Below are 72089 nucleotides of genomic sequence, written 5' to 3' on the forward strand. Positions count from 1 at the left end.
TTCAGATAAATAAAGAAATCTTTTTTAAAAAAGATAATTTGCAATTCTATTTATTTGTAACCTTTTTAATGCCACCTCTTTGAAGAATTGCTAGGCAATATCTTCTAGAGCTAAAAAGATATTTGAATATGTGAATATCATGTATAGGTACTTGTACTATAGAACTGAGGAATAAGACCCACAGTGGTTTCATCTTAAATAACTTAACCAACTTTTCAAATGCCCTGATTAGACATTTTTTTGCCTCTTTCTGACAAGTTGTTTCAAAGTAGAATTATACAGTTTCTCCAGGAGGTTAGAATATTTTCTTTTATTCTAATCTTATTCTGGTCCATTCAAGTTCTTAACCAATTCTTTTCACTTGTGTCCTTTTATTCCTAATACCATTGTCATTTGCTTAGGGAAGGAGATGCAAGTGTCAGTTTGGCTTCTCTTTCTCTCTATGGCACTTCTGTGTACTACCACTATAGAAAGTGTCCTAAATTACTGCATCTTCCCTAAATCCCCTTAGTGTCCTTCCTTTCCCACCTGATAAATCCTGAATGTATTAATCATTTGATCTTCATTTTAGCTTTATCACTCAAGCACATATCACTGTACAGATTATTTAGATTTATCTGGTTTTGATCTTAATAAAATTACAATGAAACTGTATGCATTCTTTCTTGACTTCTTTCAACATGTGTTTCTTGAGGTTTATCCAAATTAATGGATAAACTCCATAAGAGCTCATTGTACAACTATAACCACAACTTATCCTGTTTGTTGCTGATATTTATTTTACATCTAGATTTTTGCTTTTTTGAACTATAATGCTTTAGACATTAAGTGCAATGTATGGTATTGGAAAGGTTGTGGATCAGTGGAAAATCTACACTGGGCTGTTAATATACACATTCTACATTTCATTTCTCTCTAATCATTCTCACATCTTTCCTTCCTGCAACCCTGTGTTTCGATTGCTATCCTTTTTCTAATTCCTCAAGATGAAAGTTATGTTAGTCATTTGAATTTATATATAAATATAGCATACAATGATATAAATTTCCCTGACATCCTAGTTGTATCCCTTAAGTTTTGGTGTGTTTTGTATTAAATTTCATTTGTCACTAAGTATTTTCTAATTTCCACTTAATTTTTTGTTTTAATCTTAATTTCCACTTAATTTTTTGTTAATTTTATTTGCAAGAGAGATACCCCCATTGGTTCACTCTCCAAATGCTAAAGAAAACCAGGAATTCAATACAAGTCCCACATATGTGGCAGGGACCCTACTACTTAAGTTACTACCTGCTACCTCCCAGGGTGAACATAAGCCTGATTTGAGAGAACAGAAAAGGCTCAAACCAAGACACTTTGATATGTGATATGTGGTTTGGGTATTCCAAGAAGTGTCTTAATAACTGTCCCAAATTCTCAAAACATTTTCTTTTTTACTTCTTATATAAACTTATATGTCATTTAGGAATGTGATATTCAGGGGCCAGGATTATTGATGGTACAGTGGGTTAAGCCACTGCTGGCAATTAGATTCTACTTACCTATTTTGTAGAATTCAGTTGTAAAGTCATCAGGTCCTTGACTTTTCTTAGCTGGGAGGCTTTTAATTACTGCTTCAATCACATTACTTACTATGAGTCTGTTTAGATTTTTTATATCTTCTTGAGTTAATCATTGTAGGTTATATATACCCAGGAATTTATCCATTTCTTCATAGTTTTCCATATAGTTAAGGGTTCATATGACACTTTATATTTCTGTGGTATCAGTGGTAATACCTCCTTTTCACCTCTAATTCAATTTGAGTTCTTTTTTCTTATTTTTCTATATTAGTCTAGCTAAAGGTTTTTTACTTTAGCATTTCAAATAACAAACTTTTTATTTTGATATTCTGTTTTTCTTATAATTTCAATTTTATTTATTTCTAATCTGATCTTTACCATTTCTTGTCATGTCTTAGTTTTTACTTTGGTTTGTTCTGAGTCCTTGATATGCATCATTAATTTTGTTTTTTGAAACCTATTTTTAATATAAGCACTTATCACTACAAATTTCTCCCTTAATAGTTTTTGCTGTGTCCTACAAATTTTGATTAATTTTATATATCCTGGAAAATGTTTCATGTGCTGACAAGACTATGTATTCCCTAACCACTGGATGAAATGCTTTGTAAATATCTGTTAGCTCCATTTGTCCTATAGTATGATTCAACTGTCATGTAGCTTGTTAATTTTCTGTCTGGTTAGTGATCTGTCCATTGATGGCACTTGTCGCTCCCCCTCTTCGTGGAGGAACCACACAGGACCCTGCGCTGTTCTTTTGTCTGCTCGGCCCTTCCTGGGTTTGCTGCTGGATCTTCCCGGGTTGGCTACCGACCCTTCCACCTCCGTGGAAGGGCGGTTCCCCCTAGCCACTTTCCCCACTTCCGCGGGGGAGCGGCACACCGCCGGCCGGCTCTCTCGGAGGGCTGCTCAGATGTTCCTTCAGATAGATGTTCCTCCAGGTAGATGTTCCCGGTGCATGTTGTCTCTCTCCTCCTTTATAGTCCTCTTCCACCAATCCCAACTCTGCTACCCACACGCCAAGTATGCTGCTCTCCTCCAATCAGGAGCAGGTCCTACAGTTTATTGGTTGAACTGGAGGCAGCTGTGTAGAAGCTGTTTCCTCCTCTCCCAGCGCCATATTGTGGGAGAGCAGATGAATAGAATAAGTCTTAATTCCAGTAACTTAGTCTAGTCCGAGTTACTCCCAGTTGCTCCCCACAGGCACTGGGTGTTGAAATACCCCATTATTATTGTATTGGAGTCAATCTAGTTCTTTTTTTAATTTTTATTTTTTTAAAGATGTATTTAATTTATTTGAAAGTGTTACAGAGAGAGGTAGAGACAGAAAGAGAGGTCTTCCATCCGCCGGTTCACTCTCTAGATGGCTGCAATGGCCGGAGCTGTGCCCATCCAAAGCCAGGAGCCTCTTCCAGGCCTCCCACATGGGTGCAGGGCTTCAAGGACTTGGGTCATCTTCTCTGGATTGGAAGAGGAGCAGCTGGGACTAGAACCAGCGCCCATATGGGATGCTAGTGCCTCAGACCAGGGCTTTAACCTGCTGTGCCACAGTGCCGGCCCCTATCTATTTAGTTCTAATAATATTTGCTTTATATATGTAAATGGCGTTGTGTTGGGCACATATATATTTATGATTACTGTGTCTTATTGCTGAATTGATCTTCATCAGTATATAACCTCTATTTTTTTTCTTTACAGTTTTTTTGTGGTTACAGTTTGTTTTATATGATATGAGTCTATCTATCCCTGCTCACTTTTAGCTTCCATTTGCATGGTATAGCTTTTTGCAACCTTTGGTTTATAGACTTTATGTATCTTTACCTGTGACATGAATTTCTTGTAGTTGGGTCTTTTTGTTATCTGCTTGGCCAACCTACGTCTATATTTGAGTAATTAAATTATTGATATTTAAGGTTAATATTGTTAGATAAGAATAACTCCTGTCATTTTGTTCATTGTTCATTGATTTATATATTCTGTGTTTTGTTCTGCCTCTCATTATTTATATTTGTGTTTTAGTAGCTTTTTGTAATAATAACATTGGGTTTTTTTTTTTTTTTAATGACCTCTGATTTGTACACTGCTTTGGTCTTTCTTTTTAAAAAAATTAATTTATTCATTTATTTGAAATATTTATTTATTTGAAAGTCAGTTACACAGAGAAAGAAGGAGAAGCAGAGAGAGAGAGAAAGAGAGAGAGAGTATCTTCCATCCACTGGCTTCTTCCCCAGATGGCTGGAGCTCCAGCAATGGCTGGAGCTGTGCCAATCTGAAGCCAGTTGCTTCTTCCTGATCTCCCACATGGGTGCAGGGGCCCAAACACTTGGGACAACTTCTACTGCTTTCCCAGGCCATAGCAGAGAGCTAGATCGGAAGTGGAGCAGCCGGGAATTGAACTAGTACCCATATGGAATGCCAGCACTAAAGGCAGTGGCTTTACCCGCTATGCCACAGCACCGGCCTCTATATTTTCTTTTCTTTACATTTTGTGCATCTTCTCTGTTAATTTTGTACTGTGATGTCATTCTCCTAATAGTTGTTATGATCCTTTTACTGTAGTATTTCTTGTATGGGTTGTTTGGTGGTGATGAATTCTCTGTTTTTGACTTGGAAATTGTGTATTTTTCCTTCACGTATAAAGGATAATTTTGCTGGCTACAGTAATCTTTAGAGTATTCTTGGTTAAACTTTTTTTTTTCTTTAAAGATGCTGAATATATAATCTCATTGTCTTCTGTCCTGTAGGGTTTCTGCTTAGATGTCTCCTATTAGTCTAATGTGTTTTCCTTTATATGTAATTTTACAGTTTTCTCTCCCTGTTCTTAGAATTCTCTCCTTACCCTTAACTTTTGACAATTCAAGTGTAATATGCATTGGAGAAGGTCTTTTTTGTTCGAGTCTAGTTGAGATTATTTGAGCATCCTATATCTGGATGTCCATATCTCTTTCAAGAGTTTGGAAGTTTTCTGCTATTATTTCATTGAACAAGTTCCCAATGTCTTTTTCCTTCTCTTCTCCTTCAGGTATCTCTGTAATTTGAATATTGGTTTGTTTAATGAAATCCCATATGTCTAATAGTTTTTCTTCATTTAAAAATATTTTCTTTTTGTCTGAGTTATTTTAAATGTCCTCTATATCATAATTATTTTTTCAGCTTGGTCTATTCTGTTTTTGGAGATCTCAATTTTTTTTGTTTCATTAGTTTATGTTTTATCTGTAAAAGTTCTGATTATTTGTAATGATTTCTGTTGCTTTTTTGAATTTCTCATCCAATCATGCCATTTTGTCCTCATTTATTTGAGCTTTATATATGTATTCTCTTGCATCTCATTGAGTTTCTTTAGTATTACTATTTTAATTCATTTTTTGGCTTTTTATAGATTTCAAATCAAGATATATATCTGGAGAACAATTGTGTTCTTTTGTAGGCATCATACTTCTTTTGTTCTCCATATTTCCTGTGTTTCTTATTGATGTATGTGTATCTGATGTAACAGTTCTTTCTTCTTTATGAAATAGCTTTCATTAGTATATGTGCTGCCGAAGTGAGCACGGAATAGCTTTCATTAGAAAACACTTTCATTTATATGGAATTCATGGTGTCAGTTGGATAATTTCTTCAGCTTTGCTTTAAAGAGAGCACAGCAGTGTAACCACAGTGAAATCTTCAGCTGTAATCAATGCCAGGGGTGTCTGTGAGAGTGACAGTTGTCTAGTCTACAGCAGTTCAGGGAGGTAATAGTAAGCCTTTGAAGTGGATGTAGGCTACTTAGGGTATGCATCTTCAGATCCTAGAGAATTTTGTGTCAATCATGCTAGGGTTTATGATAGCCACATTCCTGGTGCTGTGTGCTTCATCTTGTCTCAGAAGGCAATACTGAGTAATGCTGACATTTCCAGCAGGAATAGCTCTGGCCCTGAATATATTAGATGTGGATGGGCTCTTCCCTAGTTCTTGAGGGCTGGGCATAAGTGATGCTTGGTCCTGTACCACCAAAGTCACAGTCTCAGCACTGAGGGATGCAATGAGATCTTTCCCAGGTCCCATAATTTCAATACCTGCTATGTTGGAGACTGTGCACTGGCAAGAGTGGGTCTGGAGCAATGAAATGCAAGTGGTATCTTCCTCCATTCCTTCACAGTTGTTTCAGATGACTGAGAAATATTGTATTTCTAGTTACAGTTCCAGAGCTGCAGAGCAGGAAGGGTATCTTCCCAGGTACCATAGGACAAGCATAGGTTATGCTTGTGACTGTGCATTCATGGCCCTGTGTAATGTAGATAGAACCTTTCCCAGTTTCCACAGGGCAAGCACAGCTATTGTCAGGACTTACAGAGACAACATTTGTGGTGTCAGAACTTCAGAAATGAGTATAGAACTTAGGCAAGTGCCAAATTATATCACAGGTTACACTAGGGATTGATTATATCCTTTCAGGCATTGGTCTGCAGCAGTGTAATGCAGATAGTATACTCCCTACATCCATGGATTGAAGTCTTAGCATTATATGGATTATAGCTTTAAAAAAGTCCCAGTCCCAAAGGAACATGACTCAGAGGGTGCCTTACCCACGTCCCACACAGTGATCATGGGCTATACTAGGAATAGGGATTGTGCATTAGCAGGTGAAATCTGCAATCAGTAGAATTCAGATAGGGCCTCCTCAGGCCCTTAAGGGATCCTAGTTGTCCCTGTGACTTAGAGAACTAACAGTAACAGTTACAGAGCTACAGGATGCAGTGGGGTCCTTACTCCAGTCTCACAGGGTAAGTGCCAGTTATGCTGGGGACTGTACACTAGCAGACAATAGCCTGAAGCACAAGAATGCAGATAGAGCCCTCTAGGTCCCACATGCGAGGATAAGTTACTCCACAAATTATAGCACCAATAGTCTGTCTCCGTGCTGCAGAACATAGAAGAGATTGTTCCCAGTTCCCGCAGTATATTAATGGTGTTGCTGGTGTTTGCTGACGGGACTTCCTCAGGTCAGATACTCTGAGCTTATGTGTTGACTGCTGCTGGCATTGAGCCCCAGGAAGCAGAGGGGGGATTTCCCTAGAGTGGATAAGTGTGACAAGGGCTTGTGCCTAGCAATCCTGCAGCTGCAAGATGCAAAGGGCCTGCTGTTTGCCCTTTGAAGAGCCCTGGCTCTGTGGTGGCAGGCTACATGCTGTCCCTTAATACAGAATGGACTTCAGCCGTAGTTGTACTGCAGAGTTTGGATTTGGGACTTTTTGAGGTTGGAAGAGTCAATGTGGGATTTTTTTATTGGAGCATAGCAGTCCTTGGACCTAGTTAGGTTTTTAGAGTAAATTTAAAGCTAAAGAGGGCTATGGAATTCTCTAGTAGTTTGAGTTGTTGTTCTGTGGTAATGGTTGGGGTAAGAGAGTTTTTTGCTTACCTTTTCCTGACAGGGTGGAATCCCCTCAGCTAGGGAGCTGGAATAGGAACTGCATTTCCCCATGTTCCTCTCTGTTGGTTTTCCTGTCTGTGGTGTTCAGAGTTTCTGCCACTTCTTCACTGAAGTTTTTCCCTCAGTTATTCTCCAGGAAATGTAATCCTTCCTTTGTTGTTCTTGCTCTTTTTTTGTGGCAGAGATTAGTGCAGACCCTCTCTATTCTGCCATCTTTGATCCAATCATCTCATTAGAGAATTTATATTCTAAAGAAATTTCATCCACATAGGGCACTGTGATATATAAATGTTAAAGAGAGTGAAAAGAGAAATTTCCAAGATTTTGGCTTGTTTTTGATATTTTCATTCATTATTCTTGGCATTTTCCTGATGATACCATTCTTATCCTTAGTCTCATCTTAATGTTTCTTTTTTGTATAATAGATCCATTACCTCTTCATTATCATGACTTTGTCTCTCCACCTGAGACTTTCAGTGGTACCCAGGGATTTTCAACTGCTACCTAGAGGCCCCAAATCCTCTGCTCAAATTACAGGATTCTTCTGAGAATAGTTTTGTCCTTTTTTCCATTTTCTTGTACCCTATTCTTGAATCCAGTGTCACTGCTTTTAAATTAAGTTTAAGGTTAACCATTCTTAAATTACCAGAATATAGCCTAGTGTGATTTTCAGTAAACGATTTAAGGTAATTTGTTACATATTTTAAGAATTAGCAACTAATCATCCCAAAATACTCATTTCTCATAGTGTAAAATTTATAAGGTTAATTTATATATTGTTTGTTGAAAAATAAAATCCCCTGACTTCTTAAGTAAACCTTTCTCCTATGTTCTGTGTATCCCTTTGCTATTTACAGGAATTAGCAAAGTTGGCCCTCCTAAATTGTTCACATTCTAGTGCTATATGTTAAAAAGTAAGAAGAAATGATTCTCGACCTACATTTGAATCATATATAATAAATCATTCACTTAATACATAGAGCTCCATGATACGCTACTTTTGGTTTTCTAGTTAATTAAACATTACAAAGGGGACAAATAGCATTATGAGATGAATGTTTGGCCTACTGTCTGAGATGCTGATTGGAATGTCTGCATATTATATTGGAGTGCTTACATTTCAGTTCCAGGTCTGCTCCCAATTCCAGCCTCCTGCTAATGTGCACTCTTAGGGGCAGCAAGTGGTAGTTCAAATATTTGGGTCACTCTAAAATATTTCATTGAGTTCTGGGCTCCTGACTTCAGACAAGCCCAGTGCTAGAAATTGTGGGCATTTAGGGAGTGAATCAACAAATGGGAGTTCTGTTTCTGTCTCTCTCTCGGTCCCCTTCTTAGATATTTTTTATAAAATTAAAACTACATAAGGACATATATAACTACCATAGAGCCAAGTTTAGGTTTTTGTGTTGTTTCAATATTTAGATGATTTATAAATATTATATGTACATATATGTTTATATAAAATATAAAATAAATGATTCCTTTCCACCCTCCAGTGAGTCCTGTCACTATTCTTCTGATTAAGGGACTTGCCAAAATTTAAATATTGCCACAAGCTTTATTTTCAGGTATGTTTTTCTTTCTCAACTAAAAATCATTGATGCATATAAATTTTCCATTTATTCACTGATTTGAAAATAATAATACATGGTACTTTAATGACATGTCAAAAGAGCATACAATGGAGTAATTCTCCAAGCTATAATTGCAGGCAATGCTTCAGTGTGTAGCAATTTGTTTTTAAAACATGACAGGGCATATGACCAAAGGAAAGTCAGTGCTAGAAGGTATTATCTCTATTATTTATTCTGGAATATCTCCAAAACTTACTACATTCCCCCCCCCCCCAAAAAAAAAAAAAAAAAAAAACCAGGACATTGACCACAAAGCTATCCTGGACCAATAAGTACAAATCTACAAGATCATCTCCAAATGCACTGGGAAATAAAATACATAAAGTGTTTATGGTATTAGATAGTGATTCATTGGAGCTTTAGTCCAAAATGTCAGAGTCATACATAGGTTGCTCCTGTTCAGATGTCTCCCAAACAAAATTTGTTCAGGAGTAGAATTTTCAATATAAACATCCTATTTTCTTGTGATCTGACATATTGTGGACTCTTACAGGATGATGAAGGTTAATCTTAGGGTATACATAACCATCAATTTTCTATGGTCTCAAGTGGGCCTAGTACAATATGGGGGTAATTCCAGATAATCAGTTATGATACAGTCATAAGAATTTGGACCAAAAAGGAAAGCAATGATTCTTGGCATATATAAATAAAAAATTTAATAAAGAATTCTCTTTTAATGGCCATAGAATTATTGGCTTTATCTTTCTTTCTGCCCTTTAAATTTTTGGAATTATCATTTAAGTGTGTCTAAAGAAATGAGGAACAGATTGGGGAGAGAAAATAATTTTCTGTGAAGACACTTCCTAGAACAGATTGTTACTATCTTCATGTCAGTCTTTAACCATGCTGTGCCAACGTATCTTCTTCTCAACTAGGGTGAAGGTGAAACATAAATAACTATGTGACTTAAATAATGGAATTACAAATACCACTTTATTTTATAAAAAATTATCAGACCTTCTGGATGATTTAGTTTTTCCCTTTTCCATCACTTGTTAATGAATACTAGTGATACTATCTAAAAAAAACTAGAAAACATGGGCTACAGTTACCTAAGACATTTTGTATATGATACTGAAAATGCTTTGTAAATAAGATATTGATAAAATCTGTAGCTAGTGGTGTATAGGAATCCCAAAATATTTACACTGATGGTGAACATTACCATAATGAACAGGCACAGGAAACAAAGATTAGGCAATACAAGTAGTGAGAAGAGTTTTGAAAGTACTACTACAATGACTTTGTCCACAGCTGTTGTTCAATTCCAGTTATATTCTAAAGGCAATTAATTGTGTGGGAACATGATGACAAACATCAAGCATTCTCTGTGTCACCAGAGGTACCCTACACTAGAATTGTTCACTTGTGATTTCATACAGATCTACTGCTTTTCAAATGACATGTGAACCCATCCATCAAATGTTGTCTAGTTCTTGAGTTTCCCATTCTTGCTACATTATAGATATAGGAAAAAATTGATTTGATCCTTTTCATTTGAATTGTGGCCTGTATATAGAAAGTTTTTTACTTTGAAGGAAGGCATTTTCTTCCTTGTTAGAAAGAAATGCCGTAGTTCATACAACCAACGACTGACTTCTATTCAGGAAATACTTGACCTTTGTTACGATCACCACAGTGTATCTCCAAATGGCTCCTCTAAGGTGTCAAAAATATTAGCGTTACGTTTATTAACATGTTCTCTTTTTCAGATTGTATGACATGACCTTTAAATAAGATAGATTTTTTAAAAATAAATTAGTATTTAATTCATTTATTCACACTATGCACTGAGTGTTTTATACTTGTCAAGCACTATTCTAGCTCCTTTTCATATGCACCATTTCCTAATTCTCAAATTCTTTTCTTAAGAGAAAAAGAAGACTTAGAGAAGTTTATGTAATTTAATGAAGTTCACATATGCAGTGGTAAGGAAAATCAGTTATATGAATCTATTATCTAAACATTTAAGTCTGAATTTTTGCCACTACATTCTGTTTCCCTCATTATAAAATTCTATCAACCAAATTACAGTATTTTTAGTGTACTGTTGTGAAGAAGTAACAGTGATACAGGAACCACTGTATCAGAGTTTCTCATCCCAAGCACTCTTGATATTTTGGGCCAGATATTTTTAGCTGTTGTCATAGAGAAAGGACTGTCTGGTGCACTGTCAAATGTTTAGCAATATCCCTGGCCTGTAAATATTAGTTGACAGTGGGAATCCGGACAGATCCCTAGTTTTCCCAGGGGAGGAGGGAAATGAAGTAATCCCTGTTTTAAGCATTACTGTCATAGAAGAAACAGTGCTGCCTTTTCCCTTTCAGTTATCAGATGTATTCTCTAGTTTTATAATTTTTGATAGTTGGTAGAAAAAAAGTATTTCAAAAACGAATTTGTTTCCTTGGCTATTTCTGCAGAAATTAGGAGAAGGTCATTTTTCTAATGCTTTAGTCTTTTAAATAAAATTTTAAGCTTAACTAGCCCCGTGTAATTGTAAAAAATTTTTTTGTTTTGTTTTGTTTTTTGGCCATAAAATAGAAATATCAATCCTTTATGTTCATTTGTTATTTGTGTAGTGAAAAACATGGGAACTTGACATGGGGTTTCTTTTTTTTTTATTCACATTTTTCCATTTTCTTTATTTTTTAACTTTTATTTAATGAATATAAATTTGCAAATACACCTTATGGATTACAATGGCTTTCCCCCCCATAACTTCCCTCCCACCGGCTCCCTCCCCTTTCTCTCTCCCTCTCCCCTTCCATTCACATCAAGATTCCTTTTCAATTCTCTTTATATACAGAAGATCAGTTTAGCATACATTAAGTTAAGATTTCAATAGTTTGCTCCCACACAGAAACACAAAGTGAAAAATACTGTTTGAGTACTAGTTATACCATTAAATCACAATGTACAGCACACTAAGGACAAAGATCCTACATGAGGAGTAAGTGCAGAGTGACTCCTGTTGTTGACTTAACAAATTGACACTCTTGTTTATGGCATCAGTAATCACCCTAGGCTCTTTTCATGAGTTGCCAAGGCTATGGAAGCCTTTTGAGTTCACTGACTCTGATCATATTTAGACAAGGTCGTAGTCAAAGTGGAAGTTCTCCCCTCCCTTCAGAGAAAGGTACCTCCTTCTTTGATGACCTGTTCTTTTCACTGGGATCTCACACATGGAGATCTTTCATTTAGGTCATTTTATTTATTTATTTTTTGCCAGAGTGTCTTGGCTTTCCATGCCTGAAATACTCTCATGGGCTTTTCAGCCGGATCCACATGCCTTAAGGGCTGATTCTGAGGCCAGAATGCTGTTTAGGACATCTGCCATTCTAAGAGCATGCTGTGTATCCCGCTTCCCATGCTGGATCGCTCTCTCCCTTTTTGATTCTATCAGTTAGTATTAGCAGACACTAGTCTTGTTTATGTGATCCCTTTGGCTCTTAGTCCTATCATTATGATCAATTGTGAACAGAAATTGATCACTTTGAAGAGTGAGATGGCATTGGTACATGCCACCTTGATGGGATTGAATTGGAATCCCCTGGTATGTTTCTAACTTTACCGTTTGAGGTAAGTCAGCTTGAGCATGTCCCGAATTGCACATCTCTTCCCTTATTCCCACTCTTATATTTTACAGCAATCACTTTTCAGTTAAATTTCAACACTTAAGAATAACTGTGCAATGATTACAGTATTCAACCAAAAGTATTAAGTAGAACAAACAAAAAAATACTAAGAGGGATAACATATTAAGTTGTTCATCAACAGTCAGGGCAAGGGGTGATCAAGTCATCGTTTCTCATAGTGTTCATTTCTCTTTAGCAGGTTTCCTTTTTGGTGCTCGGTTAGTTTTCACTGATCAGAGAGAACATATGATATTTGTCCCTTTGGACTGGCTTATTTCACTCAGCATAATGTTTTCCAAATTCCTAACAGGGATCACTTTTCAGTTAAAATTTAAATACCTAAGAATAATTGTGTGTTAATTACAGAGTTCAAACAATAGTACTAGAAAAAAATTCTAAAATGGATAAAGTATTACATTGTACATCACCGTCAGGACAAGAGCTGATCAAGTCACTTTTTCTCATAGTGTCCATTTCACTTCAACATGTTTCCCCTTTGGTGCTCAGTTAGTTGTCGCTGATCAGGGAGAACATATGATATTTGTCCCTTTGGGACTGGCTTAATTCACTCAGCATAATGTTTTCCAGATTCGTCCATCTTGTTGCAAATGACCAGGTTTCATTGTTTTTGACTGCTGCATAGTATTCTATAGAGTTCATGTCCCATAATGTCTTTATCCAGTCTACTGTTGATGGGCATTTGGGTTGGTTCCAGGTCTTAGCTATTGTGAATTGAGCTGCAAAAACATTAAGGTGCAGATAGCTTTTTTGTTTGCCAATTTAATTTCCTTTGGGTAAATTCCAAGGAGTGGTATGGCTGGGTTGAATGGTAGGGTTATATTCAGGTTTCTGAGGAATCTACAGACTGACTTCCATAGTGGCTTAACCAATTTGCATTCCCACCAACAGTGGGTTAGTGTCCCTTTTTCCCCACATCCTCTCCAGCATCTGTTGCTGGTAGATTTCTGCATGTGCGCCATTCTAACCTGGGTGAGGTGAAACCTCATTGTGGTTTTGATTTGCATTTCCCTGATTGCTAGTGATCTTGAACATTTTTTCATGTGTCTGTTGGCCCTTTGGATTTCCTCTTTTGAAAAATGTCTATTGAAGTCCTTGGCCCATCTCTTAAGTGGGTTGTTTGTTTTGATGTTGTGGAGTTTCTTGATTTCTTTGTAGATTCTGGTTATCAACCCTTTATCTGTTGCATAGTTTGCAAATATTTTTTCCCATTCTGTTGGTTGCCTCTTCACTTTCCTGACTGTTTCTTTTGCAGTACAGAAACTTCTCAATTTGATGCAATCCCAAATGTTAACTTTGGCTTTGACTGCCTGTGCTTCTGGGGTCTTTTACAAGAGTCTTTGCCAGTACCTATATAATGCAGAGTTTCTCCAATGTTCTCTAATAATTTGATGGTGTCGGGTCATAGTTTTAAGTCTTTAATCCATGTTGAGTGAATTTTTGTGTAAGGTGAAATGTAGGGGTCTTGCTTCATGATTCTGCACGTGGAAATCCAATTTTCCCAGCACCATTTATTGAATAGACTGTCCTTACTCCAGGGATTGGTTTTGGATACTTGTTCAAATATAAGTTGGCTGTAGATGTTTGGATTGATTTCTGGTGTTTCAATTCTGTTCCATTGGTCTATCCATCTGTTTCTGTACCAGTACCATGCTGTTTTGATTACAACTGCCCTGTAGTATGTCCTGAAATCTGGTATTGTGATGCCTCCAGCTTTGTTTTTGTTGTACAAGATTGCTTTAGCTATTCGAGGTGTCCTGTGTCTCCATATGAATTTCAGCATAATTTTTTTCCAGATCTGAGAAGAAGGTCTTTGGTATCTTGTTTGGTATTGCATTGAATGTATAAATTGCTTTTGGGAGAATGGACATTTTGATGATATTGATTCTTCCAATGCATGAGCATGGAAGATTTTTCCATTTCTTGGTATCCTCTTCTATTTCTTTCTTTAAGGTTTTGTCATTTTCATCATCGATATCTTTAACATCCTTGGTTAAGTTTATTCCAAGATATTTGATTGTTTTTGTAGCTATTGTGAATGGGATTGATCTTAGAAGTTCTTCCTCAACTGTGGCATTGCCTGTGTATACAAAGGCTGTTGATTTTTGTGCACTGATTTTATACCCTGCTACTTTGCCAAACTCTTCTATGAGTTCCAATAATCTCTTAGTAGAGTTCTTTGGGTCCCCTAAATAAAGAATCATATCATCTGCAAAGAGGGATAGTTTGACTTCTTCCTTCCCAATTTGTATCCCTTTAATTTCTTTTTCTTGCCTAATAGCTCTAACACTTCCAGAACTATATTGAATAGCAGTGGTGAGATTGGGCATCCCGGTCTGGTACCAGATCTCACTTGAAATGCTTCCAACTTTTCCCAATCAATAACACTGCTATTGCTGTATCCCAGAAGTTTTGGTATGTTGTGTTGTTATCCTCATTTACTTCCAGACAAATTTTGATTTCTCTTTTAATTTATTCTATGACCCATTGTTCATTCAGGAGCATGTTGTTCAATCTCCATGTGTTTGCGTGTGCTCTAGGGATTCCTGAGTTGCTAATTTCCAACTTCATTCATTTATGGTCTGAGAAGCTGCGTGGTATGATTCTAATTCTTCTGAATTTGCTGAGACTTGCTTTATGGCCTAGTATGTGGTCGATCCTAGAGAAGGTTCCATGTACTGCTGAAAAGAATGTAAATGCTTTATGTGTAGGATGAAAAGTTCTGTAGATATCTGTTAGATCCATTTGGGCTATAGTGTCTTTAAATCTACTGTATCCTTGTTGATCTTACGTCCTATTGATCTATTTCTGAGAGTGGGGTATTGAAGTCCCCCAGTATTATAGTATTGCTGTTTAAGTCTCCCTTTAAGTCCCTTAGAAAATCTTTTAAATAAACCAGTGCCCTGTAATTAGGTGCATATACATTGATAAACGTTATATCTTCCTGTGGAATTGATCCCTTAATCATTATATAGTGCCCCTCTTTGTCTTTCTTAACAGTTTTTGTGTTAAAATTTATTTTGTCTGATATTAAGATGGCTATGCCCGCTCTTTTAACATTTCTGTTGGCATGGTATATCTTTTTCCAGCCTTTCACTTTCAGTCTGTATGGATCTTTGTTGGAAAGATGTGTTTCTTGTAAGCAGCAAATAGATGGGTTTTGTTCCTTAACCCAATCAGCCAATCTGTGTCTTTTTAACTGGACAGTTGAGGCCATTAACGTTCAATGTGACTATTGAGAAGTAGTAACTTTGCCCTGCCATTTTCCCAAAGATATTTTCTAATATATGTTTTGAACTTCCTGTGATCTTTGCTGTGAGGTTTCCTTCGTTTACTTTCTTTCATATTGATGACCATGTTTCTGTGTTTCTTTTTTTTTTTTCTTTTTTTTTTTTTTCCTAAGAGGGATAATGTATTAAGTTGTTCATTAACAGTCAGGGCTATGCTGATCAAATCACCGTTTCCCATAGTGTCCATTCCACTACAACAGGTTTCCTTTTTGGTGTTCAGTCAGTTGTCACCGATCAGGGAGAACATATGGTATTTGTCCCTTTGGGACTGGCTTATTTCACTCAGCATGATGTGTTCCAGATTCCTCCATTTTGTTGCAAATGACTGGATTTCGTTGTTTCTTACTGCGGTATAGTATTCTAAAGAGTACATATCCCATAATTTCTTTATCCAGTCTACCGTTGATGGGCATTTAGGTTGGTTCCAGGTCTTAGCTATTGTGAACTGAGCTGCAATAAACATTAGGGTGCAGACCGCTTTTTTGTTTGCCAATTTAAATTCCTTTGGGTAAATTCCAAGGATTGGGATGGCTGGGTCGAACGGTAGGGTTATCTTCAGGTTTCTGAGGGATCTCCAGACTGATTTCCATAGTGGCTTGACCAGTTTGCATTCCCACCAACAGTGGGTTAGTGTCCCTTTTTCCCCACATCCTCGCCAGCATCTGTTGTTGGTAGATTTCTGAATGTGAGCCATTCTAACCGGGGTGAGGTGGAACCTCATTGTGGTTTTGATTTGCATTTCCCTGATTGCTAATGACCTTGAACATTTTTTCATGTGCCTGTTAGCCATTTGGATTTCCTCTTTTGAAAAATGTCTATTGAGGTCCTTGGCCCATCTCTTAAGTGGGTTGTTGGTTTTGTTTTTGTGGAGTTTCTTGATCTCTTTGTAGATTCTGTTTCTGTGTTTCTGTGTATAACACACCTTTAAGCATCTTTTTCAGGGCTGGACGAGTGGTGACAAATTCTTTCAATTTCTGTTTGCTGTGAAAGGTCTTTATTTCACCTTCATTCACAAATGAGAGCTTTGCAGGATATAATATTCTGGGCTGGCAGTTGTTCTCTCTTAGTACCTGGGCTATATCTCGCCATTCCCTCCTAGCTTGTAGGGTTTCTGATGAGAAGTCTGCTGTGAGTCTAATTGGAGATCCTTTGCGAGTAATTTGACGTTTCTCTCTTGCACATTTTAGGATCTTTTCTTTATGTTTCACTGCGGTGAGTTTAATTACAATGTGTCATGGTGAGGATCTCTTTTGGTCATGTTTATTAGGGGTTCTATGAGCTTCCTGTACTAGAATGTCTCTGTCCTTCTTCAAACCTGGGAAATTTTCTGCTAGTATTTCACTAAAAAGGCCTTCTAATCCTTTCTTCCTCTCCATGCCTTCAGGAACTCCTAGTACCCAAGTGTTGCATTTTTTAATAGTATCCTGTAGATTCCCAACAATGTTTTTGAGATTTCTAATTTCCTCTTCTTTTCTTTGGTTTGACTGTATATTTTCCTCTTCTCTGTCTTCTAAGTCCGATATTCTCTCTTCTGCTTCACCCATTCTTTTTAAGGCTCTCTAATGTGTTTGTCATTTGATCTATTGAATTCTTCATTTCATTATGATTTCTCATCACTATCACAGTTTCATGTTCTACTAGTTGTTTCATTTCATTTTGATTCCTCCTTAATATTTCATTTTCACGAGAGAGATTTTCTATCTTGTCCATTAAGGATTTCTGTAGTTCAAGAATTTGTTTTTGAGAACTTCTTAATGTTCTTATCATTTTTTAGATCCACTTCTAGGAATTCCTTCTATCTCATCATCTTCATAATCTTGAATTGGGGTGTATTTTTCATTTGGGAGCATCATAGTGTCTTCCTTGTTCTAATTACCTCGGTTTCTGCGTTTGTTTGACATTGTGGAGATATTCTTTGGTTTCTTCGCTGTGGTGTTTTTTCTCGTTATACTATGACTCTAGATTAAGTGGACTGTCTGCTTTTGATGGATCCTTAGAGGCTGTGATGGGTGTGGCCAGAGAGCTCTGTTTGGTTCTTCAGGGTTAAGGGTGTGCCAAAGTGAATCACCCAGATTGTTCTCTTGCTCCCTGCTCTCTCTCTCTCTTTTGTTTTTGACTCAATTGGGAAGTAATTCCACACAGCTGAATGGAATTGAGGGTAGTTGATATATGAAATCTGGCCCCTGTGGGTATTCATCTGCTTACCCCTGGGACCAAACAAAGAGTTTATTCAGCCCTCAGTGTGGTCTCAAATTTCTCCGCAGTCTCTCACCGGGTTGCCAAGGTTACCGATTTTGTGTACTCGGTGAGTTCTCTGGCCCCCCCTCAGATTTTCACAGTCTCAGTTCGTTAGCTCCACACTTTCACTAGGTCTTAACCTCCTGTTATTTCTCCCCATCAGAGTCAGGTTTTTCTGCTTGGCTAACGGTGGGCGCCGCTTTACATATGTAAAATGGTGTCTGCTCTTTGTCTTGCTCATCTTTGTAAGGTGAGTGGAGAGGCTAATGTCCCTGCCATTTCCCCCTATTTATTCGTTTTTTTCTCTCCTCCAGTCAGCCTGGTGAACTTTCCCCAGTGGGGCTTCAGGCCTCGTTCCCTGTAGGCTCTTTCTGTCTTTCCCCGCCAATGTCTTGGGTTACTGAGGTTTTTGTCTCACCTCCCCTTCCAGCGCTGGCGCGCAGACTCTGCAGCTCAGCTTCTACGGCTCGGCTTCCACGCAGTGGGTGACCTTGCTCTCCCCGTAGGTCCTCTGTGTCACATCCACTAGATCCGGGAGAATTTCCTCTGCAATTTTTTCCTGAGCCTATTCCTGAGGCTACAGTAACACCACTTTTATTAAACTATGTTTGCCCGGACTATCGGTGCGCACCCTCACTATTCCGCCATCTTGAATTGTAAGAATTTTTAACAGTTAAAATCAATTTGTTTATAATACCTTGTTACTGTGATAAAACATAAGATCTTTTTGTAGAATCAAATACAGCCAAATTCTTATAAGTTATTAAGTATAATCTTGGGGGCAACAGTGATGGCATTGCTGAAGTTTTCTTCAAAGATGAGATCTGACAGGAAATATGTAGAATTATCAGGATTTAGAATTCTCTTGGAGTTCATGATGTAGTCTCTGTCTGTAAGCTAGAGTATTATAGAATTTCATGGGACATCAATTCAGATACAGAGAGAAGGAATAGAAGTGAAAGTGTATATAAAATGTTACAGGAGTTTTATAATTGGAATGTTTCCTTCTCCCCGAATATTTGCAAATATTCTTTTAGTTGTCAACTGTTAATGCCAAGTTCATTGGGTGGTTTAGTGTCTTTCCTCACACTCTGTCCCTCTTGGTTCATTTTATAAATTATACTAGTCTCCACACCAATCAGACAGCCTTTAACCCAGGGAGGATATCCATTTTAGTATTTTTTTTTTTGTTCTAGTACCATTGGTTGAACTCTGTAATTAACACACAATTATTCTTAGGTGTTTAAATTTTAACTGAAAAGTAATCCCTGTTAGGAATTTGGAAAACATTAGGCTGAGTGTAATAAGCCAATCCCAAAGGGACAGATACCACTTGTTCTCCTTGATAGGTGACAACTAAGTGAGCACCAAAAAGGAAACCTGTTAAAGTGAAATGAACACTATGAGAAATGGTGACTTGATCAGCCCTCACCCTGACTATTGATGAGCAACTTGATATGTTATCCCTCTTAGTATTTTTTTTTGTTTGTTCTACTTAATACTTTTGGTTGAATACTGTAATCAATACACAATTCTTCTTAAGTGCTGAAACTTAACTGAAAAATGATCGCTGTTAAATGTAAGAGTGGGAATAAGAGATGGAAGAGATGTGCAATTCGGGACATGCTCAAGCTGACTTACCTCAAACGGTGGAGTTAGAAACATACCAGAGGATTCGAATTCAATCCCATCAAGGTGGCATACACCAATGCCATCTCACCAGTCCCAGTGATCAATTTCTGTTCACAATTGATCATAATGATAGGACTAAGAGCCAAAGGGATCACATAAACAAGAATAGTGTCTGCTAATACTAACTGATAGAATCAAAAAGGGAGAGAATGGTCCAACATGGGAAGTGAGATACACAGCAGACCCACAGAATGGCAGATGTCCAAAACAGCACTCTGGCCTCAGAATCAGCCCTTAAGGCATGCGGATCTGGCTGAAAAGCCCATGAGAGTATTTCAGGCATGGAAAGCCAAGACACTCTGGGGGAAAAAAAAAAAAAAAAAACTAAATGAAAGATCTCCGCGAGTGAGATCCCAGTGGAAAGAAGGGGTCATCAAAGAAGGAGGTACCTTTCTCTGAAGGGAGGAGAGAACTTCCACTTTGACCATGGCCTTGTCTAAATATGATCAGAGTCGGTGAACTCAGGGGGCTTCCATAGCCTTGGCAGCTCATGACAAGAGCCTGTGGTGACTACTGAGGCCATAAACAAGAGTGTCAATTTGTTAAGTCAACAACAGGAGTCACTGTGCACTCACTCCTCATGTAAGATCTTTGTCCTTAGTGTGCTGTACATTGAGATTTAATGCTATAACGAGTACTCAAACAGTATTTTTCACTTTATGTTTCTGTGTGGGAGCAAACTGTTGAAATCTTAACTTAATGTATGCTAAACTGATCTTCTGTATATAAAGAGAATTGAAAAGGAATTGCGATGTGAATGGAAGGGGAGAGGGAGTGGGAAAGGGGAGGGTTGCGGGTGGGAGGGACGTTATGGGGGGGGAGCCATTGTAATCTATAAGTTGTAGTTTGGAAATTTATATTCATTAAATAAAAGTTTGAAAGAAAAAAAAAAGAAATGTCCAAAGTGGCTTAATGAATACACCATAATAAAAAATAAGGAAAATGAATTGCTGAACTAATAACTAAATGACAATGAATTTCTAAAAATTATAATATATATTGTTTGTTCAGACTACATTCTCAGTTTTCAGAGGTTTAAACACGGTCCTAGTTTTATGACATGCAGGGCTGCTGCTTTGGCTTGACTAACTTACACAGTGAAAAAAAGGTACAAAGCGTGACTTGGTAAAATAAGATGACATAAATAATTTTAAATTTATTTTTAAGATTTTGAGAGGCAGAAAGAGACAGAAAGACAGAGTACTTCTGTCCACTAATTCATTCCCACAAATGACTATAACAGCAGTGGCTGTGCTGGGGCCAGAGCCAGGAGCTAGGAATTCAATCCCATGTTCATGGCAGGAGCTCACTTGCTTGAGCCATCACCTCTACCTCCAGGGTCTGCATGAACAGGAAACTGGAGTCAGGAGCCGGAGCTAGAATGCCAACTCAGGCACTCTAATGTGGTACATGGACAACTTAGCTGCTAATCTAAATGTCTACTCCCAATAAAATGTATTTTGGAGATATTAGCCTTGTATAAAAAAGTTTAAGTGTAAATGGATCACAGCTTTGTCACTAGAGAATGCAGCCACAACCTTCGTTACCAGCCTTTCTCAGGAAGTCTCCATTTTATTTTGCTAACAGTGCTAATTGTTCCCTACTACTCTGCTGTTATGCTCTCCTTCCAAAATAAATGATATTTATGAAACATTGGAGCAATAAATAAACTTCATGTTTATTATGTTTGTTGAACACTGAGGTCTCCTTTCCAAATTGCATGAATCAGCTCTGACTGCTGTTCAAGCAGAGCCCTCATGATTTCCAAACTGCCAAGCCAACTTGTTTGTCTTTGCATACAGTTTTTTCTTTGAGACTTGGAGAATAGTAATTATGCAATTCCAGGTGGTGTGGTTACCAGAAGATAATCACATCTTGGAGCCATTAGATGCTTTACACACACTGAGGCTTTATAATTCTCAGGGGTATGATTATCTCATTCCCTCTCTTCTTCATGCCATGTCAATATCCCCTTCTGTTTTCACAGTACTAAGTTACAGATTCTTTAATCCCTTTTCCCAAATTATGTCCATTCAACCATATAATCATTGTAAGAACAATGTCAGAAAACAACCACCACAAAAACCAACACAACATTGTACTGAGCCAACATTCTGGGTCTTTTTTTCAATATTTAATTGCAGGATGTGTTATATTTTCCAGTAATTCATTGTTTTTGGAAAACTGGCAGGGAAATTTTTAGACATCCAGAATCTAGAGATTTGGCAGGCAGTGGCCATATCTCATTTGTCTCCATATTCCCAACTCGTCATATCTGTCCCCTAATATTAATACAGAATGGGCTGGAAAAGGGCCACAGTAATTGTTTAATCTTGCAAATGTTTGGAATCAATTAATAAAATACAAGAATGTCTGAATAGTAACTGAGTCTAAATGTCAATTCTCTTCAGATATATTTAAATTGAATATCTTGTTTGTGTTTCCTAAATGGTGTTCCATTATACTGCAATGTGCCATAGAATGTTAACAGATAGACTGCAAAAAATAAAGATCCATAGTTACTCAAAATTTCAAATGTCTTGGTTAAATAAATTTTGTTAATTTGTTAAAAGCTCTCCGAAATCCTGAAGTCTTATACATTGGAATTTTTTAAAAGATTTGTTTATTTATTTATTTATTTGAAGGTCAGAGTTACACAGAGAGAAGAGAGGCAGAGAGAGAGAGAGAGAGAGAGAGAGAGGTGTCTTCCATCCACTGGTTCACTCCCTAGATGGCCGCAGCAGCTGGAGCTGAGCTGATCCGAAGCCAGGAGCCAGGAGCCTCTTCCGGGTCTCCCACGTAGGTGCAGGGACCCAAGGACTTGGGCCGTCCTCCACTGCTTTCCCAGGCCACAGCAGAGAGCTGAATTGGAAGTGGAGCAGCCAGGTCTTGAACTGGCATCCATATGGGATGCCGGCGCTCCAGGCCAGGGCATTAACCTGCTGTGCCACAGCGCCGGCCCCAACATTGGGATTTTTTTTTTTAAAGATTTCTGTAGGTTCATTCCCCAAATAGCTGCAATGGCCAGAGATGGGCTGATTGGAAGCCACAAACCAAGAGCTTCCTCTAGGTCTCCCACGTGGGTGCAGGAGCCCAAGGACTTGGACCACTTTCCACTGCTTTCACAGGTGCATTAGCAGGGAGCTGGATAGGAAGTGGGGCAGCCAGGTCTTGAACTAGCATCCATATGGGAATGCCAGCACTGCAGGCAGTGACTTTACCTGCTACGCCACAGTGCCAGCCCCAAATTGAGATGTTACAGAGAGATTTATACCCATGAAGAATTTCTAAAGTTTATTTGGCTGCAGAACCCTTTTTTTCTGTTTACATAGTGTGTTATAGGAATAGGCTTTCATGAAAAAAAAAAAAAACCCTCTGGAAAATCCGCTGAAATTTAATAACAAATAAAAATGCCCAGACCAGGTGTTTATCAAAAATTATTTTGATAATTTGTAATTTCTATGAACTTTTTCTATGCTTCTCATATGTATTATGTATCCTATAGGAGAATAACACAAATCACAAATTTAGATTTAGGCCTAGAAAGATGCAGATACTAACACTGATCTCTTGAAGTCTGTGAATGAACCTCAAGCTATAGGTAGCAGATATCTCTCTTGCTTCTACAAAAACTGTACTATTTTGATTCTGCATTAGAAGTAGTCATGTGAATATACTGCCATGTCACTTTTAATATTACCACTTTTGTACTTTGAAAATGGTACTTCTTGTCATGGATTTCAAAATTTTTACACTAAAATAAACTTAGTTTTCATTTCATTTTCCATGAGCTTTTTGAAGTATGCACATATTAGTAAGCAATTTGTTTCAGCTATTTGTGGACAACCAGGAAATGCCTAATTGGAGAAGGTGACATTTATGTATCTTTAGGATTCCAAGTTTCAAAAATGGTAAAATCTCAGTAACAGAGACAACATCTGTATGGGAAAAGTAAAATTCTAGTCATATTTTGACATGGTAAGAAATCCTATTATATTAGGGATGTTAGGATGTATTAGGTTTTATTTTAAAACGTGAATTGCTTAATGGGAAATAATGTTGGAAAAATAGGTCAAATCAGATTGAGATGACTTTGAATTTCATAATCAGGATTTTGGATTTCAATCATTCTATTTACCCATAACTCTAATTTGTTTCCATTTCCTATATAATATCTTCTCAATTTAAAGATTAATCTAGTAGTGATGGTGGTAGACTGGAGAATGAAAGAAAGGAATGAAAGAAGGAATGATCGATTCAATAGATTCAGAAGTCCAAGTGTAACTAGATAAAGTTCTTAAAATTGGCATTGGCAGTAAAACCATAAAAAGTAGGGTTTGGGATTAGCTTTTGCAGTGGCACATATAATTTCATTGATTCTTAAAGCATTAGAGATGAAATGGACCTTAGATACCATAAAATTCAAGCCACTTTTACTCTTGGAGACTGAAACCTAGACAAACAAATTTGCAACATACATCTTAAATTTTAAATAACTGCCTGTTGTAAGATGTTTTCCAAGGTCATACAGCTTCCCTAAAAAACAGAGTGAAAATAATGCAGTCTGACAATCTTGCTTGATTCTAAAGATTGATTATTCATTCATTCATTCATTCATTCAATATTTACTGAGCATCTAATATGTGTCAGTCTCTGTTATAGATACTGAGGCATATGGGTGATTTAAACAGACATAAGCCTTCCCTCTGGAGTGTACAATGGCTGGTCAAAATTTATTAGGTAGTGCTATAACTAAGGTAGTAATTCATTCATTCAACTTGGCATATATGGAGGATCCATATGCCTTTCACCTTTCCATCCTAACAGAGCTATCTAGACCTGTGCTGTCTAGCTGTCTAAATGGTAACCACAGTCTATATGTGGCTACTATATTAAATTTTAAATTAATTACATTTAGTAAAATTAGAAATTGTTAGTAGCTACCATGTTGTAAAGTGCATATAGAGACAGTTTCTATTTTTGAAGACAGTTCCTTTGGAAAAATATGATCTAGATTATGAAATCTATATTTAACAGTAGAAACCTGAAACAAGTGGTTATAGACAGCACAATTTCTGTCAGTACTGGTGCTTATTAAATCATGGAAAAGGAAAGTTTGGTATTTCAGCCTTCACTTTCTGCCAAGTTAGTGCTTTCTTTTTACACTCAGGTTTCCAGAACTGTTGTGCTACATGTATCTTTCTTCTGTATTTTCAGGGCACTCTGTGCCAAGCTCTATCAGAAAAGTTACCGTATCATATAACACTATTGTACTCACAGCACCAAGCACAGTGGATGACACAAAGGAACATAGAAGGGTCTCAATAATTTTTGTAAACAAATGAATGAGATAACAACACAGCATCCCATGTAAGTCATTAGTAGATTCATCATAGTATTATATATATCTGATAAGGTGATTTGTTAAGTTTGCTTCTGAAATCGCAAAATATTACATGAACTGTTTCTTATACTCAAGTATCGCATGCGGCAAGTACCTTTAGAATTTGGTTTGAGTGGAGCGGCAGTATTTAGTAGGCTTAGAATCTCTCCTTATGAAAGAGTGTACAGTCATAAACAGAATGGAGATGAAGCTTTCCTGGAAGTCTCATAGAGAAGTGGAGAACTGTGACTGATTTGGCATCTGGGAAGAAAATGAATATGAAGATGTATCTGACTCAATTTTGTAGCTGGGTCAGAAGCAGGGATTGCACGGCAATGCATTTGGCTAAGCATCCACACTGCCTTATATTAATTAATTTCCCAGGATTATTGTTTTTGATTCTCCTTGTAATGAAAAAATGAATGTGCAGAGACTGAGCTGGGAAATAGATCACCAGCTTGGTTGCAGTGACATCTTTTGCCTCTCCATAAAAGTGGAACAGGCTGACAAATAGGGAGGCTGGGACACCTGGGATTGCAGATTAAACAGCACAGCAAGTATGTAGACAAGATAGCTGCTCTTGGTAATTAAAGTTGGCCTGCTTGGTACTGGGAGGTACCAAAGCTGGCCTGCTTAATTCTTTCATGTCTGCCTAAAACATTAAAAGCTCTCAACCCTTTTTCTTCTTGTAAGTTCATAGGCTATCAATACTTTTCCTGACAAATGAGGCCATATCTCTAGGCAAAGCCCGAGTGTGGCTTCACAATCTGATAGAATAATGGTTCTCTTCTTTACCAGACTGTTTCCTGAAATGGTACCTAATTTTAAATCTCCAATATTGCATTTCCATTTCCCTTGTGTGAGCTCAATTCTCACTGTTGTCAGCAGAAGCAGTTACTCAGTGTGGTGCAAGGAGGCTGATGGATGGATTTAATTCGCTAGTCCCAGACTGCCTGTACAATTGTTCAGGTCCTGGAGAGAGCTGGCCACCCAAGGCTACAATCACTGCCTTTGTGTTTCAACACCTGCCTCAACAGCCTGAAGGCACAGGAATTGGCACCAATGAAAAGATGTAGAAACAGAGTTTTCTTGATTTCTTCAATACTGGTAGACAGCAGGGTGGGGGAGGTCTTTGAGGCAAATAGCGTCACATCACAACTGACTACAATCTCCCATTTACCACCATTTCAAGTTCTTAACGGAATAGTGGGTGTCTCCTTGTTATGAGAATAACATCAATTTCCATATTTGCCAAGTTTTGGATTAATTTAAAAAGACAATTCACTCCTTAAGATGAATTTATCAAGTCACTTCCTTGTTTTCTTTTTTTTTTTTTAATACATTTTCTTTTTTTAAACTTTTATTTAATGAATATAAATTTCCAAAGTACGGCTTATGGATTACAATGGCTTTCCCCTCCATAACGTCCCTCCCACCCGCAACCCTCCCCTTTCTCACTCCCTCTCCCCTTACATTCACATCAAGATTCATTTTCGATTCTCTTTATATACAGAAGATCAGTTTAGCATACATTAAGTAAAGATTTCAACAGTTTGCTCCCACACAGAAACATAAAGTGAAAAATAATAGATGATTTTTTAAATGATGATGAAATCAGATCAGACCTATTGTCATGTTTAATCCCAGTGAGAGTCAAGTTGGGAATTGATAATTTCTTCTTTTTTTTTTTTTTTTTTACAGAAGATCAGTTTAGTATACATTAAGTAAAGATTTCAACAGTTTGCACCCCCATAGAAACACAAAGTGAAATATACTGTTTGAGTACTCGTTATAGCATTAAGTCTCAATGTACAGCACATTAAGGACAGAGATCCTACATGAGGAGTAAGTGTACAGTGACTCCTGTTGTTGACTTTACAAATTGACACTCCTGTTTATGGCATCAGTAATCTCCCTATGCACCAGTCATGAGTTTTTTAAAAGACTAAATTTAATTATTTAACAAGAATACAGAGATTGAGAGCATTTCATGACTTCACCAATGTATTGCTTATCATAAATTTGATCATCAACCAGGATAGGTTAAAACTTTAATGTTTACAAGGAATGTTCACATCTATTATTTCATTTAATCCTCATAAAAAAACTATGAGAAAAAAAGTTGGTCAGGGATTACAATTATCATTTTATAGTGCAACACACTGATTACAAGAATAAAGCAGAGGCTTTGGAATTGATAGTCATATGATTTTAGTTCCTTTGCTTTTTCCAGCAGTTAAATTGTGCTTTCCTAAGGACATAACTTACATATATGTCTATATTGGCATTCAGCAAAATCTGTATACAGAGAATATTGGAAAGAACAAATACAGAGAGCTGTCTCAGGCTTTTTTTGTTAGACCTGGTCTGGTTCAAAATATTTTCTTTCTTCCTTCTTACTGCTGTGCCTTCTGGTTTTGCACAATTGTAGGTTCAACGTTGCCCCAAACTCTATAAATCACCTTAGTACAGGACCCAGGACTTTCCATAGCAATCGGCAAACATTCTGTGACTATTGTGTTGTCTTTGTTGTTGTACCAGCCTTGATCTCATATCATAATTATGATAACTGGACCTTGTTCCTAAAACATTAATTCCTATCATTCTCCAGTTTTAACAATCAGAACCATTTCCTCTTAAACAATTAAAGTTGTTCTATAATCTGTAAAGCATTTCCAAGACCCTTAAGGACAGGATTCAAAGTGTTTTTTGTGAATAAAGTTTTTTTTTTTTTTCTGTAACACAACAGTGTCCATTGGTTTGTCTATTGTCTTTGCTGCTTTTGTGCCACAAAGGCAGAGTTGAATAGTTAGAGATTGTATAACATATAAAACCTAAATTATTTATTATCTAATCGTTTACAGTAAAAGTTTATTGACTGCTCTCCTAGGATGACACCCATGCTTAGCTTTTAGTTTACATTCTCTGATACTTGAGTCTTAAATACTAGGATACTAAAAATGTAAAAGAGATCTTCTTTATATCTGTCAGTATACTGACTTTCCTGCCATAACTTACGGGTATCAACTATTCCTGCATTTCCTCTAACTGAATGAGTTAGTGAACCTGCCAATCATTTCATGTTAATTTCCTTCTTATCATGTTCACTGGTTGCCTAAGAAACCATTTTCATTTTTAAAAGGCTTTTTAAAATTGTTCTTTAATTCTTTATAAAGGGAAAAAATTTCATGTAATTCATATATAGAGTTTTAAGAGCATAGTGATACTTACCACCTTACCCACCCTGCCTCCCTCACTCCGAAATTGTACTTATTTCTGGGGTACATTTCAGTACATGTATATCTGGTATAATAAGCACTTTTAACTATCCTTTAAATGAGTTCTGCTTGGGAATTTAGGCTTCCTCCCATACCCTGTATCTATGTCTTTCTGTAATCTCAGACGCCAATCATCCAATGCCTTGCACGTCTTTGGATAGATCTATTTCTATTCCCTGTCTCCCAGTCTGCCCATTTCAATTGAAGTCAGCTATATTCAATACTTTCTGGGTCATGCATCCTACTCCTTTCGGGAAAGAACAAGAACATTTAAAGTTCATTTGAAAACAATTTCTCTCTGAGATGGTTTTTTAGTGTTTCTCCCATAGATATATTACTTTGATATGGCATGTCCTGGGGACCACAGGAGATACAGATTTGTTTGGGCTTCAAAAGAACCTAGTTAAAATTGAGACCTAAGCATGCAGTAGAGGCCTGATCATCATAATTGCCAGGTGTGCATGCATTCATTTTTGGCTAATTCTCAGGGATAAATATCAATCTTCACCCTCCCCCTTGTTATTCCTGGAAATGGAACTTGATGCTTATCACTAAGATCAATGAGCAACAACTTAAAGACACTCACTGAAGAAAAAAATTCCCGGGAGCTCCATAGCTTGTAACTGAAGTGTGATTTGAGTCTTACAAGTAGTTTTCAACATCTTTAAACGTGTTAGTAATTCTGTGATGAAAAACATTTGTATCCTAGTAGAAATTCTGATGTTGAACAGATTATAGAAAGTGTACATGGTAGACATTTTTGTATTTGTCTGAAACAAAGAATATTCCTAGTGCCCTCAAGTTAAAGTGGTTAGTTAAAAAATGAGTGCATCTGTGCCATTGCCCCACTGGAAATTACGGTAGATGACCACTATTTCCCGAAGTGTATTATTCAAGTGGTTATTCCTGCAGTCAACATCACCTGATTAGATGGTATGTTTCCTTAGTGTAGAAAGTGATTTAACTAGGATAAGCATAATCTCCTTCCCTTTCTTTGTCCATTTAATTGCCTGATGCCCTAATAGATAAATTCAGAGTATAGATTGAACATTCCTGATTGAAAACCCTGCATCCCATGTGTTTTCAAAATCTAAAAATTTTGAGCACTCCTATGATACCAAAAGTGGAAAATTCCACATTTGGCCTTATATGACAGGTCACAGTCGAAACACAGGCGCATAGAAAGTATGGTATAAAATTACCTTCAGGACTTGTGCATAAGTTTATATGAAACTTAAATGAATTTCATGTTTAAACTTGAGTTGCCATCCCTAAGATATTTCATTATACACACACACACACACACACACACACACACACTGTTCCGAAAGGCACAAAATAAAAAATGTGAAACACTTCTGGTCCTAAGCTTTTTATGTAAAGAGTATTCAACCTATACAGGTCTTTGTCTTATCAATGAGCTGTAACTCAATCTAGCAGTCTATCCCAACATCCTTATTGTTTTCAACAGAATCAGAATTGAGAAGCATATCCTCACCTATGTGATCTTTTTTGTTGCTGTTAAAGAAAAAGTGCTGCTCAATTAAGTAGAATAGGGTTGTTTATGTAAGAGTTGGTAGTTTTGTTCCATTTCTGAATTTTATAGACAACTTAGGCACATTTAAAAGTAGATTAAAATATCATTTGTAAAGAATTGGCAAGAATCATTGACACCATTGAGATTCTGAAAGGTTTGTCTGACATTAAAAATTATATTGATGTGGGCCTGGGCTTAGTGAAATCTGCTTGAATGAAATTCCTAAAGATTTGCATTATCCACAAATCTTTTTGAACTACTAAGCATATATTTCTATTTTCTATTGAAAATTTTGGGACTGTTGAGTAAAGACTGGGAAGAAAATGGCAGGCATAGGGGTTGGATACTAATCTAGTACCTCTCTCTAATGGGCTCTGAATTGCAATGAGGGCATGGAATTTGATTTGTGGTTGTGCTCAGGCAGAAGTTGCAATCAAATGGACCTTTGGGACAGGAAGAAGATTGTTTTACAACTGGGAATTGATTCTTGACTAATATTTGTTAGTGGCACATACATCCTTTTCCTTTCTCAAGCTGTAGAAAGTTATTAGATTAAATAACTTTAATTTTAACATTGGAGATTAATTATTTATACTTTTCATTTTTGCAAATGAGGTAACTAAAGCTCAGAGACAGAAAATTACTTACCTAAGACATGAAGTTCTTTGGAAATATAGCCAATATTTGAATCTAAATTAATAGGTTTTCTTTTGAAAAATATTACTTCCCTTATATTTCAGCCAATAGGTTTTATTTGTGGAAGGTGACATACAATGTGAGAAAACTCCACATACTGTGTATACCATGTGAATATTGACTTTAATATGCAGGCAGAATTAACCCATTCTACAGAAATATATTCACCAGATCTTATTTCATGTTCTGGCTATGCTGGCCTTTCAAGGACTTACTTGTTCTGGTCTAGAAAATATTAAACATTGGAATTCTTATAAGTATTCTGAGCCAATATGCACTTTGTAGGTGCACCTTTGATGGAATGCAAATCAGTGCAGAATACCTCACTTAATTTAAGTTTCTGTCAACAGTGTGTTTCTCTTGATTACTTGCCCAGGCTATGTGAGGAGACTACTGAGATACCAAGTGGCCTCTGTTGTGTTCAAAGGCCACTGGCAATTAGAAATATGCCTTCCTTTATCAACAATCTAGCACATCAACTGAGAAAAGACGGCTCCAGATTATGGTTTGTAGATTGACAACAAATCATTTCATGCTTTATTTTCAGAGGAGAAAAGAGCTACAGGAGCATTTTGTTTGGTTGTTATTGATTTGTATTTAAAATTGTTATTTTAATGAATATGCTCACTAATTTGATTATTAAATATTTGTAATAAGAGTCATAAGAATGGGAGGGAACATCTAAACTGCTAATATTCAAAACTATTTTACCAGTATACTTGTTCTTATATAGAGTAATAATATGCAATATAGCAGCTACATTATTTGAAGCAAGGATCGATAATCAGATTTCTGCCTACATGCCTTTTCAATAAAAATATAATTCATAAATTTTACTGAGCTTTGAGAATTCTATGAATACTTTTATAAATATTTATTTTACAGGTTGGAATGCTAAGCAAAACATTTATTTATGGCCTACCAATGGATTAAGAGCAAATTCGACACTGGGATCCAAGTGTGAACTGGTAAGAGTTCAGTCTCTTTATTACATTTTGAAGTAAAAGAGTGATATTCTAGTGAATGAACATTGATATATAAAATCTTGAATAATTGAACAACTTGCAGTATGTGGTAGATCTTAAGGTGCTCATTTTTTTACTATGTAAATTAAATTAATACTGAGCTTATGAAAAATACTACTTTCTTCAACTATAACACCTCATATGAGAGAATACTAAATACTTGTAATCAATGGCTTGTGAGCCCCTAATGGAAAAGATGTGTTTAATAATACAGGGAATGGTAAAAACCAAATAATAAAGCTATCAAAAGTAAAACTAAATCTTTCCACATTTCAAAGGCTATGGAAATAATTGTATGTGCTTCTTTTTAGCCTCAGAAAATATTTACTTAGAGATAGAATTTCTCTACAGTGTCAAAATAAACAGTACCTATTCAGTACCATTTTAAATGAATACATATTTTTATATACAGTAAAATTTATCAATTTAAGTATACAGTTCTTCAGATTCTGAAAAATGTGTAGCCATAAAACCAACAGCATCATAAATACATAAGAATTCCTTCACACTTTTAAATCTCCCCAATTCCCTTTCCTACTCAATTCTATACAGGTCTAGCAATCATTGTTCTGTTTGTTATCTTAATAGCTATGTATTTTGCAAAATGTTAAATGAACAGTAGATATTCTTTTGAATATAGCTTCTTTTACTCAGCATATTGCCCTTGTGATTCATTCACACTGGTGGACATGTTAATAGTTGGCTCTTTTTTTGCTGTTGACCGGTATTCTATTGCATGGTTCTCTGTTAATGGAAGGACACTTGGGTTGTTTACAGTTTTTTATGATTATGAACGAAGCTGCTGTAAACAGTTATGTACAGGATTTTATATGAATACAAGTTTTTGTTTCATTTGCATAAATACCTGGATCAAATGTTTACTGGATATTTAACTTTATTAGAAACTCTCAAATAATTTCTTATGTTAACTACAGCACTTCATATTCACAAAGCAAATGAATGAGTGTTAGAGTTGCTTCACATACTTTCTAAAATTTTTGTATTTCCGGTGACATTTTTTGAAATTCATCTAATAAGTCATAGCCTATGCTTTTATTTTTCTTTCCTTAATGACTAATCATATTAAACAGCTACTCATGTGGCATTTGAAATTTATCTCTATTCTTTACTGGTATTTGTGCAAACATTTTGACTATTTTTATTGAGCTGTTTGTTTTCTTTTTTTTGTTACTTTTTAACTTTTATTTAATGAATATAAATTTCTAAAGTACAGCTTATGGATTACAATGGCTTGCCCCCATAACGTCCCTCCCACCCGCAACCCTCCCCTTTCCCACTCCCTCTCCCCTTCCATTCACATCGCAATTCCTTTTCAATTCTCTTTATATACAGAAGATCAGTTTAGCATACATTAAGTTAAGATTTCAACAGTTTGCTCCCACACAGAAACATAAAGTGAAAAATACTGTTTGAGTACTCGTTATAGCATTAAATCTCAATGTACAGCACACTAAGGACAAAGATCTTACATGAGGAGTGAGTGCACAGTGACTCCTGTTGTTGACTTAACAATTTGACACTCTTGTTTATGGCCTCAGTAGTCACCCCAGGCTCTTGTCATGAGCTGCCAAGGCTATGGAAGCCCCCTGAGTTCACCGACTCTGATCATATTTAGACAAGGCCATGGTCAAAGTGGAAGTTCTCTCCTCCCTTCAGAGAAAGGTACCTCCTTCTTTGATGACCTGTTCTTTCCACTGGGATCTCACTCACAGAGATCTTTCATTTAGGTTTTTTTTTTTTTTTTTTTACCCCCCAGAGTGTCTTGGCTTTCCATGCCTGAAATACTCTCATGGGCTATTCAGCCAGATCCGCATGCCTTAAGGGCTGATTCTGAGGCCAGAGTGCTGTTTAGGACATCTGCCATTCTATGGGTATTCTATAGAGTACATGTCCCATAATTTCTTTATCCAGTCTACTGTTGATGGGCATTTGGGTTGGTTCCAGGTCTTTGCTATTGTGAATTGAGCTGCAATAAACATTAATGTGCAGACAGCTTTTTTGTTTGCCAATTTAATTTCCTTTGGGTAAATTCCAAAGAGTGGTATGGCTGGGTTGAATGGTAGGGTTATATTCAGTTTTCTGAGGAATCTCCAGACTGACTTCCATAGTGGCTTAGCCAATTTGCATTCCCACCAACAGTGTGTAGTGTCCCTTTTTCCCCACATCCTCTCCAGCATCTATTGTTGGTAGATTTCTGAATGTGAGCCATTCTAACTGGGGTGATGTGAAACCTCATTGTGGTTTTGATTTGCATTTCCCTGATTGCTAGTGATCTTGAACATTTTTCCATGTGCCTGTTGGCCATTTGGATTTCCTCTTTTGAAAAATGTCTATTGAAGTCCTTGGCCCATCTCTTAAGTGGGTTGTTTGTTTTGATGTTGTGGAATTTCTTGATTTCCTTGTTTATTCTGGTTATCAACCCTTTATCTGTTGGATAGTTTGGAAATATATTTTCCCATTCTGTTGGTTGTCCCTTCACTTTCCTGACTGTTTCTTTTGAAGTACAGAAATTTCTCAATTTGATGCAATCCCAAATGTTAAATTTGGCTTTGACTGCCTGTGCTTTTGGGTTATTTTCCAAGAAGTCATTGAAGGTACCTATATCTTGAAGGGTTTTTCCAATGCTCTCTAATAATTTGATGGTGTCAGGTCGTAGATTTAAGTCTTTAATCGATGCTGAGTTAATTTTTGTGTAAGGTGAAAGGTAGGGGTCTTGCTTCATGATTCTGCACGTGGAAATCCAATTTTCCCAGCACCATTTATTGAATAGACTGTTCTTACTCCAGGGATTGGTTTTGGATCCTTGATCAAATATGAGTTGGCTGTAGTTGTTTGGATTGATTTCTGGTGTTTCAATTCTGTTCCATTGGTCTATCCATCTGTTTCTGTACCAGTACCATGCTGTTTTGATTACAACTGCCCTGTAGTATGTCCTGAAATCTGGTATTGTGATGCCTCCAGCTTTGTTTTTGGTATACAAGATTGCTTTAGCTATTCGAGGTGTTCTGTGTCTCCATATGAATTTCAGCATAATTTTTTTCCAGATCTGAGAAGAAGGTCTTTGGTATCTTGTTTGGTATTGCATTGAATGTATAAATTGCTTTTGGGAGAATGGACATTTTGATGATATTGATTCTTCCAATGCATGAGCATGGAAGATTTTTCCATTTCTTGGTATCCTCTTCTATTTCTTTCTTTAAGGTTTTGTCATTTTCATCATCGATATCTTTAACATCCTTGGTTAAGTTTATTCCAAGGTATTTGATTGTTTTTGTAGCTATTGTGAATGGGATTGATCTTAGAAGTTCTTCCTCAACTGTGGCATTGCCTGTGTATACAAAGGCTGTTGATTTTTGTGCATTGATTTTATACCCTGCTACTTTGCCAAACTCTTCTATGAGTTCCAATAATCTCTTAGTATTGTTCTTTGGGTGCCCTAAATAAAGAATCATATCATCTGCAAAGAGGGATAGTTTGAGTTCTTTCTTCCCAATTTGTATCCCTTTAATTTCTTTTTCTTGCCTAATAGCTCTGTTTAGAACTTCCAGGACTATATTGAATAGCAGTGGTGAGAGTGGGCATCCCTATCTGATACCAGATCTCAGTGGAAATGCTTCCAACTTTTCCCCATTCAATACGATGTTGGCTGTGGGTTTTTCATAGATTGCTTTGATTGTATTGAGGAATGTTCCTTCCATACCTAGTTTGCTTAGAGTTTTCATCATGAAAAGGTGTTGTATTTTATCAAATGCTTTCTCGGCATCTATTGAGATAATCATATGGTTTTTCTTCTGCAGTCTGTTAATGTGGTGTATCACATTGATTGTTTTGCGCACATTAAACCATCCCTGCATACCAGGGATCAATTCCACTTGGTCTGGGTGGATGATCTTTCTGATGTGTTGTTGCATTCTATTGGCCAGAATTTTATTGAGGATTTTTGCATCTATGTTCATCAGGGATATTGGTCTGTAATTCTCTTTCAATGCTGTATCTTTTTCTGGCTTAGGAATTAAGGTGATGCTGGCTTCATAGAAAGAATTTGGGAGGAATCCCTCTTTTTCGATTGTTCTGAATAGTTTGAGAAGAACTGACTCCAGTTCTTATTTAAATGTCTGGTAGAATTCAGCAGTGAATCCATCTGGTCCTGGGCTTTTCTTTGTTGGGAGGGCCTTTATTACTGTTTCAATTTCTGTCTCAGTTATGGGTCTGTTTAGGCTTTCTATGTCTTCCTGGTTCAATTTAGGAAGGTTGCATGTATCCAGGAATCTATCCATTTCTAATAGGTTTCCCTGTTTGCTGGCATACAAGTCCTTGTAGTAATTTCTGATGATTCTTTTTATTTCTGTGGTGTCTGTTGTTACGTTGCCTTTTTCATCTCTGATTTTATTGATTTAGGTCTTTTCTTTTTTTTAGTTAGTTGGGCCAATGGGGTGTCAATTTTGTTTATTTTTTCAAAAATCCAGCTCCTCGTTTGGCTGATTTTTTGTAATGTTTTTTTTGGATTCAATCCTGTTGATTTCTTCTCTGATTTTAATTATTTCTCTTCTCCTACTAGATTTGGGTCTGGTTTGCTGTAGGTTTTCTAAATCCTTGAGGTGAATTGAAAGCTCATCTATTTGGTGCCTTTCCAATTTCTTGATGTAGGCACCTATTGATATAAACTTTCCTACTGCTTTTTATGAGTTTAAAATATGATTTAGATACACGTTCTTCATAAGATATATATTTTTCCAAGGATATTACCACATTCTGTCACTTTTCATTCTCTTAAATGTCTTTTAATGAGTGGAAGTTCTTAATTCTGGTGAGTTCAATTTAGCTGTTTATTTTTTAAAAATATTTATTTATTTATTTATTTGAAAGTAAGAGTCACAGAGAGAGAAGGAAAGAAAGAGATCTTCCATCCACTGGGCCACTCCTCAGTTGCCCACAATGGCCAGGGCTGAGCAAGGCCAACGCCAGGAGGTTCTTCTGGGTCTACCATGTGGGTAGCAGGTGCCCAAGTACTTGAGACATCCTCCTGTAGTTTTTACTAGGCCATTAGCATGGAGTTGGATGGGAAGTGGAGCAGCCAGGACAAAAACTGGTCCCTATGTGGGCTGCTGGTGTTGCAGGTGGTAGCTTTCTCCACTATGCCACATCACTGGCCAAGTTTATTTTATTTTATTAATTTATTTTATGTTTTTTTGTCTATGAAATCTCACCCAACCTGTGTTCACAAAAATCTTCTGCTATGTCTTCTAGAAGTTATATAGTCTGACATTTTACTTTTTAAGTCTGTGATCTACTTTGAGTTATTTTACTTTCTAAGTCTGTGATCTACTTTGAGTTATCCATTTATTCAGCAAAATACATTGGAGAGAATATCCTTTATCTACTTAATCGCCCTTACATTTTGGTCAAAAATCAATTGACCACAATAGCCTTCTGAGGGATGGCCAGCAGCCAATGAGACCATCAGGCACGAGAGCTTTGCCTTAAATGGGCCTTTGTGCTTCATGTTAGCCAATCAGAAACTTTATTCTTGAGAGTTGAAAGGAAAGCTCTAAATGAAAATCTAGGTAATATGGGAAAATTAGGAATGGTAGGGTGAAGAAGAACAGAAAACTGCAGTAAAGAGAGTCAGGTTACATAATTACCATTGTGTGTTGTGTGGGAGGAGAGCAGAAATGAAAGATCTAGTCTCTTTGCTTACAATAGGTTGTATTCAATATAAGACAAGAAACCATAATACTCCTAAATATTGTATGAGTTCTTTATTTAGTATGAATATGATATCTTTATCAAACACATGGTTTGCAATTTTTTCTCCTGTTCTGTGAGTTCTTTTCATTTTGTTGAATGTGTCAGAAACATTTTCATTTACTGCCTTCCCACTTCTTTATTTTTTATTTTGTTGCCTGTACTTTTGGTGTCCTATCCAAAAGATCATTTTCAAGATACATGTTATAAAGTACTTTTGTTTTCGTCTAAGAGTTTTATGTTTGCAAATGTAATCTAACGGTATATAAAATAATACCTAATGACAACTGAAGCATTTTATTGTGAATTGAAAGTTTACTCAATACTCAGAAAATAATCAATGCAGCTTACTATGTCAATAGAGGAATAATCAGATGATCATCTCAATGAGCAGAGGAAAAAAAATGATAAAATTTCACATACTTTCATGATAAAAAAAACTGTAAACAAGTTAGATATAGAATTAAATTTTTTCAACTACATTATGGTCATATGCAATAAAACTTGTTAAACCATACTTAATGGTAAAAGACTGAAAAAGGCTAAGGTGGAAAGGGTAAAAAAAAGAAAAAACACAGTTCTCCCCACTGTATTCATTAACATATTAGAGGTCCTAACCAGTGCCTTAATGAAGTAAAAAGAAATAAAAAGTGCTCTATTCACAGATAATATAACTGTCTAGTAGAAAATCCCAAAGAATTGAATACAATAACAAAAATCTACTAGAACACTTCAGATCAACACATATAAGATTAATATGGAGAACCAAACTTATTTCTATATAATCTATTAATTAAAAACCTGGAATCTATTTATAAAGTACATATTATCACAAAGACACTTTTTTTAAAAGATTTATTTATTTACTTGAAAGTCAAAATTACACAGAGAGAGAGGTAGAGATAGAGAGAGAGGTCTTCCATCCACTGGTTTACTCCCCAGATGGCCACAATGGCCGGATCTGTGACGATCCAAAGCCAGGAGCCAAGAGCTTCTTCCAGGTCTCCAATGTGGGTGCAGGGGCCCAAGGTCTTGGGCGCTCTTCTCTTGCTTTCCCAGGCCATAGCAGAGAGCTGGATTGGAAGTGGAGCAGCCAAGACGCGAACTGGTGCCCATATGGTATGCCGGCACTGCAGGCGGCAGTTTACCTGCTACACCACAGCGCTGCCCTAACAAAATAACTTTGTAGTACCCAAGTATTTATCTTACAGACTATGACCAGAATTGGTATACAAAATTGTAAAACACTTATAAATTAATATTTAAACAAATGGTGAAATATAAGGATGAGGAAGGGTGGGAGCATGAGTGGCAGCGAGGGTAGGGTTGGCAGTATCACTGTATTTTTAAATCTGAATATATGAAATACATGAAATTTGTATACCTTAAATAAAATAAATAAGATAAAGAAAGAAGTATAGTTTTTATGTATTTAAAGTTCTAATATTTTCAATACCCCCATTTTAAACAATGTATTAATGCACTCAATATAATCTTTTTAATAAAATCTTAATATAATTCCAGTAGTAATTTTGTAGAAATCAGAAAGGTAATTCTGCCATTTATATTGAAATGCAAATGAACTAGGATTGTGAAGAATTATTTTTATAAAGAATAAAATTGTGCAACTCATGCTATACAGTTTCAGTATATGATGGTATTCCACAGTGTTATTTTGGCAACAGGAAAGAGCATCAATAGACAAACATATATGGCAAAATGATTTTTTTCTTATCTTCAATTATATAATACATAAATTGTTGTTGCAAAATGCAAACAGAATAGATAAATCTTAATCAAAAGTATCCCAGTGTGTGACATTAGCAACATGACAGAATATGGAATACCTTGTTCATTGCCCCCTATAGAAACTAAAATTTGGCTGCCATCCATGACCAAAAATTATTTTGTCAGAGTGTGGTATGAGGCCCAGGTAGGAGGTTATAAAATCCATGTTGACCCCAATACCTGAGGAGGGCTGTTTTGAGAAGGCAGGGTTGTACCCAGGTGGCAGGTTAATCAACTGGGGTTCCAGATACTGATGCAGAAATGGCCTTGTCCTCTTGTGGACTCAGTGACAACGCTATTTGGCCTTGATGTTGTCGCCAGAATGACCAATACATAAATATTAGTTGAATTTTCTACACACTAAAATTTACTATCAAATAAAATGATTTTATTTACAATAGCTTCAGAAAAAATAAAATGGTAATAAATTTAAGAAGGGAAGAGATATCACATTGACAACTATAAAACACTGATTGAAAAAAATAAATAAGTGAAATTTATTATTGATCATGGATCAGAAGAATAACCATTTTCAAAACATTCATACAAAAATATGTACACGACAGCTATTGTATACAGTAGTTAAGAAATTATATGAGATGCGACAACCCATATCAGAGTGCCTGGTCCAAGTCTTAAGCACACTTCCCATTCCAGCTTCCTGCTAATGTGCACCCTGTGAGGAAAGGGGTTGCAGATAATGGTTCTAGCAGTTGGGTTGCTGACACTCACATGGGATTTTATTTATTGCTCAGATTTTTTGCATTTAAGTTTGCAGGAGTAAAATGATCCATGGTTACCGTATGTAGAATTCTTCTGGTTTTTATATATGGGTTAATTGTTTCATGTATAAGTTTTTTTTAATTTTAATGTTCATTTATTTCATTTATCTGAGAGGCACAGAGACATAGACAAACACACACACAAATACACAGACACACACACATGCACACTCCCATATCTTTCAAACACTAGTTTATTAAAAGGAATGTGTGTAATAACTAGGGTTGGGCCAGGTGGAAGCTGGGAACTGGGAACCCAATCCAGGTCTCCAATGTGAGTTGTAGGGATCAAATTACTTGACCTATCACCAACTGCCTTCCAGAGTATGAATTTGCAGGAAGTTGTAATCAGGAGCAAAGCTGGAATTCAAACGCAGGCACTTTAATATAGGATATGGGCATCCTAAATGGTATCTTAACCACTACATCAAATATTCACCCCCATCGCATATGTTTGAAGTGCCACCTTTTCTTAAATTTTCAGGAAGAATGCTTGAAGAATTTGTGTTGTTTCTTCATTAAGTGGCTGGGTGAATTCCACAGTGAAAGCATTCTTACTTCAAAATGTGTGGGGTGTGTGTGTGTGTGTGTGTAGTGACGTAGTTTGATGATACATTTCATATTTTTTCTTTATAGAACAATATATTTTATATATTTTTCTTTGGCTATTATTGCTTCCTATTTTAATAAATTAATCTTATGCCAACTATTTTGGCATGAAATTGTTTATAATATTCACTTATTATTATTGTCTTTGGCATCTGTAGTAATGTACCTATCATTTGTGATATTGGTAATTTGTGATTTTCCTTTTATTATAAACTTATTAGTCTGGTATAAATTTTACAGGTTTTATTAGACTTCTCAATAATTTCTTGTTTTATTTTATTTGTCATTTTCATGTTTTCTATTGTATTGTCTTTCACTCTTTGCTTACATAGCTTTAGTTTATTTTGCATTCTAGTTTGCAGAACTTGTTTCTGTACTAATATTGGTATAGAATGATATACTTTTACATTCAACTTTATTTTAGCTGCATTGCACAAATTTTACTATATTTTTATTTCTGTTTGATTAAAATTCTCCCTTTGACTATTTCTTGATGAATGCGTAATTTAGAAGTGCTATTGAAATGTTTAGTTGGGAGTGATACTAGCAGTCTAGTATATTAGGAAGCCATTTTCTTTCCTTTTCCCATAAACATACTGATTCCAACAATAACTTATGGATATATCGATAGTAATTACAAGTTACTGATACGAACTGTATCCTTGGAGATTATGAAATAAGATTCATGAAGCTGATAGGGAGATTTGGAATGCCTTCTTTCCAGATATTCTCCTACTGGCACAGGCTCATATGATCAGGAAGAAATACAGGGGCTGCCATTTTTACCTAGGGGTGGGAAGGGGTTGGTTCATATAGCTAGTTCTGCAACCTTTGCGAATGCTACTCAGAGGATTGACAATTTTGTAGCTTTGATGAGTCTGGGGCAGTCTAATCACCTGAGGAAGTGTAGAGGCAATTGGCTATTAGATGCCATTGATCCTCATCTCTGTTCAGCACAAAGTGAGTAGATGACAAGCCCAGCTCTCAGATTGCCTCTGAGAATGGAAATGGTTAGTCCATGGATGCTCAAAGAACTAGCACCAGTTTTGAAGCCTTGACAGGTTGGCATATTATAGCTTCACCCCACCTTTGGGATAATGGAGACAGGGGCTTGGGATGATTGATGACAAAGCTCCCCACCCAAGTGTAGCACAGAGGGTATAAAAAGTCACAGTTTCCTGTTTCTTCCTTGGGAAAGAGTTTTTAGAGGCCACTCCCCCAAGACTCTGATCAGGCTGCTGTGTAGGTCTTTCATATGAGACCCAGCAGTGAGGGCCAGAGATTTCTGCTTTGTCTAGCATGCATACAACAACACAGAGATTGGTGGGAGATTGAAGAAATGAGCAAAAGTGTTCTAAGCAATGAAAGAAGATAAATCTCCAGACTGACTCTAATGAAACAGCATTATATGATTTACCTGGAAGATAATCAAAAATAGCTCACAGAACATGATTGCCGAAAATAAGAGAAAATGCACAAAATAAGGGAATTTCAACAAAGAGGAAAAATAATAAAAGTAACACTCATATATCATGGAATTGAAGAACACAATAACTCAACTGAAAAACTCACTAAAGGGGTTCAATAATAAAATACATCAAGGAAAATAAAGGATCAGTGAATCTGAAGACAGATCACTTGAAATAACTCAGAGGAATAAAAAGAAAAGCTTAGTGAGATAAGCCAGTCCCCAGGAGACAAATAGCACATATTTTCTCTGATATGTGGTAGTTAATATAGAATAAAAAGTATAAGAATGGAACTGATATCTCATGATTTGATTATTGTTTATAGCCCTCATCTATATTCCTGTGAAACAGAGGGCTTTCTACTTTGTACTTGGTAGCCATTATGGTTTGTGGTACATTATGATCATAAATTAAATTGAAATTATGTTATTGCGAAAATTAAAAGGAAAAATAAGAGTGAGGATTAGGGGGGAAGTATGGTTATAATTTTTTTCTCATTTTCCAGAAACATTATATGTATATACACTATATATCAGAATCACTGGTTGCTTCTTCTTCTCTGAACATGCAGGTGTTTGAATCTCTTGTGTTTCTACTTTTAGATCAGATATTGGCTGTCTGCAAACTGTTTTATTTTCTTTATCATCATCGTGCATTTCAGGTGCTTCATATTTTTGTCTCTCCAAATATGCTGCTGTAAAAACTGATGTAGGCCCCTGGCTATCCATTCTTACGAGTGTTATGAGTACCTAAAGTCCACTTTTTCTTCTTCTTGGTTATACTACAAGTTTTCTTCTTCTTCCTTAGGTAAAACCTGGCTATTTGCAGACTTCTGGAGATCAGTTCTTGCTACATTTTTCCCTTCTGTAAAGTTAATGAAGGAAAATCATAATCAGTTCATTTTTTAGCTAATTTCTTCATAAGTAGTTTTTCTTCCTTTTTGCATCACCTCCATCTGTAGCTTTTGTAGAAGTGTCTGATTCTGATTATAACGTTTTACTGCTGGATTTGATAGCAAGAGTCTTCATCAAAAAGGTCGTTGTTCATTGTTTCTGTAGCTATCTTGACAACCTCCTCAGACTCAACTCCACAAAGGCATAGTCTTTTAGATTTCCAGTCCTTTTGCTTCTGGACAGTCTGAATCTTGTAACAGTGCCAAACTGGGAGAAATACCTGTTGAATCTTGGTTTCATAAAGTGCTGGAGGCAGGTGGCCCACATAGATTACTGTAGGAATAAGGTTTTCTTCCCTCCCTCCCTCCCTCCCTCCCTCTTCCTCCCTTTCCTCGCTCCCTCCCTCCCTTGCTCCCTCCCCGTTTTTTGGCAAAGCATTCATGAAAGAACTGGCTGTTTCAAAAGTATCTCCTTATCTCCCCACAACTACAGCTGCCACATAGTCCAGGTCTTCCCTGCTTTGCCAGCCATGTGGGTGAACGTAGATATGCAAACACATTTTAACTTTGCATACAGGCACCCAGGTGAGGCTTGAAAACTATTTCCACATCCTTCAGAAACTGTTTGTCTTCCTGTGGGTGCAGGCAGAAAGCACCACAGGGTTGCCAGAATACTGTCATGCTGTAAGCAGCAGGCATTACCGGGATTATCTTAATAAAAAAAATTGTAAAAATCCAAAGGAGGAAAAATGCAAAAATGTGAAGAAATGTTAAGGGAATTATAGAACAACATCAAGAGGCTCAATATATACATTATGAGAGTGTGAAAAGGAAAAGAGAGAAATGACTATGGCTTATTCAAAAAAAAAAAAAAAGCCTAAAACTTCAAATATTTGAAGGAAGTGGAAATCCTGAAACAAGAAATCTAAAGGACACAAAATAAGAACTCAAAGCTGTAGCAAATTGTTATAATTAAATTATCAAATATAAAAAAGTAATAAAGTTTTACTATGATGGTGGTATGTAATTCACTTTCAATTTTAATATGAAATCTAAGGGCAGAAATATTAAAATAAATACAAAGCCATGAAAAGTGGATTAGGAGAGGTAAAGTAAAATATGTAGCAATTTTATTTACCTACCGTAAGTCATTATTCAAGTACAGCTAATTGTCTGCAATAATATCTATTTGATTCTTTGAGTCTGAATTACACGCATTGTATTTGGCTTAATGCTTTTAACACCTTTAATCAGAACATATCCCTCTTCATTTTCTATTTTTTCTTTCTTTATACTACTAAGTCAAACTCAGTTTTATTGCAAGATGTGTCATAATCTAGATGTATTTGCTTCCATGTGATTTTATTGAATTTTTTCTTATCCCTTATTTCCTTTAAATAAGACGTGACCTATTAAGGCTTAATTAGCTCTAAGTTATACTTTTTTGGCAAGAATACATCATAGGTGGTGGTTTACAGTTTGTGTGTTTGTGTTATACCACATCAAGAAGCAGATAATGCCTGGTTTTCCTGAACTTGCTGATGCCAAGTGTTCAGTGGGTTGAGATGATATTAGCATGATCCTTCTATTATGAAATTTCCCATAAATCTTTGATTTATTGATTTCCTCCATTGCTGAATATTTCCTAAATCAATTGTTTCATTAGGGGATCACAACAAAATTGTTTGTTACTAACTGGAAATCTACATAAAGCAAAGTCTTATAAATTAGGGCTCTTTGGTTAACCTAAAAGGCAGTCCATACAGTTAAGTAAGGATTAATGCCTAATCTTTATTTCATAATCCATCTTGAAAGTAAGGTTTTGGATCTCCACAAACAGTGGTAACTAATTTTATTCATTACCATTTTTGAGCATCATTATGACTTTTAATATATTCAATACAATTTCTTACTGTTACTGAATGCCAGTGTGTATTTGTTGTAAGTCTGGTGTGTTTAGCTGAATTAGATACTATAGAAAGTATATAATCTTCTGTATCATAAGGGCAGATCATACATCCTTGTTTATACAGGAAAATTCATTTATTCCTTTTTTCCTGTAATAAATATCAGTGCCACCTCCTGTCTTAATTACAAACTGATTTGGATGATAAATTGTGTGCCCAGTCTATATTATGAAGAATACTATATTAACTCCTTATCTTAATGCTCTACAATATAGATTTAGAAATAGTTTGTAAGGATTAGATAAACCCTGAAAGAGATACATGAAGAGGTAGTTGTATAAAGCTCCTGTGTTTCCAGGTAGATACTCTGCGACCTTCTAACCCCCAGGACTCTCAAGGTTTTTGAGGACTACATAGATTGTATATCAATCCATCAGACAGTGGAAAAGATTTATTGAAACTTTTTCTATGATACTTGCTATTAGAAGTGTTACATTTCTCAAATGCCAGCTATTCATTAAATTCAGTTCCTTTTGTTCTTGCTCTACTGCTAGCCTAATGATCAGTGTGTGCCCATGGAAAGCCAATTCAATTGCCTCAGTGCATAACAAGGGCAAAGATAGGCACAGTGTTCTTTTCTTACAGGCCATTTTCATACTTTATCTTCAGAAAGGGATAAAGTTCAAAACTGAAAAATAACAATTTACAGAATGTTTAAGTTGGTAAGGAGTATTTTACTAAGGTGCTGTATGCTTAAACTTGATTTTAAAATGTTTAGAATTTTTGACATTCTCTAGGAATCTCGAGTTACTTCCATAAAGATTTATAATATACAGTAATGCTAATAGATGTGGAGCAAGGTTGATTTAAGATCTAGATAAGACAGGAAGTTGATTTACTTTGGATTTTGCATCTCTAATGAAAAATTCTCTTTTTTTAAAAAAAGATTTATTTTATTTATTTGAAAGAGTTACAGAGAGAGGGGTCTTCCATCCACTGGTTCATTCCCCAGGTAGCCGCAATGGCCGGAACTGTGCCGATCCGAAGCCAGGAGTCAGGAGCTTCCTTGGGGTCTCCCATGTGGGTTCAGGAGCCCAAGAACCTGGGCCATCTTCTACTGCTATCCCAAGCCATAGCAGAGAGCTGGATTGGAGAGGAGCAGCCCGGACTAGAACTGGCACCCATATGGGATGCTGGGGCTTCAGGCCAGGGCATTAACCCACTGCACCACAGCGCTGGCCCCAAATTTCTCTGTCTTTAAAGATTTATTTTATTTATTTGAAAGGCAGAGTGGCAGTGAGTGAGAGACAAAGATCTTCCATCCACTGGTTCATTCACCAACTTCCAGGTTTAAGCCAGGCTAAACCCAGGAACTCTTTCTAGGTCTTCCATATGGGTAGCAAGGGACTTAAGTACTTGGGCCGTGTTTGACTATTCTCCCAGGTACATTAGCAGGAAGTTGGATTGGAAGTGGGTCAGCTGGTTTGTGAAATTGTGCTTATATGAGATGCCAGCATCTTAGGTAGCTGCTTAATCTGCAGTGCCACAACTCTGCCCCTCCATGAAACATTTCTAAATGAGCCTGTAGCTAAAAATGCATTCTACTAAATTGAACATCACAGAAGGATCACTTTCTGGTGTCATGAGAAAGGAGACAGCATCATGGGATGAGCCAGGAAGATCAGGTGATCTTGAAAGGTGCTAAAATGCATATTCCCATAATTGGGATCTTTTAAAAACAAAGCCAATGGAAGAAAAAGAAAAATACACATTAATTAACAATTCTATTAATTATGCATTCAACAAGTATATGTTAAGGAATTACTATTAATTAAGCATTGTTATTTACACTGGTAATTCAATAGCTAAAATGGCAGCATACATGGACATTATACTCTAATAGGAAAAGACAGAAAATAACAAGTAAAAAGAATGAATAAAGAAGATAGTAAGACTTCTAGTGCTGGCTAAAATAGAACAAGTCACCACAGTTTATTTCCAGAATTGATTACAAGAACTCTGGACAGAATACAAAAAAGAAACTGCCTGGAGGTGTTGAACAGGAAACAATAGCTCACAAGGGATTTTTTTTAACTTAAAAAAATCCTGTTTTTAATCTCCCCACTTTGAGTCAAGCGTGAACCTAGTCCCAGAACTGCACTTTGAATGCACGAAGCAAAACCTCTGAGAAAAACCACATCTTTCTAGTGAGTGGACAGAACACTTTTAAGTCGGAGAGTAGGTGAAGAATCTGTGTGTTTTTTTTCTTCCTCCACCTTTTTTCTCCAGTAGCCTTGTCCTGAGGAAAGTCCAAGAAGCTACACAGCTGCATTAGCACTAAGGAAGACAATATGGGCACCTAAAATCCTGAGACAACCTCTCCCAAAGGCTAGAGGAACCTGGAAAAGAAGTTGCTTGATCTGAAGAGTTAGGACAAATGAATTTGCAGTAGCATGTTAGGCATTAACTAGAGATGTGAAGCTGTAGTTCTGTGTAGAAGTATCATGGTCAAGAGTGACAACATAAAAGAAGAATATATTTAGAGCCTTTGGATTTTATGGCATCAGATAGTATGAAAAGAGAGACAGATTTTTTTTATATCAGCATTATGGCAAAATAGGTCTTTCTGGTGCTCACCTCACCATAGTACCATCAATTTCAACAACTATCAATATGTGAAAATGCCTTCATAAAAGCAAAGGAAGCCAGGTGAGGGATTACAGCAACTATATATTTCACTGAAATAAGAAGACATATTGAGATGGTAGGAAGTTTTGTTTTATACTATACACATAACACTCTCACATGTGCACATACACAAATCCCAGGAAACTTGAAGAGAAATACCCTTTGCTTGGGGAAACAAGAAGAAAGGGAGTACCATACATTACTTTGGACCACAATATCATGTCTGTCCCAATAAAACTTAGCATCAGGCAGGCCCCCAAGGGTCCAGACTCTAGTTCAGTACCCATGGTCTGAGCCTCCTGTCCTCCTCTGGCACTAGGCCAGATCCCACAACCACAGACTCTGTGCCTGCCTAGCATACATGATGTGTGGGCTCACTCTACTTCCTGCCTTATCTCAGTGATGCTGGGCTGCCTCTAGTGGCCATGAGCTTTGGGTCTACCCTAACACCATGCCAGCCCCCCAGACTCAGTCACCAGGCCTGCCTTGAGCTCTGTACAATCCCAAGCATGGAATTAGCTATGATGGATACAGGCTTGAAATTTATCTTAATTCTAAGCCAACCCTGTAGCTCTAGCCATCAGATCAGCACAGATTGGCACAGTTCTCTGGCTTGGTCTTTTGGATATAACCTGCAGTACTAGATTAGACTTATAGCCTCCAGATCCATACTTTTCACAGATTCCAGAACAGCCAAGAGATAGGTTAACCCATATAGCCCTGGGTTTTAGGCCTACCCAAGTATTGGTGAGCATCACTATCTTTTTTTTTTTTTTCACAGAGTTAAACAGTGTGAGAGAGAGAGAGACAGAGAGAAAGGTCTTCCTTCCATTGGTTCACCCCCCAAAATGGCTGCTATGGCCGGAGCTATGCTGATGTGAAGCCAGGAGCCAGGTGTTTCCTCCTGGTCTCCCATGCAGGTGCAGGCGCCCAAGCACTTGGGCCATCCTCCACTGCCTTCCAATGCCACAGCAGAGAGCTGGACTGGAAGAGGAGCAGCTAGGACTAGAACCCGGTGCCCATATGGGATGTCTTCACTGCAGGCGGAGGATTAGCCAAGTGAGCCACGGTGCCGGCCCATCACTGTCTTTTTTAAAAAGATTTATTTATTTATTTGAAAGGCAGAGCTATGGAGAGGCAGAGGCTGGGGGGGGGGAGACAGAGAGAAAGGAGGGAAGGAGGAGAGGGGGAAGTGTTTTCCATCCCCTGGTTCACTCCCCAGATGGCCACAATGACCTGAGTTGTGCCAATCAGAAGTCAGGAGCCTAGAGCTTCTTCCAGGTCTCCCACGTGGGTGCAGGGGCCCAAGGACTTGGGGCCATCTTTTACTGCTTTCCCAGGCCATACCAGAGAGCTGGATTGGAAGAGGAGCAGCTGGGACTGGAACTGGTGCCCATATGGGTTGCTGGCAATGCAGACAGCAGCTTACCCACTACACTACAGTGCTGGCCCCAGCATGACTATCTTAAAGAAATGCTCAGGCTGACTTGCCCCAAGTGGTGGAGTTGGAAGCATACCAGGGGATTCCAATTCAATCCCATCGAGGTGGCATGTACCAATGCCATCTCACTGTTCCAGGTGATCAGTTTCAGTTCACAGTTGGTCATGGTGAAGGGACTGGGAGTCAAAGGGAGCACATAGACAAGTCTAGTACCTGCTAACGCTAACTGATGGAGTAAATAAAGGGGAGAGTGATCCAACATGGGAAGTGAGATACTCAGCAGACTCATAGAATGGCAGATGTCCTAAATAGCACTCTGGCCTCAGAATCAGCCATAAAGGCATTCGGAGCTGGCTGAAAAGCTCATGAGAGTATTTCAGGCATGGAAAGCCAAGACACTCTGGCAAAAGATCTCTGCGAGTGAGATCCCAGTGGAAAGAACAGGCCATCAAAGAAGGAGGTACCTTTCTCTGAAGGGAGGAGAGAACCTCCACTTTGACTATGACCTTGTCTAAACAAGATAAGAGTTGGAGAACTCAGAGGGCTTCCATAGCCTTGGAAACTCATGACTGGAGCATAGGGAGATTACTGATGCCATAGACAGGAGTGTCAATTGGTAAAGTCAACAACAGGAGTCACTGTGCACTTACTCCTCATGTAGGATCTCTGTCCTTAATGTGCTGTACATTGAGATTTAATGCTATAACGAGTACTCAAACAATATATTTCACTTTGTGTTTCTATGGGGGTGCAAACTGTTGAAATCCTTACTTAATGCATACTAAACTGATCCTCTGTAAAAAAAAAAAAAAAAAAAAAAAGAAAAAGAAAGAAATTATCAATTCCCAACTTGACTCTCACTGGGATTAAACATGACAATAGGTCTGCTCTGATTTCATCATCATTTAAAAAAATCATCTATTATTTTTCACTTTATGTTTCTGTGTGGGAGCAAACTGTTCAAATCCATACTTGATGTATACTAAGCTGATCTTCTGTATATTAAGATAATCGAAAATGAATCTTGATGTGAATGGAAGGGGAGAGGGAGTGGGAAAGGGGAGGGTTGTGGGTGGGAGGGACGGTATGGGGGGAAAGCCATTGTAATCCATAAGTCGTACTTTGGAAATTTATATGCATTAAATAAAAGTTTAAAAAAAATAAATAAATAAAAAAAAAAAAAAAGAAATGTCCTGCCTGGTCCTACCCAGTGCCAGGATGGCCTCTGAAACCCCACCTTCCGGACTAACACAGCAGCACAAATCTCAACAAAATTGATAGGCCAGGGCTGTTTTAGTCTACCCAAGGTCAGATCTCATCCTTGCTGAAACCAGCTCAATGTCGGCTCCTATGGACCCAGATTTGAGGACCACCCTGAGGACTCCAGTCAGCTTCCACAGTCCCAGGACACACACCCACTTTCCTAGACGTAGAATCAGGCCAATACCATACATCTAGCTTTCAGGCAAGCCTCTGTGGACCCAGGCCATGTTCCAGGCTAGTCCCCATGACTCCAGGCACCATGTTAGCATTCATGATAGCAGTCTCCAGACTGGCCCCTGAAGAATGAGGTCTAATGCCTGCCCCAGTAACAGGCCAGCCAGGGTATAGGCCAGTTCAAGGGGATTCAGGCTCCAGTGGACCCAACATGCAGGCCTAGAACAGTAGACCCAAGATCCAGGACAGTCTCTATAGGCAAAGGCCTCAGGATTACCCCCAGGGTAATAAATCCCCATGTTTCCAGGACTTAAGCCACATATATGAATTCAGGCTGTAGGCCCTTGCAAGTGTTAGGCCAGCCCCCATGAACTCAGGCTCCAGGCCCATTCCAGGGGACCCAGGTACAAAACACCTCTCAAATTCTGACTGGCATTTGAAAACTGAAGCTGAGGCCTACCACAGAGCAAAGTCAGGCCTTATGGTCTTAGATTTCAGACAAGCCCTCAAGGATACAGGCCCCTGAATTACCCCTACAGATCCAGTGAAAATGTAAACTCAACCAAGTCTAGGCTTGAGGCCCAAACCCACAGAACTAGGACACAGGCTAACTGACCTGCCAACACAAGCACCAGTCCAGCATGATTAAGGGCTCTAGCAGTAGGGCCACACATGGACCATGCCAGATAACCTTCCCAGAATCTTGGAGAAGACTGATTTGTGAAGGGTTTTCATACACACAATCTGTGACAATTAAAATAAATCCGTACTTATTCAAATGTGCAGATACTAAAACTTTCCCACAAGGATCAAGAATAAACAGGAAAACATACCACAACCAATGCAACAAAATATAGCACCAGTATCTCATCTAAATAATTAGATGATGCAAATAAAGTTTTTTCAAGTTAAAAATGGTATAGTACTATAGATCTAATGATCTGCGATTATTTTAAAGTTTGCTGTATATGTATGTATGATCATCTTTTTATTTGATTATAGGTATAGCCCTTGCTTTTAGGATCTTTGTAGATCTTGCCTTTAGGTTTTACTTATTGAACACTTAATTTAGTGGATAAGTAAGTCTTTGAATGTAATGTAAATTAAAAATGTTCAAGCCAGCTCCCTGCGGATGGCCTGGGAAAACAGTGGAAGATGTCACAAGTGCTTGGGCCCCCACACTCACATGGCAGAACCAGAAGATGCTCCTGGCTTCAGATTAGCTCAGCTCCGGCCATTGCGGCCATCTACGGATTGATTCATTGGATGAAAAATCCTTGTCTCTGTCTCTGTCTCTCTGTCTCTCTCTCTCTCTCTGTAACTCTACCTCTTAAATAAATAATCTTTTAAAAATATAATATTTCAAAAACTAAAAAAGGGAGAGAATGAGGAAGTGAATATCATTGTATATTAGAATTGTATTTATTATCTACATTGAATATATTCTTTGTATTAGTATCAAATTAACATGAAAGAGTATCAGGTGGTAAAATTATGAAAGGGGAAACATTGAAACTAATATCATAGAACTATAAAAGAACATAAATGATTACTGTGAGCAATTATTTCCCAAGAAATTGGATAGACTAAAATAAGTGGAAAAATTCCTTTACATATGAAACCTACCTAGACATAATCATGATGAAATAGGAAATCTGAAGAATTAAATAATGAGTAAGCATATTCATTCATATCAAAAGATCAGGCATGATGACTTCACTGATGAATTTTAGTAAATATCTAATGAGTCAAATATTCTCAAAATCTTTCAAAAATGTGAATAAGAGTAAATACTTCTAAAATAATTTCATGAAAACAAAATTACTTGGATACCAACAAAGGACACTATATGAAATGAAAGTCACAAGGAAATATATCTGATGAACATAGATACAAAAATCCTCTACCCCATACTTTTAAGCAGAATTCACCTGCACATTACAAAGGTTGTTCATCATAATCAAGTTGTATTTTTTCCTGGGATAAACAGATGAGCCAATGCATCCAAATGTATAAATACAATTTGCCACATTTAGAACAAAGTAAAAAATTTTTGATCATCTCAATAGATATATTTTAGAAGATTCAACATCCTTGCATGGTTAAAAAACTTACAATATATTAGGTTTAGAATAAATGTGCCACAACACAATAAAGATCATATATGATAAACTCATAGTTAATATTATATTCAATGGTTAAAAGTTGAAAGCTTTTTCTTTAACATTGGGAACAAGAAAATGTAAAGCTACCTTTTGCAGTGCCATCATCCCATATGGGTGCTGGTTTGAATCCTGGCTGCCCACTTCCAATCCAGTTCCGTGCTAATGTACCTGGGAAAGCAGTGGAGGGTAGCCCAAATGCTTGGGCCTCTGCACCCACATGGGAGACCTGGAAGAAGTTCCTGACACCTTGCTTTGGCCTGGCCTAGCCCTGGCCATTGAGACCATTGCAGGAGTGAACCAGTAGATGAGAGATATTCAGTTTATTTCTCCTCCCCTCTCTCCCTCCCTCCATTCCCTCCCTCCCTCCCTCCCCCCCCCCCGTAATTCTGACTTATAATAAAATGAATATTTTTTGAGATCTACTCAAAAAGCAAAGCAGGAAAATGATAACATTTATAATAGCTACATAAAAATATAATACTCAGGACTACTTGTCCCCAAGGATGTGAAAGACCTGTACACTGAAACTAATAAAATACAGTTGAGTAGATTCAACTGAGTGGTCAAAAGAAAACCTCAACTGAAGTGAAATAATGAATGACTGAGAGGTGAGGAATATTAGCTACAACTTTATAAAAATAGTAAATATTAACCAAGTTTTGGGAAATTTGCCAAGAAAACAGGAGAAATGAGAAACTAGCCTATGGAGAACTTTTTGTAAAAAGAGTGATCAACTGGAAAAACAGATCTAGACAGAGAAAGTGACTAGCTAAAAATTAGATGGTGACAGTCAACGGTAATATTGACTGTTGGTTTTTTTGGTTATCCCTGAAACAAACTATCCAAAGATAATATATTTACTTCTTTAGTCTTCTGCACATTCAAATAAGTAAGCATAGAAGATTTAAGCTAGACCACAGATAGTAACAATATTCTAAAGAAAAAAAAACAATTCAGTGTATATTTATTAACCACCACCTATGCCAAAAGCACTGTTGGAAACCCAAAATAATACAACACTCATCTTCTGCCTTCAAAATGTGCAGACTAGTTTTGTATAGATGAATAAAGTACACACACATAACTCTACTACAAAAAAAAAAAAAAAACAAGTTAATTCCATATCATGTTTCTTAGTCTCTTCTGAATCATTTCTTTCATTATTCTTGTTATCACAGTGAGTTGACTGTTTGTCTCTGCTAATAGACTGTGAGCCCCAGAGAATAAAAGCTATGCTGCATTGTCTCTGGTCGTTTCCTACCCCAACTATCCTCAGTACATACTTGTACACACTAATAATTTATTACATTCTTATAGATATGGTATTAATTGATTTAATAAAAATTTAAATAAACCCAATAATAAAACTGTGTTGATGACCAAATTAATGCAATGTTCTTTAAACATTATTCAGTATGAAAATAAAATTTACTAATAAATAGATTTCTCAGTATACTAACAAGTTATACATATTTTCTAATGAGTAGCCAATCTGTAACTGCAATTTAATATTTTTGACTCCAGTGAAAAAGACATGTTAAAAATTCTTTACATAAATTTATACACCCGCCATATCCCTGTGACATGTGGACAAATGTATTCCCAGTTCCCCTCATTCACTGTAGAAGAATTTTCTAATTAAGTATTTAAGTTGCAAAACATATTAATTTGGAAAGCAGATAATATTTTACTTTTCCATAATAATTTAAGCTTTTAACTGGTTCTAATCAATCACTTCACTTTTCTCACATATCTGTCACATAACATGAATAGATTCTTGTCACTCATACTTTCTTTTGAGCTGACTAGTTGGCATTATCTACACAAAGCAATCAATGAATTCACTGAATTATTTTTTTTCTATTAATGGTCAGTTGAAATGGTGCCACATGGAAATAGACTACAATACAACATCAAATTTATTGAAAATTCATGGTTTTAGGAAGTGATTTGAAATTTACAATCAGGCTCTGTCTTCAAGTATGAAGCAGAATTTACTTAATTTTCCCTATTCTGAGCTAGACATTAAGGAAATTGTAAATATGAAATGGCTTAAAATAAATGACACATGTAAAACAAATACTATCTAAACATTACTGAAATAAAATGATAAAAGGGCTGAAAGAATGAGTTTATTTCAATATATTGACGCAAGTCTTCCCTGTGACTTTTAACTGCTCTGAGACAAAATGTGAAGTTTTCCTAATCCTCTTATACCAGTTTATCTGCCAAACAGCATGCTTACTCATGGCGCTCTCAGATAAGTGAATTTATAGACATGTGTTAGGAGGTGGGCAGGGAAATGGATTTGGAATCATAAGAATTCTGTTTCAGGATGGAATCTGAAGAACAATTTACATAAATGCTTCCTGGTGCTTATAAGAGTTGTTAGTAGTGGAGGAGTGGCAATGTAAGGACAAACTCCAAGGCCTTGGGAGGCAGAAACTCTCCTGAAGGTCACTAGCTGAATGATTGCGGAGAAAGTCAAATACACTTTATGAAGATGCAACGTGGTATGAATGGATCTAGTAATTTTATGAAGCAAAACTAGCAATTCTTTCTGAGGAAGTTATGATAGATATAGCAAAGAAGATTCCCCATTTTCCAAATAAATGTTATATTTAAATGTTCAAATAGAGTTATATTTGATATCCTTGCAGATTTTCATGACTTTGCACTTTACTAAGGTCCAAAAGAGCTATTAGGCTGTTTTAACTCTACTGCCTTTTCTATTTCATATAAAAGAGAACAGGAACTCTCCTATCTACTGGGTCACTTCCAAATGCCTGCAGTGGCCTTGGGCTAGGGACCAGACCAAAGCTGGGGTCCAGGAACTCAATCCAGGTTGGTCATGTGGGTGGCAGGGATCTAAGTACTGGAGTCATGACTTGCTGTTTCTCAGACTGCACATTAGCTAGCTGGGAGCTGAAATCAGGAGTGGGGCCTGATGGAAAGCCAAGACACACTGGCGAAAAAAAATCTAAATGAAAGATCTCTGTGAGTGAGATCCCAGTAGAAAGAATGGGCCATCAAAGAAGGAGGTACCTTTCTCTGAAGGGAGGAAAGAACTTCCACTTTGACTATTATGACCTTGTCTAAATAAGATTGGAGTTGGCCAACTCAAAAGGCTTCCATAGCCTTGTCAGCTCATGACAAGAGCCTAGGGTGATTACTGATGTCATAAATAAGAGTGTCAATTGTTAAATCAACAACAGGAGTCACTGTGCACTTACTCCCCATGTAGGATCTCTGTCCTTAATGTGTTGTCCAATGTGAATTAATGCTATAACTAGTATTGAAACAGTATTTTACACTTTGTGTTTCTGTGTGGGTGCAAACTGTTGAAATCTTTATTTAACATATTCTAAACTGATGTTCTGTATATACAGATAATTGAAAATGAATCTTGATGTGAATGGCATGGGAGAGGGAGCGGAAGATGGGAGGGTTGCAGGTGGGAGGGAAGCTATGGGGTGGGGGGCCACTGTAATCCAAAAGCTGTACTTTGGAAATTTGTATTTATTAAATAAAAGTTTAAATAAAAAGAGTGGGGCCTAGAATCAACTCTGGAACTATAATATGGGATGCGAGTGCCTCAAGGGTTGTCTTAAGTGCTAGACCAAATGCCTACCAAAGGAAGACCCATGTTTTTAAAGGAAAGTTAGTAGGAAAAAAAATTTCCATTGTCTGTTACCTATTACTGGATTTCATTTCCTTTCTTCCAATACTCTGAGTCACTTTCCATTTGTAAATGGAACTATGTCAACGAAATTCAATGCAGGTCATGAGCATTTAAATTAAAAGTTAGGATGTCATTTAAGACGCCTGTGTTCCATAATGGAGTGCCTAGATTTGATTCCCTGCTGAAACCTGTACAACACCTCTACAGGGTGAAGAGGGGATGGCACATGGTGAAAGAAAAACAAAGACAAATGATTATAAAAATGTGGGGCCAAGGAGGCGATGTGGTTGGAGGGATCCTCTCCGAGTTAGGAGGAGGACTGCCTCTCTGCCTTGCCGAGCAGCTTTTATTTCTGCAGTTGTCTGCCAGACATTCTTGTTGACATCAGGCCAGGTTACTGTTACTGTTTAGCTAGCAATAGCATTCTCTACATGAGCAGATCTTAACCAGGATGTCACATGATAACCACCAGACCCCAAAAGGGGAAAGGGAGTAGAAAATATGGGTAATGAAGTTGTTGTATTGAGAACAACATCCCTGGAGGTGAAAGGGCCTAGCTCCATGCTGGCTTTCCAAGCTGCAGTGCCTCAGTTTAGACTGTTCCTATATCTCCCAGTCTTGTTCCACTGCAGTCTTCACAGGGTGACCTTTTCCACCTGGTCTCCAACAATTTCTGGCTTCAGTGTCTAACTCTGGGTTCCTGCTAACACAGACGCTGGGAGATCAGGCTCCAGATTGTGGACCCCATACCTTCGCTGGCATATTGGGGAGAGAATTGGTGGATGAAAGTGCTCTTTGGAGCCAGCACTGTGGCTTAGCAGGTAAAGCCACTGCCTGAAGTGCCAGCATCCTATATGGACATCGGTTCAAGTCCCGGCTGCTCCACTTCCCATCCAGCTCTCTGCTGTGGCCTGGGAAAGCAGTACAAGATGGCCCAAGTCCTTGGGCCCCTGCACCCGCGTTGGAGACCTGGAAGAAGCTCTTGGCTCTTGGCTTCGGATGGGTCCAGATCTGGCCGTTATAGCCATTTGGGGGAGTGAACCAGCCAATGGAAGATTCTCTCTCTCTCTCTGCCTCAACGTCTCTCTCTGTGTAACTCTGACTTTCAAATAAATAAATTTAAAAAAAGAATAAAGTGCTCTTTTTCTGTCAGCTCTCTTGCTCTCTGTCTCATAAATAAAATAAGTAAATAAAATTTAGAGAAGATTTCAGCAAGGGAAATCACTATAGCAACATCATGTTAAATAGCATGATGGGGAATGGCTGTAGCATTCATTGATAATGGTGCTCTTCCTCCTGGATAACACATTTTACCCTAGCCCTTGCAATAATGGTAAAATTCTAGTTACCCAGAGGATAGTTAATAGGACATTTAACCAGATTTGGGGGATTCTAAACATTGAAAAGAAGAGGCAAAGCAAAATAAAGCAAACCCCTGGTAGATTGTTCTAGAATATTATCAAATATTTGTTTAAGCTTGCTGGTAATATATACTTTTGCAAAAGGGTGATCAAAGTAGCTATATCTCAAAGTAAAATAGTTATATTAAATCTTCTCTTCAAAAATAAGAATTGCAAAATTTTCCATGAATGAACATTCAGTACCAAACTTGCAAATGATTTGTATTCCAAAAAATAATTTGTAGTAGAATAATTTGCTTCTATTAGAAAATGAGTTCTGAGTTCCAATATTCTATCTGCTTGGTACTTAAGTTTCTAAGATTTAGCCAACAATATACTTTAAATAACTACCGGTAGCAATATTTCAACAATACCTAACTGCCAGTGTGATTTATTTCTATGGGTAAAACCAGTGTGAGTTACAATTTAGGATGTCACAAATGCTTGTGGCCAATTCTGAGAATAACAAATAGCTCAGCTTGACTGGTGCCATGGCTTGTGTAAAATAATGTTGAAAAAAAGCAATATTTGGACATGTAAAATTGGCTAAGAACTTGAAGGGTCTTGAAGGTGAGACCAAAAGATTTTATGTCAAATTCATTTTCTAAAAAGTCTGAACTCTACCCTCTACATGTACATCAAAAACCTTTTCCAAATTTCTGTAAGCAACTGGGAACAACTGTATATATCTCCCAAATACACTGGATGTGTGAGAAACTGCATGCAAGGTGCAAAAATATCTTGCTTAAAATGATGGTGGATAGTATGACAGGAAAGACATGATAACAGCACTAGACTATAAACTTTAGGGAAGCACAATTTTTTTATATCTTATTTTCTACTAAAAATATTTAGCATAATATGTGGCACAAAATCCTATGCAAAAATGAACTTGAAAACTGGCTAGATTTGAGACTGGACAAATGAAGAGGGGAAGAAGAAAAGAGCAAAGAGACATGCCAAAATTCTGAGCCACCATAAATTTGGTTCAGTTGGCAATTTTGGTCTCATTGCTGAGGCTACTTCTATCACTGCTGAGTATAGAATAAATGGTCCTTAACTGAGATTGACAGTCACACCTAGCTTCCATGAAACAAGGTAAATGGCTTGAGCTATCATTTGTCGAAGCTGGCACTTGATGTTCACTAGTCATGATATTCTTGCATGGCAACAATGCATTTTAGTTTCTGTGAATTTAACATAAGGGACTGAACATTTAGCCTATTTGTTAGGACACGCATATGAGTACCTGGGTTTCATTTCTGGGACCAATTTGTCACTTCAGTTCCTGATAATTCAGACTCCTGGAGGCAAAAGTGAAGGCTCAAGTGGTCAGGCTCCAAAGACCCATGAACCATGTAGGAGATCTGGATTGAGTTCCTGGTTCCCAGCTTTGGCTGTTTCCAAGCCCCAGCTACTTCAGGCATTTGGAGATAGAATCAGCAGATGAGAGTACTCTCTGTGTTTCTCTGTCTCCAAAATAAATACTTGTTTTTTAAAAAATTGAAAATATATAAATTCTGTAGTTTAGATCTCTATAATAAAATCTAACCTCAGATATTCTACTACAAATTATGTAATCATTGAAATGAATTGTATATAAATTTCAATAGATGAGAGGGTATGTGAAAAGCATCCTAGCAAATGATTAGCATTTGCTTATCTGATATTTCAGGACTAAACATGATGGAGAAAAACACCAATATAAATAAGATATATAGAAAGTTTTAATGTCTCTTACATGCTATAATGAGAAGGAAAGCAATATATCCAAACTTAATTTTTTTAATATTTTTATTTAAGCTTTTATTTAATAATATAAATACAGTTTATGGATTACAATGGCTTTCCCCCCATAACTTCCCTCCCACCCGCACCCCTCCCATCTCCTGCTCCCTCTCCCATTCCATTCACATCAAGATTCATTTTCAATTATCTTTATATACAAAACAAAGATTCAGTATATATTAAGTAAAGATTTCATCAGTTTGCACCCACACAGAACATAAAGTGTGATATACTGTTTGAGTACTAGTTATAGCATTAATTCACATTGGACAACACATTAAGGACAGAGATCCTACATGAGGAGTAAGTGCACAGTGACTCTTATTGTTGACTTAACAAATTGACGCTTGTTTATGGCGTCAGTAATCACCCTAGGCTCTAGTCATGAGTTGCAAAGGCTGTGGAAGCCTTTTGAGTTCGCTGACTTTGATCTTATTTAGACAAGGTCATAGTCAAAGTGGAAGTTCTTTCTTCCCTTCAGAGAAAGGTACCTCCTTCTTTGATGGCCCATTCTTTCTACTGGGATCTCACTCACAGAGATCTTTCATTTAGGTTTGTTTTTGTTTTTTGTTGTTGTTGTTTTTTTTATTTTGTTTTGTTTTTTGTTTTTTGCCAGAGTGTCTTGGCTTTCTATGCCTGAAATACTCTCATGGGCTCTTCAGCCAGATCCGAATGCCTTGAGGGCTGATTCTGAAGCCAGAGTGCTGTTTGGGACATCTGCCATTCTATGAGTCTGCTGTGTATCCCACTTCCCATGTTGGATCGTTCTCTCCCTTTTCTATTCTATCAGTTAGTATTAGCAGACACTAGTCTTGTTTGTGTGATCCCTTTGACTCTTAGACCTATCAGTGTGATCAATTGTGAGCTGAAATTGATCACTTGGACTAGTGAGATGGCATTGGCACATGCAACATTGATGGGATTTTATTGAAATCCCCTGGCACATTTCTAACTCCACCATTTGGGGCAAGTCAGCTTGAGCATGTCCCAAATTGTACATCTCCTCCCTCTCTTATTCCCACTCTTATATTTAACAGGGATCACTTTTCAGTTAAATTTAAACACCTAAGAATAATTGTGTGCTAATTACAGAGTTCAACCAATAGTATTAACTAGAACAAAATAAAATACTAAAAGGGATAAAGTAGTAAGTTGTACATCAACAGTCAGGACAAGGGCTGATCAAGTCACTGTTTCTTATAGTGTCCTTTTCACTTCAACGGGTTTCCTTTTTGGTGCTCGGTTAGTTGTCACCAATCAGGGAGAACATATGATATTTGTCCCTTTGGGCCTGGCTTAATTCACTCAGCATGATGTTTTCCAGATTCCTCCATTTTGTTGCAAATGACAGGATTTCATTGAATAAATTTATCACTTTAAGGGAAGAAACTATGATACCTTCAGTTGGGTATCATGAAATATTTTATTTTACCGAATTAAAAATATATCATGATAATTGTAGCAGCAATTACAAAAATAAACTATAATTAGCTAAAAACAATGAGGACATTCGAATACCTCACTTAGGAATCATGAAGCTATGGGATAACAAAGATTGATTAATTAAGAGATTCCATAGTGTCAACAAGGCTTCACGTTCATTCCTTCTGTACTGTCATCCTCATTTTGATTACTCTTCTCATATCTCCAAAATAGTTATAGCAGCTTCAGGCATCACATTCTCACATATTTAGTTTCACAGATCTCTTTTTGTGAACAAGTCAAGCTGTTTTGGGACATTTACCCTTACATTTCACTAGCAAGAAAAATGATATTTTTTTAAAAACTATGATTTATTTATTTGAAAAAGTGGGGAAAGAGGGGTTGGGAGAGATCTTTTATCTGCTGATTCATTCCCCAAATGCCCACAGCTGCCAGGGCTTGGCTAGAAGAAAGCCAGGAGCCAGGAACTCCATCTGTATCTCTCATATCTGTTGCAGAAACCTAAATACTTGGGCTGTTATCTTCTTCATTCCCAAAAGACTGGGTCAGAAGTAGGGGACCTGCAACTTGAACTGGCCATCTGATATGAGATGTGGGTGTCACAAGTGACATCACAACTTGGTGCTCCAAGAAATATTTTCTTGATTGCCTTAGACTAACCAAAATGTGTGTCTTGAGAGTGGTGAAAGCTTATCTCTACAGCATTTGGCCACCTGATAGCTGAATAAGATTGAGATATAGATAACAAGGAATAAAGAAATGAAATCAACATATGAAAGTGTTCTCTGTACCCCATGTTTATTGCAGCTCAATTCACAGCATCCTTCCATTGGTTCACTCCCCAAATGGCCGCCACGGCTGGAGCTGCGCCGATCTGAAGCCAGGAGCCAGTTGCTTCTTCCTGGTCTCCCACGCGGGTGCAGGAGCCCAACCACTTGGGCCATCCTCCACTGCTGTCCTGGGCCACAGCAGAGAGCTGGACTGGAAGAGGAGCAACCAGGACTAGAACCCGGTGCCCATATGGGATGCTGGTGCCACAGGTGGAGGATTAACAAAGTGAGCCACGGCACCCACCCCAATTTCTTGAATTCTTTACTTAATGTAGGGTTAATCTTACAAGTATAAAGTAAACTGAGATAGATCATTGTAAAAATTAAAAGAAAGAATAAGAAAGGAGGAGGGAGGGTAGGTATCTCCATGCTCCTAAATCCATATATATGAAATACATGAAATTTGTTTACATTAAAAAATTTTTAAAAAAAAGAGAATATCCAAACTATAAAGCAAACAAAAGTAATGATTGCTGGGTAGGCAAACAAGGTAAATACTGGTTCTTTAGGGCATATTTTGTTCAATCCTCAGATATAATATGAAGTCATGCCCCCTTTATTTTCTTTTTTAAAGAACTGAGGCCAGCAAATTTATACATTTGTGTGGTTATGCCCGAAAAACTTTTTAGGTCACAAGAAAGTTATTAAGCATGATCACCTGAGACAAACATGAAATAATTAGAGCTCTTTAAATATCTTAGGAGGGATCTTCCCTTTTAATGAATATAGTTATATTAAGAACTGGTGAAAGATGAAGTAGATTTTTTTCAAGTTTTATTTATTTATTTGAAAGAGAGAGAGAGACAAAGAGAAAGAGAGAGAGAGAGAGAGAGAATGAATATGAATGAATGCGCTCTTCTATGATGGTTCATTCCTCAAATAGCCATGATAGTCAGGGCTGGGGCAGGTGAAAGCCAGCCTTGAAATCCATCTGTGTCTCCCATGTGGGTGGCAGGGGCCCAGGTACTTGGGCCATTTTTTGCTTCTTTCCCAGGCACATTAGCATGCAGCTGGATTAGAAGTGGAGCAGCTGGGACTTGAACCCATGCTTATATTGGATGTCAGCATTTTGTAGGCAGTGCTCAACTCACTGCACTGCAATACCAGCCCCAAAATAGAATGCTTTATGTGACCTAATCTTACCTATGTGAATTTCAATGGACATTTGTTTTGATTTTTTGATTTATTTGTCTGTGTATTTATAGGATTGACATTAGTCTAGATTTTTTCATCATAAATAAAACCAATATGATGCTAAAATATTTAAATGTGAGCAGTGGATTTAGTATTTGACCAAGAGAATGGTTTGTGCAGCAGCAATGAGAAATTGAAATACAGAAAAGGAATGAAAACTGCTGCCTTACTGTTTACTTTTTCATCCTCCTTTCTTTGTCTCACAGCCACCAAATATTTTAAAAAAGAATTAACTACCTATCTAGCAGTAGTGTAGCCACTCAACACTGATTTTAAATGTTAACCATATGGAAGAGTGAGAAAAGAGTGAAATTTTCCTGAGACTTTATCCAGAAATTTAACACAGTCTCCATTCAGGAAAGTCTTACATAGAATGGCAGAAAATGCTACTCTTGTTTGACCTGTTTTAACCCTTGTATTATTCAAAATGGCTTCCTCATAGGCCTTCTGTGGTATTACTCTTCTCCCTTGCAGTGTCTTATTTTTCGCAACTGTAGGATTCTTTATTCAGAGGTCCACAGCACTTATTTCCCTCAGAGAATGTAGAAGGAGGGAGTGAAAAACAGATGGTGACTGCAATTATTTAAGCCAGAGGAAAATAATCCCAGAGTCAAAAAGTAAGAGAAGTCATAAGGATCTTATAGATTAATTCAAATTCTTTAGTATTCAGAAGAGCAAAGTGATACTTAGAGGGGACAAATGATTTCGGAAGTCGTTTGTGAGATACTGTTAAAAGAACTCAGAACTGCTTGACTCCCAGTCATTGACTTAACATTTTCCATTTTTTTTTTTTTTAACCAAGAACTTTCTGAGTATCCAATCCACACAGCTACTGCAGCAGCTTCTGAGGTTTTATAGAAGTAGATCCTTCTGCAAGGAATAACAACAGCTGTAGGAATATTACCACCAAGCAAAACGTACTGCAGTAACCAAGCCCAGAAGAATTCTTCTTCCAGTAATATTCCTTGGCAGGCTCCAGAACTAGCTGGTGAAAATGAGTCATCAATAGACATTAGTGAAGAAAATAATTGCCACCAATATATTTTCTTTTCTCTACCTCAACTTTTTTTCTTTTAGCAGATTGACTTATTAGCTTTTCATACCTGTAGTGAGGCACTGACAGTAATACCTACTTTATTAATTTGTTTTTCACACCGGAACTATCAAGATCGTCAAAAATAATGTTCAGTTAATCTCAGAAAAGATTTAGAGAAAATAACAAAGATTTCAAATGAAAGTCTGAATGACAAAGATTTTATGCTTTCCTTTTATTATTACATAACAGTGTTATGATTATTACAGCATAAGTGGCAATATCTATGTATTTTAAATTGTCAGGTAAATGAAATTGTTATATACATTTAAAGCTAAAGCAAAATGTCTTCCCCATAGATTTGTTAATCTTTCATATTTTTATTTTTACTTAAAATTATAAATAAAATTCATATGATTATTAGCTGTTAAGTCTGAAATGCAGTTTTATTCTACTCATTGTCTCATGTCATTTGCCAGATCAAAGAAGTTGGCCACTTTAGAGATAAGTATGTGTTTTCCTTATGATTTCAACAACTGTTAAGAACTGTATCCATTGAAGTTCCTATTAAGGTGATCTTATTTGTATATCCAAGACTTGCATCCTAAGTTTTCACATTCTACAATAACCAAAACTGCCATTATTCAGGATGGCCAAGAATTATATTTTTGTATCTTATATTAGATACCTGAAATTTTCTAAGGTAGTATCACTCAGGCTAGCCAGTATTTTAAGAAATGATTGCCTATTACTTAAGCAAGATTTCTGTGAAGGCATGCTGATTAGAGGAAAGAAGAAAAGGAATATAGATGACTAAGGGTAAAGTATAGCAATTTATTGAACAGCAGAAATCTTTAAATTGTGGGGACTAGTTTAGATGTAAAATATGTGGCAAGATCTATATATCACGTGAAATTTACAAAATGTCAGATGTGTTTAAGGCTGCTTTATAAAAAAAATGAGTCTATACTTGAGAAGCAAGTAATATCTGGCCAAATAAGTAAATGTAGGACAGTACAAATTGAAATTTAGTTAACATTTATCTCCCAAGAAATGGCACTTTCTGAAAATCCACATTGCCTATTTTGGTAATGTTCCAAATTGTTCAGATACATATTATTGATAAAGGCTATGGGATACCATGCCACTTTTTTTTTTTGGGGGGGGGGGGATGTGCCCAGGAGAAAATTTATAAAAAAAGGAATCTGAGCTTAATAAACCATGACTCAGACTTAATGCCCTAATCAAGACCTAGGCTTCATATATTATGCCACACATGTAAAATCTATGCATTGTCAAATAGCAATGCCCTGCCCTAAAGACTAGATAGATTCTGCCCAAATTCAAAGAATAATTCAGTATCGCCTCAAATGCAAATATACCTCAATTTTAATCCCAGAAAAATAAAAAAAAAAGCCTGTCAGAAGGATTGTGAAGTTTGCTGAGTTGACTTTGAAAGGCAGGCAGCCCGGCTTTTATTTGGCTGTGGTTTCCTTATTTTGCTTAGCTTGAGCCTGAGGTTAATGGTTAATCCCATTACTATTCACTTTCCTCTGTGATGTGTTGAAAATCTGGTTCAGTTTGAAAGGGTCTAAATGATATTCTGCGGTTGCACTCGTTCTGGTAATTTATACACAGAAACACCTATTTGCAAAGGGGCAAATGTTTGCAGATGGGTCATGAAGAATAAGTTTTAAATACATAGTGAAAGGCATAAAGACGCAAATTAAATGATAGACTCATCTATGGGAGAATGCATTTACAAATGGCAACTATAAGTATCAGCACTTTTTAATGGGTTCCCTTTCTTTGGCTCCATGGAGAAAGAGTATTGCAGTCAGATATTACCATTAAAATCATTATCCAGTATATGGACAGATGGCTGGCCGATAATTGTTTATAGGGACAGATGGCAATTCCTTGTACCCTCTTTCTAGTATCTATGTTTTTAAAGCTAAGCAGTTGCAATGTGAAGCCTTCATAGGATCATAAAATCCAAACTACTTTAAATAACTCTGAACCAGGATTTTGACTGATGTGTTTAAAAGAAATTCACAGTTTGAAACTCCATCTGCAGAGAGATGTGAGGTGTATGGCCCTGCAGGTTATAATTTATAGGAATAACAAGCTAATTTGGGCTAGGTCTACACACACACGCGCGTGCGCAAAAATAAACAATTGAATCTAATCAAGTATTTTTACCCTATACGAAACATAGGCACATTTTCAGTATGTATTAAGTAATAAAACACCTTAATGTATTGAGCACTTGGCTAGAGTTCCTGAGAAGTACAAAATAAGTATAAGACCTTGATGACAATCTAAATGGAAAGTGAGATAATGCAGGGAGAGGGGGAGTGAGAGGGAGAGAGACCATTGCAATATAAGGCTGATGGTGTTGTATACCAAGTAAATGATACCGAAAATTGAGCTAGAGAAAATCAAATACAGTAATCACTGTAGACATGCGCATTTAGTGAAGATTGGCAAGGAAAGGATCAGAGAACTTTTTGGAGGTGGAGAGAATAGTATGAGCAAAGATACAGATATAACCTGAAAATTTGTGTTCTCATATATTTCATAGAATTATTAACTCTTTTTTTAACTTTTATTTAGTAAATATAAATTGCCAAAGTACAGTTTATGGATTACAATGGCTCCCCGCCCCATAACTTCCCTCCCACCCGCAACCCTCCCATCTCCCGCTCCCTCTCCCATTCCATTCACATTAAGATTCATTTTCAATTATCTTTATATACAGAAGATCAATTTAGTATATATTGAGTAAAGATTTCATCAGTTTGCACCACACAGAACATAAAGTGTAAAATACTGTTTGAGTACTAGTTATAGCATTAATTCACATTGGACAACACATTAAGGACAGAGATCCTACATAAGGAGTAAGTGCACAGTGACTCCTGTTGTTGACTTAACAAATTGACACTTGTTTATGGCGTCAGTAATCTCCCTAGGCTCTTGTCTTTATTTTATTTCAGTTTCCTATTATAATATGATAAGCCATGGTAAATATTATGACTCTTTGTTAAAGTAAAAGAATAACTTAAAAATCTAATAACTGAATCCAAATATATGGGAATTTGAATTCTGAGCTACTTATTTCAAAGATTGTCCTTAAAATAATTGGGAGGTGCAATGAAGGTTTTTAAGCAATTGGAAAGTATCACAAGGATGTTTGACATTTATGTGGAACAGGTTGGAAAGGAGGAGTCTGGATACAGGCTATTTAAAAGCTTATTGTCAGACTTAAGACTAAAGATGATAAATCTCTAAAATAGAATACAAACTGGGAGGGAAGAAAAGAAATATGAAAGTCATGGTGAAGATAGAATCAACATAAAGTGTTGATTGGTTGCATGTGAACAATAAAAGGGGAAAGAGTCATATAAAAATATTTGTAGCTTGAGTTATTAGAAAAGCTACTTTCCTTTGTAGTTATAGAAATTAGAAAGACTGAGAGAAGAAAGAGACATCAAAATGGCTATGTGCCAAAGTCAGATGATTTGGAGACTAGATGAATATTAAGGTAAAGATTGTGGAGTCAATTACTAGGTGTGATAGTTGAAATGACAAAAGTGGTTGAGATAAATAAGGGAAAAGTATATAAGGAAATGGGGTATAATGAATACTAAATCTTAGGAACAAAATCTACATTTTAAAAATAGCTGCTAAATATCTTTTCAGAATTGATTATGATGCTTTTTCTCTCCTTAAATATGTGGGTTTATTTGTGTGTATCTCTATAGTGTCTAGAAGTGCAAGCTTATATTTGTGTCCTCCAGTGAATGTAGAATCTTTTATTTCCTTTCCTTATTTTATTATCCTATTGTAAATAATGACATAAAGTCTGCAGGCAAAGCATTCCCTTGACTGGATGTTACATTAAGAAGAGGCTGCCAAGAAACAACAACAAACCAGGGCAAATAAAAACACATAAGTGTATGCTTGCATCAGCAGAAAAGAAATGTACATTTGATTCAACTGAAAAATTCCTCTAGATTTCCAATGAAGCAAATGCAGTGGTAATAATGTTATATCAAAGAGTTTATTTTCCCTAAATAGTTCTCATCGGGATCTAAAACAATAAATTTTATGATAATTTTGCTGCCAGTCTAATTTGTTTTCAGCATAGTATGATTCCACTTCTAATCTCCAGAATCTCTGCCAGATATAAAATTCAAGGGGTAAAAGGTGTATAAACACCCCCTCCTCCAAAAAAAAATCACAGATGGAGTAGATATGCTTTAAGCTTTGGGACTGAACACATTAGAGGAGAAATAACTTAGTAGCATTGAAGATCTTGCTATGGGGATAGAACTTGCTCATTATTCACCTGGCCCTGATCCAAAATGATATGTAGTACATTAAGAACTAGCAGATACAACAGACTGTTTTTATTTAAATCTTATTATCATATAGTATTTTTTAGGGTCCTTGGACATCATGTAGTCTAATCTCCACATTGTTTAGACTATGAGCAAGCGAATACTAACTCATGTTTGGTTATTTGAAGTAATAAGTAATCACAATTACACATGTTATCTCATTCTATTTTCAGAAGACCTAGAAGGAAGAAATTCTTGACTGTGTTCAGATGAAATCATACCTCAATTGTGGGTGATGGTTTGACTTTATAGAGAAATAGAAAAGAGCAAAATGCTTTGTGCTTTTGCAAGTGTCTTTTTAATTTGGATTAGGCAGCACTTCTTTGTGCCCTGTCATCAGCCTGTTCTTGCTCCTAAAATAGACCTGCCTAAAAGATAGTTAATAGAGGCAGTGAGGAGGTGCATAAACTGTGTGAGTTCCTTGAATGCAATTATAAATTATTGTCTCATTATATCATACATTGATAGGAGTTAGCACAGTGCCTGACAAGGAGCATGTGCTCAGTAATCTTTGAAGAAAAGGAAGAAGGCACAAAGAAAGGAAAGCAGGGGAAAGGTGAACAGAGGTAAGAATGGAAATATGAGAAGAAAAATAGAAGAAATATATAGGAAAATAATATCATCTTTGCCGATTTTGCAGTTTAATAGGCAGATCATTGGGTGTTAATTTTATATTTTTTATAAATGTAGAAGGAGACTAATACTTCCACATTTATATAGATATTTATATAAATCTTCATAAACTCTGTATTCTAGATTTCACTTGATTTTCTTCATACAATGATGTATTTTTTTCTGAGTGACAGGTCTTTGTGTTAATAATTAAATAACCCGAGATACTCCAAATGCACTTTGTTTTTCCATCACAAACTTACTATCATTATTCCACCTACATACATTCAATCCTGAATGTGAAGGAGAGGTAAGAAACCCTAACAGAGGCAGGCATTTAATGTGATGGATAAAAAACTCCTTGGGACACCTGCATCCCCTATGGGACTGCCTGGTTTGAGTCCCAGCTATCCACCTCCATTGATTCTGCTTCCTGCTAAGGCACACCCTGGGTGGCAGCAGTTAATGGCTCTAGTAGTTAAATTTTGGCTTCCTGGATTTGGCCTAGCCCAGGACTAGATTTCGTAGGCATTTAGATAGTGAACCAGCAGACAAACGATCTCTGTCTATATCTATCTGTCTTTCAAATAAATAAATAAATAAGCTTTTTAAACAAAGTATATCAATTTATCTTGGTACCATGAATCTTTGAGGGGATTGCTCTGTTTAAAAAAAAAAAACTTGGAGTCCGCTGTTGGAATGTAACTACATTATTTAGAAGCGGTAGGTAATAGTCAATGCAGAAAAAGTGTTTTTTTTTTTTTACTTTTTTACTTAGATCTTATATATTATTTTGTACACTTTTATTAGTAATTGCACATATTTATGAAATATATGGTATGACATCTCAATTCTTGTGTATATTTAATGATCAGATCAGGTTGATTGACATATCTGTCAACTCAAACATTTATCATTTCTTTGTGCAAAAGAAACATCCAAAATCCTCTTTATTAGCTGCTTTGGGATACTAATTGTTGTCAACCATAGTTAACGGATGGTGCTAAAGGACATTAGAGGTTTTTTCTCCTTTCCAGTTGCATACCTTTACTCGTTAGTCATCCTCTCTCCATCTTCTCCACTACCTTCCCAGACTATGGTAACTGACAAATATTCTATTCTCTGTTTCTTGGAAAAATTAATTTACATGCTTATTTTAAGTGTCCTAAAACAATATGAAGGAATATGGATGTTTCTTCGTGTTGGGTGAATTTTATCGTAAGGATCATAAAATGTAATTATCATTACTGCTTTTATTTTTACCTTCACCTAGGGTTTTATTGTCTTGTCTAAATCCCAAGATAGTGGAAATGATACATTTTAAAATCTTAATTATACTTAACATCCTGATAAACAGAGAGAGGATAACCTTAAGTCTGGTAGAAAACCAGATTAGCAGGCAAGAAGACGTATTAAAATCCCTATTTACTATGTGTTAGCCCAGCACAGTAGAAATACATATTTCAGGACATTGTGCAAGTGAGAAATGGCAACCAGAATGGCACCCAGTTTCAGTAGATTTTAAAATTTAATGCATATATAAGAGGATAGACAATCTCTTTTATTAAATATGTTGGCATTATACAAAATTATGAGTATTAGTATATTGGGAAATATATTTGGAAGAGGAATCAGGGTGGTTTAATAAATGGCATCTGAATGTGTAGTAAAAACAGATTTCTTAAAAGAACTTTAGTGAAGCAGGAATATTAACCAAAACCATGCAATGCAGTATTCAATCATGTCCAAGTTCAGATAATCCCCATACCAAGTACATATGCCCTCCAATACATATATAAATACATAAGATCCCGCTTATGTATATGTAAATGTTTCTATAGGTTTATCAATCCAAGTATACTGTGAAATATTCACATGCATATGCAAGTGTGAGTGACAAATATGTTTGAAACCACCTTGAGGGAAGAAAAATTATGAATATAGGAATTTAATTCAGTTTTAAATTAGTGTGATTCCTTTTTATTTTCATAATTATAATACTTATATTAAAAGAATATTTTCAAGAATGAACTCATTTCATCCTCATAACAATCATATGAAATAGGTACCACATTTATGATTCTTCATTTAAAAGATAAGTAACCATCATTATCATGATCATCTTTATAACTTAGTGTGAACTTGGCTCTTGAGATGTTTAGGATCCAGTTAGGTCCTTTACTTGGAAACGTATCTAATAGATCTAGAGAGGGAAATATCAACCCATGCATTAGCTGGACTCATATCCTTGCCTTTCATAAGTACTCTTTGATTTACAATAAAGTATAGCAGAGATTCAAATTGTTTGTGAAAAATGCATATTATAACTGAGCATGGATTTAAATTTTTATAGCATAATAAACTGATCTTCAAATTCTATTTTCCGTGAATATTTTGAAATACCTTTATATTCTCAAACTTCACGTTTCATTTCCTACTTCAGTGAAATAAAACCTGCCTACTTGTTTTCTCTCATTTTTATCTTATCAAAATCCAGAGGATATGCAAAAAAATTATCTCTCCTATTTCTCTGTGTAGTATACATTTTTGTTTTAATTTTGTAATTTTAATTATTAAGTTAATTTTAAGGTGAAAAATTAATGTATTTCATAGATACAGATTTAGGAACATAGTAATAGCTCTCACCATACTCTCTCAACCACCCATGATCACATTGTTCCCAATCCTTCATCACTTATTCCCTCTCTTAATTTTTACAATGATCTACTTTCAGTTTACATTATACTCATAAGATTAACCCTGCACTAAGTTAAGAGTTCTACAAATAGTAAGAAGAGAAAAAATGCTGTAATGCTGTTCCTCAACAATAGAGACAAGGGCAATAAATAATCATTGAGTCTCAAAATGTCAGTTTCACTCCTATATGTTAAATTTTTGTTATTCTATTAGTTGCTATATATCATAAAAATATATCATGTTTGTCTTTTTGGAACTGGCTTATTTCACTAAGTAAGGTAGTTTCCAACTGCATCTAATTTGTTGCAAAAGACATTAATTCCATATCTTAGCTATTTTGCATTGAGCTGCAAAAACGTGGGGGTTCATGTAACTCTTGCAGATGCTGATTTCATTTCACATGGGTAAACTCCCAGGAGTAGGATAACTGATTCATATGGTATAGCTATTTTCAGCTTTTTGAGGTATCCCCATACTGTCTTCCACAGTGGATGTGTTAGTTTACATTTCCATCAACAGTGGTTTAGAGTACCTTTTTCCTCACATCCTCACCAGTATTTATTTTTTGTTGATTTCTGTAGGAGAGCCATTCTAACTGGAGTTAGGTGAAACCTCACTGTGGTTTTGATTAGCCTTTCCCTGATGGCTAGTGATCC

The 72089-nt window shown here is 36.7% G+C and overlaps 1 pseudogene; it reads right to left on the reverse strand.

Annotated features, from left to right (window-relative positions):
• Window positions 1-18546: 18546 nt before the first annotated feature.
• LOC127484824 (MKI67 FHA domain-interacting nucleolar phosphoprotein pseudogene) lies at window positions 18547-43153 on the reverse strand (annotated as a pseudogene).
• Window positions 43154-72089: the final 28936 nt, after the last annotated feature.

This window comes from Oryctolagus cuniculus, chromosome X (assembly GCF_051225735.1).
Source record: "Oryctolagus cuniculus isolate XC-2025 breed Fujian yellow rabbit chromosome X, ASM5122573v1, whole genome shotgun sequence".
Classification (NCBI taxonomy): domain Eukaryota; kingdom Metazoa; phylum Chordata; class Mammalia; order Lagomorpha; family Leporidae; genus Oryctolagus; species Oryctolagus cuniculus.